The following is a 72,089-nucleotide window of genomic DNA, read 5'->3' as shown; positions in this document are numbered from 1 at the left end:
AGCTGAACCCCTTTATCCTCTGCATGACCTGCCATTTCCACAGTAAATAGATGAAACCCACTAATATGAGTAGGAGTTGTTTGAGACCTGTTGTGCCTACTCATTCATGTTTGTTTGTCATGCCTGCTACTTCTTAGAGTTGAGTCAGGTCTGATTCATCCGGGATGAATCAAAGGTGTGTGAACATGTCCTACTGTGTGTGAGCTAAGTGTGTGAACACGATTTGGTAAAGGTAGCGGTGAGAGGCCATGTAGGAGTACATGGTGGGTTGTCTCATTGCAGCCATCCTCAGGAAAGTTCTGTGTTTGTGATCCATGATTCAGCTACTACCATGCATTGGGCCCGAAACCAATGGACCCTCTCGGCTTCTTGACCACCCTTGTCCTCTGTCTAGGAGTTGCAAGTAGTTTCTGGTGTTTGTAGTATGCTGGAGGCCGTAGGCAGCGCTGACCGGAGGGGTGGGCTGTGATGCGGTAGGCACGTGGCCGGGTATACCGGGCGCCCGTTTGGTGTCACGGAACCCTGTTCACATCGTTTGGGGCTGTGAGCGAAACCCCGGCCGGATCTCCTCATGGATGGAACCCGAATAGGCGATAAACCTGGACTAGAGACTTGAGTGTTTAGGTAGGCCGTGGCCGACACCCTCGTTGGGCTTTCGCTTGAAGGTTGCCGAGTACATGTCGTGTAAACGGCGGTAAGTGGTGAGAGCGTGTGTGAAGAAGTACACCCCTGCAGGGTTAAAATTATCTATTCGAATAGCCGTGTCCGCGGAAAAGGACTTCTGGGTTGCCTGTACAGTTCATAAACAAGTGAAAGTGGATACTCTAAAATACGCAAGATAAGTGTGAGTGCTATGGATGGCGTTCTCGTAGGAAGACGGGAGCGGATCCATAGTGGTGTATTGATATGGTGAATATGTGGACTCGTGTGCGCCACCTCAAAAGAGTTACTTGCAGTAGTAGTTCAGGATAGCCACCGAGTCAAAGCTGGCTTGCTGCAGTTAAACCCCACCATCCCCTTTGTTGATAATGATGCATATGTAGTTAGTTCTGATGTAAGTCTTGCTGGGTACATTTGTACTCACGTTTGCCTATTTATGTTTTTGCAGAGAGACTTCGGTCTCGTTTGTAGTTCCGCGTGGACTTCGACGTTTAGCATGATACCTCAGCTATGATCTTGTGCCCTCGGCAGGATCTGGTAGATAGTCAGGCTTCTAAGCCTTTTTCATTTATAGATGTTTGTACTCAGACATGATAGCTTCCGCTTGTGTTTTGACTTGTATGCTCTGAATGTTGGGTCACGAGACCTATGTTTGTAATATCTCGCTCCTCGGAGCCTATTGAATAAAATAATTGAGTCATAGAGTTATGTTGTGATGCCATGTTGTATTTACGCATATCGAGCATATTGTGTGTATGTTATTGAAATGCTTGGTATGTGTGGGATCTGACTATCTAGTTGTTTATCCTTAGTAGCCTCTCTTATCGGGAAATGTCTCCTAGTGTTTCCACTGAGCCATGGTAGCTTGCTACTACTCCGGAACACTTAGGCTGGCCGGCATGTGTCCTTCTTCGTTCCTGTGTCTGTCCCCTTGGGGAAATGTCACGCGATGAATTCCGGAGTCCTGTTAGCCCGCTACAGCCCAGTTCACCGGAGTCCTGTTAGCCCAGTGCTACAGCCTGGATTCACTCGCTGATGACCGACACGTTCGTTGTTGGGTCATGTATGCCTGTCCCTGTAAGTTAGTGCCACTTTGGCTTCACGACTAGCCATGTCAGCCCGGGTTCTTGTCATATGGATGCTAGCGGCACTATCATATACGTGAGCCAAAAGGCGCAAATGGTCCCGGGCCAGGTAAGGTGGCACCCGTGGGAATACCGTGCGTGAGGCCGCAAAGTGATATGATGTGTTACATGCTAGATCGATGTGACTTAGGATCGGGGTCCTGACAGCTTTGGTATCAGAGCCTGACTGCCTGTAGGATTACCAAGCCAAACTGGTCGAAGTTGAGTCTAGAAATTCTTTAGTTATACAAGGGAATTGATTGTGGGATGGAACGTAAGGCTCTTTTTACTCCTTTTACCTTATGGCCTTCTGATCTGAGTCATCTTATCTCTTCTACGGGGATTAAGAACTAGGCCTTCTCACCTTTCTATTAGGATCACGTGTTACTAATCCGTAGACCTATAGGATTGATGGTTCTAAGCTTGAGTTCAGTTCCTACTATCTTCTGTATGTTAACTGTTGATCTTGAAACCTTGATATTGTGCTTCTGAGTGGTTACGCCACCATTTTTGTAGCATGTCTCAAATCCTTTTGAGCATTTACAGCCGTTATGATGTCTGAGTCATCCCAGGTTTCTAAACAGTCTGATGCATTTGCAAATCCCTTCTTCCCGTTCCCGATGTCCCTTTGGCCAGATTATTCACACAAATTAGTGAGTTGAGGCACTTTATTGCCTCGACACATATGTTGGAGTTAATATTATGACCCTAGGTGTTTTAGGGGATCATCTAGTGGTCTAGCCATGATCTATGTTTCCAGTGTGATGATTCTGGCCGTCATTATCGAAGGCATCCCGTGATGCCATTTAGTTAGTAGGCATTCTATTTCTGGGTTCTGAACCTGAGATTCACCCCATTTACCTCATGTTGATAGTGTTTGCTAGTTCCTTTAGGAAATTAGTAACCATTGCATTCATCCTCGAGGTCCATGGTATTTTCCTTCCTCCAAATACTATGAACCACTTATGGCAGTAGTTTGTTGGATCAAAGATCATAACAGGAGTGCTCTCGATGGGTTCTCTATTCTATATTGCGACTCTGCCAGTTCAACTTTTCTGCATGGGTTATTCGGAAGAAATTTGTTGAACTTGGTTCAACATACTAATCTATGCATCCACAACTCAGAAAACCGTATGTTCCTTTGAGTTGTCCCGCTTTAGTTGTCTTCCGACCTTCGTCTATCAATTGATAGTCAAGAGTATGCATGCATTCGTTCATCGATGCCTATTATTCCTGTGGTCCCGTCAAGCCATTCTATTCCAGAATGACTAGGAGAAATGAACTCCAGTACCTCATCCGTATCTAGGATTGGGCCAAAGTAGTCATACTCCGCAGATCAAAATACTAATCCAGTTTTTGTTCTGTTCTACCTTGAGGTATTACTCTCTTTATGTCAAGAAAGTCATAGGAATTACACATCATCTTATGAATTCTTGATACAGTGATACTTCTCACCCTCATTATTCATTTCTCGGCTCTCGTGTTGTTGCAACCGGAACGCCGCCAAGTGAATCGTGATGTGTGAAATCAATACTCATAGCAACCTTGTTGCTTGGTAGTGAAAGGACAATAATTTCATCCTTAGCATGTTGGTTATTGAATCATCATCCTAAGGTTGATCGTGCTACCTAGTCCTTATTCCTGGTGCACTTTTTCAATCAATGAGTTAGGACAGTGTCAATCCTTGCTTGTTTGATCACATCGTCCTGCCCTGAAAAGCAAGATTGTTCTCGAGCTTATTAACATATCAGTGGTTCGTGATTTTTCAAATATCTTCTCGAAAGTATCACCAGGTCGTCACCCGACTGTTATGTTGAGCTCGTGATCAAGTTGGTTTCATATAAACCACCCCTTCTCCAAGAGTCTGTGTTGGGTACCCCTGAGCTAGTTGGCTAAGCTGAACAACAACTTGGAGAGTTGGAAGATGGAAGCTTGTCCGATTTTGTTCTTCTCAAGGGATATCTTGTGTGTGTGTGTGTATGTGTTGAAGGTAGATGATATCTTCCTTGAGTGAACCTCGTGGTAAATTATTGGATCTATTGTCTTGCCAAAACTTTGATTTGAGTATGGGTTATCCTCAAATCAAATCAGAACCAACGATGTTCGCAATGTTGTCTTACTCGTGGTTGATCCCTCGAGCATACACCATTACATCTTTGGGTCTGACCAATACTATCACCTTGTTCACATAGTTATGGAATTCCATCTCCATGGGAATCTGGATGGATTGTTTTTTAGCCCATCGACAACATCCTTGTCTTCTCCATAATTTTGCTAAACATTAAGCTAGTGTTGGAAACTTTTGAAAGCATTTGTTCATGCTAGCTCATGAAGCATATGTTCGGATGTAAGAAGTGACTTCCTCTAGTTCATGTGCATTTGATGCAAGTTGCCGCCGTGGACTCGAGAAAGTCAATGTTGTTTCCTTTGGAATCATCCCAAATCAGTCATGCATACGTGCGAAGTATTCTGTGGTTCGGAGACTTGCAACCTCCATTCTATATGTGTCCCTAGCACACCAAGCCACTGATTGATTTGTTCAAAGTTAATAAGTTCTAAGTGCTAGTCCCGAAGGTACCAGACGGATTTGTACAAGACTTCGATATCCTCGATGATGGTTCCCCCTCCTGAACTCGGTAGTGTTTTATTATAAGACTACTTTGTGGTCATGTTTGTCTTGGACAACATGTTCACATGTTGTAGCATAACCGGCTCGTGTTTTTGGAGCTTGCTATCATAGTTCATTCCCCGAGAATCTCGCAACGTCGTCTCGTCGATTTGTGTTGCAAACTTTAATTTTTCTTCCTAGACTCGATGAGTCTGGATATCCTGACACCAGCCAGATCTGAATCTCAGGCAGATATGATGGTTGGAACGTTTTCCAAAGAACTATAATATTGGTCTCTTTGTAACCCGGTAGAGTGGATGTCGTGGCCAACACGTCCAGTCGGAAGACCTATTACTGTAGTATCTTGATTGAGGAAGTTGGCCACCTCCCCATAAGGATTTCGTAGGATTTACTCCCTAGTTGTTCCTTATGGATTTTTGTGTTCCCGAAGTCCGACCTTTTACTTGATGTTCTAGATATCAAACCATATCTATGAATGGGATACACTAGCACATCAAGGAGAACATTAGAGGCGGAGTGCTAAATGTCTCTCGGTCGATTATCCAGATCTTGTGACCTTGGCATTACTAAGGTGAAATCTGAGAAGGTGTTATCTTCCTTTGCATCTGCATCTTCCACCGGTATTCATCATGGTAGTATGATGTGCTGCCAGGATCCTCGCTTCGGAAATTGGTAAAACCTTGATGAATATGGAAATGCTCAAGTTCTTGAGGGCACGCACAAGCGCTAGGTGTTATCATCGGCACTAACTGGGATTGCCCCAGATTTCCTCGGTTATGCTATAACCATTCCAATAGTGGAATAACTCTCTACTGTTGAGCCTCTCCCCAGTTACTAGAATCATTCCCATCATTTGCATTTTGTTCCCAGCTTGCACCGCCATTGTGCCACCCTACTCTGGATTACCCTTCTCAGTAATTACTGATCAGGATCATTTTCAAAAGTGGTCCTACCATGGGTCTCATCCATTTCCGATGATAAACAAAATCATCTATGACATTGTCTTCAACAAGGTAATCCACATCATCCATTCTGGTCCGAGTATACCATTCTACCGAACCCCTCCAAACAATCACTCAAGAATTGCCTTAGGCTGGTATAAAGAGTTTCAATGATCTTTAAATCAAAGGTAATTCTTTTTGCCACTTAAGGGGGATATATTCCACGAGTCACCTCCTCTAAGATGCCTCGTTATGGTATCAAGGCAATTCAACTCCTCGCTACATTGACAACCGTTCAACACCCTCTTAAAGGTGGAATTGTAGTCTACCTGGTAAATCTCCGTCATCTGTTCCACTCCATTCCTCTAGAGGTGTGCTTCGTCTCTCAGCTCGAGAGATGTTGCTATGTCTCATTCCGTGAGTTAATCCTGAATTGTTCGACCTTCAAGAAGATTGATCCTTCTAGAGTTTTCTTTCTCCTCTCGTTGTCATGTCGGTTGGAGTTCTTGGAGCAAGACATCAAGATAATGATGGTGATCGAATCAACGTTCATTTGAAGTGCAACCTGGACCGTGAAGATTGTGTTAGTTTGCGCTCCCCTTTCATCTTACCCTACGCTTGAATCTCGGGACGAGATTCTTGTTTAGTGGGGGTGAGTTGTCACGTTCCCAGTTCAAGCCTTGCTTGTCTCTGCATAAGCATCCATGCATCATGTTTAAATTTAAAGAAACTTGAAATGGGGATTGTTTAAACCCTAGCACCAAATGAATCCAACTAGGGTCAAAATAAAATCTTTTTCATTGAACTCAAAATGCCCTCTAAAAATGTTCAACATTTCTGGTTTGAGGTGGAAGCATATACCAAAAATGGTTTATATTTTTGCAGGACATATTGGGCTCTGAATTAAATCATACCGTATTTGTACTTGGACATTTAAATGCTATAAATTATTTTAAATGTCCAAATAATCATGAACTGAAATGATGGCTGTTGGAAATATTCCAAACAGTGCTCTCAAGCAGTTACATGATTTTTGAATAGGTTCTGGTATTTTTAATAAAGCCAAACATCTGCAGAAAAATAGAAAACAGAAAATAAAAGAGAGAGAGAGAGAGAAGGACTACCTGGCGCTCACCTGGCAGCCCACTTACCTGGCCTTCTACTCTAGCAGCCCAGCCCACCACCGCAGCCATCCCTGTCGTCTTCCTCCTCGGACAGTAGGATGCAGGCGCGTGGCCGGAGCGTGCGGGCACACGCCCAGGCCACCTCCTGCCTCTCTGCCTGTCTCCCCGTCGCCCTGAGGATGCCACGCACCCCCTGGACCGCTCTCACTCTCTCCCGTTCCTTCTTCTCTCTTCTCTGGCTCTCTCACTCACGCGACCGAGAACCGCCGTCGCCGCCGCTCGTCGCAGTCGTAGCCACCACCGTCGTTCCACCCCACCAGAGTGACCAAAGGCTCCGCCTCGACGCCCCCGACCTCTCCATGGAGCTACGCAACGCCGGGAGCCCTGCATTGCCGCCCACGCCGTCTTCCCCATCTCCGGCCGCCCGAGATCGCCGGCGCCCGCTCGCCACCTCTGACGTCTCCCCCGAGCCACTGGGCCCTCCAATCGACCCCCTGTAAGCCCCACCATCGTTCACCCCTACCCCCGTTCTCTTTTCCTCGCTCTGGCCGCCGATTCCATCAAGGCCGAAACCCACCGCCGCACGAGCTCGACGCCGGCGTCACTCCGGTGACCATTTGGTCGCGTACCAGCGTCCAACGAACTCGAGGCTGCACACAGAGCATGGCTAGCGCGTTAGTTGGTTCGTTTGCGCACTGCAACACCAAACCCGCAACTCACCCGAGCGCCGGCCGCCGCCCAAACGCTCGCCGGCGTCGTTCCCGGCCACCGCACGCTCAACCACCCGCACCGCTGGACGCGGAGCACTCCAAGCTCTCCGTAGAGCCTAGTCGCGCACCAAACCATCGCCGAACGGTGATTTCCGAAGCTCGCCGCCGTGTACTGTGGTCACCGGCGACTCATCGCCGGCGTATCTAACGTGGCGTCGTCATTAGCTGCTAATGGCCGCGCTAATCACCCCCTTGAGCCACTACCAAGTGGGGCCATGTACCTGCTTAGGTTAGCCTAATCTCCCTGCTAGTTTAGCGCTAATCCCGTGGACCCCATGTGTCAGCTCTGACTTTTGCCTAGTCAGCGTTGACCAGGCCCACCTGTCAGTGACCCTAACCAGCCGTTAGTCACTGACCAGTGGGTCCCACTGGTCAGGTTTGACCTGAGTCAACCTTGTTGGCTGCTGACATCACGATGACGTCACCCTGACGCAATAAAGCATTTTCTGGATTTAAGTTATCCAGGAAATTCCAGAAAATGCCCAAAACTTCTAAAATCCATAGAAATTCAACCGTAACTCCAAATGAAATAAATTATATATGAAAAATGATCAGAAAAATCCAATCTATCCATCTGTACTGGTTTCATGCATGTTAGAACAACTTATAGCTGATGTTTAGCACAAATCATATAAATGGCATTTAAATGTCCACATATGGAGTTTGAATTTGAATCTTGGATTCAAACCAACTTCATTTAATCTGGTTGCCAGTTGCATTAGCTCAAACCACAGCATATTGCCATGTCACACTCATGCATCATATTGTTGCATTGCATTGATTGTGTTCCTTCTGCATTGCCGGTGTTTGTCCCCACTCAGTAGACGATGTACCGACGATGAGTTCGATGACACCGATGAAGGGCTATACTATCTTCAGAAGTGCCAGGCAAGCAAAACCCCCTTGTTCATTCCGATACAATCCTACTCTCTCGCCCTGCTCTCTTTTACTGCATTAGGACAACAACGAGTCATTTGTTACTTGCTGGGGTAGCTGAACCCCTTTATCCTCTGCATGACCTGTCATTTCCACAGTAAATAGATGAAACCCACTAGTATGAGTAGGAGTTGTTTGAGCCCTGTTTTGCCTACTCATTCATGTTTTTGTCATGCCTGCTACTGCTTAGAGTTGAGTCAGGTCTGATTCATCCGGGATGAATCAGAGGTGTGTGAACATGTCCTATTGTGTGTGAGCTAAGTGTGTGAACACGATTTGGTAAAGGTAGTGGTGAGAGGCCATGTAGGAGTACATGGTGGGTTGTCTCATTGCAGCCGTCCTCAGGAACTGAGTTCTGTGTTTGTGATCCGTGATTCAGCTACTACCATGCATTGGGCCCGAAACCAATGGACCCTCTCGGCTTCTTGACCACCCTTGTCCTTTGTCCAGGAGTTGCAAGTAGTTTCTGGTGTTTGTAGTATGCTGGAGGCCGTGGGCAGCGCTGACCGGAGGGGTGGGCTGTGATGCGGTAGGCACGTGGCCGGGTATACCGGGCGCCCGTTTGGTGTCACGGAACCCTGTTCACATCATTTGGGGCTGTGAGCAAAACCCCGGCCGGATCTCCTCATGGATGGAACCCGAATAGGCGATAAACCTGGACTAGAGACTTGAGTGTTTAGGTAGGCCGTGGCCGACACCCTCGTTGGGCTTCTGCTTGAAGGTTGCCGAGTACATGTCGTGTAAACGGCGGTAAGTGGTGAGAGCGTGTGTGAAGAAGTACACCCCTACAGGGTTAACATTATCTATTCGAATAGCCGTGTCCGCGGAAAAGGACTTCTGGGTTGCCTGTACAATTCATAGACAAGTGAAAGTGGATACTCTAAAATACGCAAGATAAGTGTGAGTGCTATGGATGGCGTTCTCGTAGGAAGACGGGAGCGGATCCATAGTGGTGTATTGATATGGTGAATATGTGGACTCATGTGCGCCACCTCAAAAGAGTTACTTGCAGTAGTAGTTCAGGATAGCCACCGAGTCAAAGCTGGCTTGCTGCAGTTAAACCCCACCATCCCCTTTGTTGATAATGATGCATATGTAGTTAGTTCTGATGTAAGTCTTGCTGGGTACATTTGTACTCACGTTTGCCTATTTATGTTTTTGCAGAGAGACTTCGGTCTCGTTAGTAGTTCCGCGTGGACTTTGACGTTTAGCTTGATACCTCAGCTACGATCTTGTGCCCTCGGCAGGATCTGGTAGATAGTCAGGCTTCTAAGCCTTTTTCATTTATAGATGTCTGTACTCAGACATGATAGCTTCCGCTTGTGTTTTGACTTGTATGCTCTGAATGTTGGGTCACGAGACCTATGTTTGTAATATCTCACTCCTCGGAGCCTATTGAATAAAATACTTGAGTCATAGAGTTATGTTGTGATGCCATGTTGTATTTACGCATATCGAGCATATTGTGTGTATGTTATTGAAATGCTTGGTATGTGTGGGATCTGACTATCTAGTTGTTTATCCTTAGTAGCCTCTCTTACCGGGAAATGTCTCCTAGTGTTTCCACTGAGCCATGGTAGCTTGCTACTACTCCGGAACACTTAGGCTGGCTGGCATGTGTCCTTCTTCGTTCATGTGTCTGTCCCCTTGGGGAAATGTCACGCGATGAATTCCGGAGTCCTGTTAGCCCGCTACAGCCCGGTTCACCGGAGTCCTGTTAGCCTAGTGCTACAGCCTGGATTCACTCGTTGATGACCGACACATTCGTTGTTGGGTCATGTATGCCTGTCCCTGTAAGTTAGTGCCACTTTGGCTTCACGACTAGCCATGTCAGCCCGGGTTCTTGTCATATGGATGCTAGCGGCACTATCATATACGTGAGCCAAAAGGCACAAACGGTCCCGGGCCAGGTAAGGTGGCACCCGTGGGAATACCGTGCGTGAGGCCGCAAAGTGATATGATGTGTTACATGATAGATCGATGTGACTTAGGATCGGGGTCCTGACAATGTCCAATATAGCATATTTATATGTGAAATGTCTCTTCCTTTAATATTCTTTCATGAATTGTTCAAGTGACCAATACTATGTTTGCTAACTTTCAATGAATTTACCACCTATACTTATTATGTGTGAAGTCATTACTCCCCATGGTATAAGCATATGAAAAATATGTAAATTCAGATTTATGATATTCAATTCATTCAACCATTTACTCATAGGATATACGTGTAGCACGTGAGTAAATGTCAAACTACTCCAAAAAGATATAAGTGAAGGACAATGAGTAGTCAAATAATTAACTAGCCATGGGAGGATTCTCCCTCATTCAAGATTTCAGATCCAATGATTTATTCAAACAAAAAGTAAAATTGAAAATACGCTCCAAGAAAAACACATATCATGTGACTAATAAAAATATAGCTCCGAGTAAGGTATACTGATGGTTTTGAAGACGAAAGAGGGGATGCCTTCCGGGGCATCCCCAAGCTTAGGCGCTTGAGTCTTCTTTGAATATTACCTTGGGGTGCCTTGAGCATCCCCAAGCTTAGGGTCTTTCCACACCTTATTCTCCTCATATCGATATCTCACACAAAGCTTGATAACTTCAATCACACAAAACTTAATGGAACTTCGTGAGATGGGTTAGTATGATAAAGAGTAAATCATTCACTTTGGTACTGTCAAAGACAAGATTCATAATTGTTCTCATACAATTCCTACTGTACCATATCATTTCTACAATTTATATTGAGAAATATAATCCATAGAAATTAGAAAACAAGCAAACTATGCATTGAAAACAGAATCTGCTAGAAACAGAACAGTCTGTAATGATATGAACAGCAACCATACTTCTGCTACTCCACAAATTCTGAAAAATTAGGAAAACCTAGGAAATTTGTATATCAATCTTTTGTAAAAATTCAGATCAAAATCCCTCTTCTGTGAAGTTTTAAAATTCTGGCAATGAGTGCAAAAGTTTCTGTTTTTCAGCAAGATCAAATCAACTATCATTGTAAGCCATCCCAAAGGTCTTACTTGGCACTTTATTGAAATAAAAGCTATAAAACATGATTACTACAGTACCTTAATAATGTGAACACACAAAAATAGTAAGGATAAATATTGGGTTGTCTCCCAACAAGCGCTTTTCTCTAATGCCTTTTTAACTAGGCAGGATGATGTCAATGATGCTCATATGAAAGATAAGAATGAAAACATAACGAGAGCATCATGAAGCATATGACTAACACATTTAAATCTAATCCACTTCCTATGCATAGGTATGTTGTGAGCAAACAACTTATGGGAACAAGAATTAACTAGCATAGGAAGGCAAAACAAGCATAACTTCACAACTTTAAGCACATAGAGAGGAAACTTGATATTATTGCAATTCCAACATGCATATATTCCTCTCTCATAATAATTTTCAGTAGCATCATGAATGAATTCAATAATATAACCATCACATAAAGCATTCTTTTCATGATCTAGAAGCATAGAAATTTCACTACTCTCCGCATGAGCAAAATTCTTCTCATTCAGAATAGTGGGAGCAAACTCAAAAAAATAACTATCATGTGAGGCATAATCCAATTGAGAATTAAAATCATGATGACAAGTTTCATGGTTAATATTATTCTTTATAGCATACATGGCATTACAATAATCATCATAGATAACAATTTGTTCTCATAATCAATTGGAACCTCTTCCGAATAGTGGAATCATTACTAAATAAAGTCAAGCCCTCTCCAAATCCACTTTCATAAATATCACAATAAGATTCAACACCCTCCAAAATAGTGGTATCATTACTTCCTAAAATTGACACTCTTCCAAACCCACTTTTGATGATAGTATTATTCATACTTCAAAAGATATAAGTGAAATTCATAGAGCATTCTACAATTAATATAGATTAACCAATATCCAAGCTCAAAATATATAAGTGAAGCACACTAAGTATTCTATAAAACCATACTCAAAAGATTTAAGTGAAGCACAAAGAGCATTCTATAAAGTCATACTCAAAAGATTTAAGTGAAGCATATGAAGCATTCTAGGAATCAATGAAGGACTATCTCACACTAGCATGGAGCATAAAGAAAAAGAAAAACACAAAGGACACAAATCATGTGAACAAAACAAAAACCGAGGTTGAAGAAGAAAGATGGGATGCCAATCGGGGCATCCCCAAGGTTAGATGCTTGAGTATCCTTGAAATATTTACTTGGGGTGCTTTGGGCATCCCCAAGCTTGAACTCTTGCCTCTCTTTATTCTTCTCACATCGGTAACTCCTCGTTCTTCGAACACTTCATCCACACAAAACTTAACAAAAACTTTGTGAGATCCGTTAATATAATAAAGCAAATCACTACCTTTAGGTAATGTTGTAAACTCATTACAATTTCATATTAGCATTATATATACTATATTCTAACCTCACCATGGTTCATACCCACTGATACTACCCATAGATTCATCAAAATAAGCGAACTACGCATAGAAAACATAATCTGTCAGAAACAGGACAGTCTCTAGTAATCTGGAAACTTCGTATACTTTTGTAACTCCAAAAATTCTAAAAAATTAGGACAAATCTAAACAAATTGTATATAAGTATTGTGCAAAAAGTTTCAGAACCATTTGACTTTCCAGTACAAAATGTAAATTCACGCGCTACAGCCAAAGTTTCTGTTTTTGCACTGCACATAGTAAACAAGCAATCTAATCAACCTAAAACCAAAGCTTGGCACATGATTTTCATAATACAATGGATATATACAAGTGGATAATTATTTTTGAGAAACTTCCATGAAAAATTCTGCATTGTTTCCATGAGCATGAACACAAGTGTTCAAGGTCGACCCTCACTTCTCCAATGCATAACTTTCCAATCACTTCTCTTTTTGAAAAACTCTTTAGGTATAAGAGGCCAGTATATTTTTTTGCATTTTCAATTTTTTTGTTTGTTTCACCCACAACTAAAAAAACAAAAAGGGAAAAATAAAAACTACTTAGTGAAGAAAACAAACAAGCATACATGAGAATATCAACCCCACGCTATTGCTCCCCGGCAACGGCACCAGAAAAGAGCTTGATAATCCCCAAGTGCAGGGAATCATCGTAGCAATTTCCAAAGGTGGAAGTGATAAGTATGGAGTGTCGAACCCACGAGGAGCTAAAGGTAATATCAATATTCTCTCAAGTCCTATCTGCCACTGATACGACTCTACGTACACCAAAAGTTTGCTTCCAACTAGAAACGAGAAACAAAACTACGTTGTGGGTATGAAGAGGATAACTTTGCATGACATCAGAGAGCTAAAATATAAAAGTAGATGATGTTATCATAAAACTAGAATATATTACTTAAGTACTATAAATAGCAAGTGTGGAATAATGATGGGTCGGTGTGCGGAATTATCCTAGGCAATTGTTAATAAGATCGGTAATCACTATTGCAATTTCATGTGAGGGAGAGGCATAAGCTAACATACTTTCTCTTCTTTGATCATATGCACTTATGATTGGAACTCTAACAAGCATCCGCAACTACTAAAGATCATTAAGGTAAAAACCAACCATAGCATTAAAGTATCAAGTCCTCTTTATTCCCACACGCCATGACCCACTTATCCGTGTTTCTGTTTCAGTCCTCACGCAACACAGACAATAAGCAGACCATGAACATATTGCAAACCCTACAACAGGGATCCCTCATGCTTGCGTGACACGGAGGGCACCATAGGACAGCACCAATAATAAAACATGCAACTCAAACCAATCTAGATCATCAATCAACCCAAAAATAAAGGAAATCTACTCAAAACATCATAGGATGCAACACATCATTGCATCATAATATGTGACATAAAGCACCATGTTCAAGTAGGTGATTACAGTGGGGTGCGGGAGAGTGGACCACGTAAAAGAGATGAGGATGGTGATGATGATGGTGATGTTGATGAAGACGATCACCACAACGATGATTCCCCTTCCGATGGCACTCTCGCAACACTGAGAGAGAGGAGGAGAGGTTCTCCCCCCTTGTGCTTCCTCCTCCATGCCCCCCCTGGATGGGGAGAGGTTCTCCCTCTGGTCCTTGGCCTTCATGGCGATGATAGCCCCTCCGAGATCCCCCCACATGGCCTCCGGTGATGATGGCCCCCTCCTGCAGGGTGTCGGAGAGGGCCTAGCTTGATTTCTCGTGGTTCTGGAGGCTTGCGGCAGCGGAACTTCTGATCTCTCTTCTGTTCTGTTTTTTTGGATTTATAAGAGGGGTTGGCGTCGGTTTCACGTCAAGGTGGCCCATGGGGAGTCCACGAGGTAGGGGGCACCCTCCACCCTCGTGGTGGCCTTGGGACTCCCTTCCGATAGCTTTTCGTTCCAGTATTTTTTATATTTTTCAAAAATATTCTCCCTTGATTTTCAGCACATTCCGAGAACTTTTATTTCTGCACAAAAACAACACCACGGTAGTTCTGCTAAAAATAGCATCAGTTCGGGTTAGTTCTAATCAAATCATACCAAAATCATGTAAAATAGTATAAACATGGCATGAATACTTCATAAATTATAGATACGTTGGAGACGTATCATCATCCTCCCCCTACTTAGGCTTACAATGGACCATAACGGGTCAAAGTTTTATCACTCTGACGAATCACTTGTTGGAGAACGTAGTATTTCAAAATTTTCCTATGATCATGCAAGATCTATCTAGGAGATGCATATCAACGAGACGGGAGAGTGTGTCCACGTACCCTCGTAGACCGAAAGTGGAAGTGTTTAGTAACGCGGTTTGATGTAGTCGAACGTCTTCGCGATCCAACCTATCCAAGTACCGAAAGTACAGCACCTCCGCGTTCAGCACACGTTCAGCTCGATGACGTCCCTCATGCTCTTCATCTAGTTGAGGACGAGGGTGAGTTTCGTCAGCACGACGACGTGGCGATGATGATGATGATGTTACCGTCGCAGGGCTTCGCCTAAGCACTACGACAATATGATCGAGGTGTGTACTGTGGAGGGGGGCACCGCACACGGCTAAGGCAGAACTTGGTGTGTTCTAGGGTGCCCCCTTGCTCCCGTATATAAGGAGGGAGGGGAGGCCGACCGACCAAGCTAGGCGCGCTGGGAGAAGGGGAATCCTACTAGGACTCCAAGTCCTAGTAGGTTTCACCTGAAGGAGAAGGGGGGAGGAAGGAAGAGGGGGGCCGCGCCCCCAACCCCTTGTCCAATTCGGACTAGGCTTGGTGGGGGGGGCACCTCTTGGATGCTGCCTCTCCTTCCCACTAAGGCCCATCAACTCTCCGGGGGTTCCGGTAACCTCCCGGTACTCCGGAAAATATCCGAACTTCTCCGAAACCATTCCGATGTCCGAATATAGCCTTCCAATATATAAATATTTATGTCTTGACCATTTCGAGACTCCTCATCACATCCGTGATCTCATCCGGGACTCAAAAAAAACTTTGGTCATCAAAACACATAACTCATAATACAAATCATCATCGAACATTAAGCGTGCGGACCCTACGGGTTCGAGAACTATGTAGACATGACCGAGACACATCTCCGATAAATAACCAATAGCGGAACCTGGATGCTCATATTGGCTCCTACATATTCTACGAAGATCGTTATCGGTCAAACCGCATAACAACATATGTTGTTCCCTTTGTCATCGGTATGTTACTTGCCCGAGATTCCATCATCGGTATCATCATACCTAGTTCAATCTCGTTACTGGCAAGTCTCTTTCCTCGTTCCATAATGCTTCATCCCGCAACTAACTCATTAGTCACATTGCTTGCAAGGCTTATAGTGATGAGCATTACCGAGAGGGCCCAGAGATACCTCTCCGATACACGGAGTGACAAATCCTAATCTCAATTTATGCCAACCCAACAAACACCTTCGAAGACACCTATAGAGCATATTTATAATCACTCAGTTGTGTTGTGACGTTTGATAGCACACAAGGTGTTCCTCCGGTATTCAGGAGTTTCATAATCTCATAGTCTGAGGAACATGTGTAAGTCATGAAGAAAGAAGTAGCAATGAAACTATAATGATCATAATGCTAAGCTAACGGATGGGTCTTGTCGATCACATCATTCTCCTAATGATATGATCCCGTTTATAAAATGACAACACATGTCTATGGTTAGGAAACATAACCATCTTTGATTAACGAGCTAGTCAAGTAGAGGCATACTAGGGACACTATGTTTTGTCTATGTATTCACACATGTACTAAGTTTAAAAGTTAATACAATTCTAGCATGAATAATAAACATTTATTATGATATAAGGAAATATAAATAACAACTTTATTATTGCCTCTAGGGCATATTTCCTTCAGTCTCCCACTTGCACTAGAGTCAATAATCTATATTACATAGTAATGATTCTAACACCCATGGAGTCCTGGTGCTGATCATGTTTTGCTCGTGGAAGAGGCTTAGTCAACGGGTCTGCAACATTTAGATCCGTATGTATCTTGCAAATCTCTATGTCTCCCTCTGCGACTTGATGCCAGATGGAATTGAAGCGTCTCTTGATGTGTTTGGTTCTCTTGTGAAATCTGGATTCCTTTGCCAAGGCAATTACACCAGTATTGTCACAAAAGATTTTCATTGGACCCGATGCACTAGGTATAACACCTAGATCAGATATGAACTCCTTCATCCAGACTCCTTCATTTGCTGCTTCCTAAGCAGCTTTGTACTCCGCTTCACACGTAGATCCCGCCACGACGCTCTGCTTGGAACTGCACCAACTGACAGCTCCACCATTCAATATAAATATGTATCCGGATTGCGACTTAGAGTCATCCGGATCAGTGTCAAAGCTTGCATCGACGTAACCATTTACAACGAGCTATTTGTCACCCCCATAAATGAGGAACATATACGTAGTCTTTTTCAGGTATTTCAGGATGTTCTTGACCGTTGTCCAGTGCTCCACTCCTGGATTACTTTGGTACCTCCCCGCTATACTTATATCAAGGCACACATCAGGTCTGGTACACAACATTGCATGCATGATAGAACCTATGTTTGAAGAATAGGGAATGACTTTCATTTCCTCTCTATCTTCTATAGTGGTCGGGCATTGAGTCCGACTCAACTTCACACCTTGTAACACAGGCAAGAACCCTTTCTTTGACTGATCCATTTTGAAATTCTTCAAAACTTTATCAAGGTATGTGCTTTGTGAAGGTCCAATTAAGCGTCTTGATCTATCTCTATAGATCTTGATGCCTAATATGTAAGCAGATTCACCGAGGTCTTTCACTGAAAAACTCTTATTCAAGTATCCTTTTATGCTATCTAGAAATTATGTATTATTTCCAATCAACAATATGTCATCCACATATAATATTAGAAATGCTACAGAGCTCCCACTCAATTTCTTGTAAATACAGGCTTCTCCAAAAGTCTGTATAAAACTATATGCTTTGATCACACTATCAAAGCGTTTATTCCAACTCCGAGAGGCTTGCACCAGTCCATAAATAGATCGCTGGAGCTTCCACACTTGTTAGCACCCTTTGGATCGACAAAACCTTCTGCTTGCATCATATACAACTCTTATTCTAGAAATTCATTCAGGAATGCAGTTTTGACATCCATCTGCCAAATTTCATAATCATAAAATGCAGCTATTGCTAACATGATTCGGACAGACTTAAGCATCACTACAGGTGAGAAAGTCTCATCGTAGTCAACTCCTTGAACTTGTCGAAAACATTTCGCAATAATTCGAGCTTTGTAGACAGTAACATTACCGTCAGCGTCAGTCTTCTTCTTGAAGATCCATTTATTTTCTATGGCTTGCCGATCATCAGGCAAATCCACCAAAGTCCACACTTTGTTCTCATACACGGATACCATCTTAGATTTCATGGCCTCAAGCCATTTCGCGGAATCTGGGCTCATCATCGCTTCCTCATAGTTCATAGGTTCATCATGGTCTAGCAACATGACTTCTAGAATAGGATTACCGTACCACTCTGGTGCGGACGGTACTCTGGAAGACCTACGAGGTTCTGTAGTAACTTGATATGAAGTTTCATGATCATCATCATTAGCTTCCTCACTAATTGGTGTAGGAATTACTGGAACTGATTTCTGTGATGAACTACTTTCCAATTTGGGAGAAGGTACAATTACCTCATCAAGCTCAGAAAGGATCCATTTTTGGCAACGAATATCTTGTCTTCGGGCCTGTGATAGAAGGTGTACCCAATAGTTTCCTTTGGGTATCCTATGAAGATGCACTTCTACGATTTGGGTTCGAGCTTATCAGGTTGAAGTTTTTTCACATAAGCATCGCGGCCCCAAACTTTAAGAAATGACAAATTTGGTTTCTTGCCAAACCACAGTGCATAAGGCGTCCGGGGTATGTGATATGGGCCGGACTAATGGGCCATGAAGATACAAGATAGAGGAACCTTCCCCGTGTCCGGATGGGACTCTCCTTGGTGTGGATGGCAAGCTTGGCTTTCGGAGCACATACTTTCCTTCCTCTGTAACCGACTCTGTACAACCCTAGATCCCTCCATTGTCTATATAAACTAGAGGGTTTAGTCCATAGGGCAAGATCACAATCATACAGGCTAGACATCTAGGGTTTAGCCATTACGATCTCGAGGTAGATCAACTCTTGTAACCCCTATATTCATCATAGTCAATCAAGAAGGAAGTAGAGTATTACCTCCATTAAGAGGGCCTGAACCTGGGTAAACATCGTGTCCCCTGCCTCCTTGTTACCTTCGATCCTTAGACGCACAGTTTGGGACCCCCTACCCAAGAACTACCGGTTTTGACACTGATAGTCGTCTCAACGGATTTCGATGGTGCCCTATTTAAAGTGAACGCAGCCATCTCTAAAGCATAACCCCAAAACGATAGCGGTAAATCAGTAAGAGACATCATATATTGCACCATATCCAATAAAGTGCGGTTACGACATTCGGACACACCATTATGCTGTGGTGTTCCAGGTGGCGTGAGTTGCGAAACTATTCCACATTGTTCCAAATGAAGACCAAACTCGTAACTCAAATATTCTCCTCCACGATCGGATCTTAGAAACTTTATTTTCTTGTTATGATGATTTTCCACTTCACTCTGAAATTCTTTGAACTTTTCAAATGTTTCAGACTTATGCTTCATTAAGTAGATATACCCATATCTGCTCAAATCATCTATGAAGGTAAGAAAATAATGATGCCCGCCACGAGCCTCAACACTCATTGGACCGCATACATTGGTATGTATTATTTCCAGTAAGTCAGTAGCTCGTTCCATTGCTCCGGAGAATGGAGTTCTAGTCATCTTGCCCATGAGGCATGGTTCGCAAGCACCAATTGATTCATAATCAAGTGATTCCAAAAGCCGATCAACATGGAGTTTCTTCATGCGCTTTACACCAATATGACCTAAACGGCAATGCCACAAATAAGTTGCACTATCATTATCAACTTTGCATCTTTTAGCTTCAATATTATGAACATGTGTATCACCACGATCGAGATTTAACAAAAATAGACCACTCAGCAAGGGTGCATGACCATAAAAGATATTACTCATGTAAATAGAACAACCATTATTCTCTGATTTAAATGAAGAACCGTCTTGCATCAAACAAGATCCAGATATAATGTTCATGCTCAACGATGGCACCAAATAACAGCTATTCATGTCTAAAACTAATCCCAAAGGTAGATGTAGAGGTAGCATGCCGACGGCGATCACATCGACCTTGGAACCATTTCTGACGTGCATCATCACCTCGTCCTTAGACAATCTTCGTTTAATCCGTAGCCCCTATTTCGAGTTGCAAATATGAGCAACAGAACCAGTATCCAATACCCAGGCACTACTACGAGCATTAGTAACGTACACATCAATAACATGTATATCAAATATACCTTTCACTTTGCCATCCTTCTTATCCACCAAATACTTGGGGCAGTTCCGCTTCCAGTGACCAGTCCCTTTGCAGTAGAAGCACTCAGTTTCAGGCTTAGGTCCAGACTGGGTTTCTTCTCCTGAGCAGCAACTTTCTTGCCGTTCTTCTTGAAGTTCCCCTTCTTTCTTTTACCCTTTTCCTTGACACTAGTTGTCTTGTGGACCATCAACACTTGATGTTCCTTTTTTATTTCTACCTCCACAGTTTTTAGCATCGCAAAGAGCTCCGGAATTGTCTTGTTCATCCCTTGCATATTATAGTCCATCACGAAGCCTTTATAGCTTGGCGGCAGTGATTGAAGAACTTTGTTAATGACACTATCATCAGGAAGATTAACTCCCAGCTGAGTCAAGTGGTTATGGTACCCAGACATTCTGAGTATGTACAGAACTATTCTCCTCCATTTTGCAGCTATAGAACTTGTTGGATACTTCATATCTCTCAACTTGGGCATTTGCTTGAAATATTAACTTCAACTCTTGGAACATCTCATATGCTCCATGACGTCCAAAACGTCTTTGAAGTCCTGATTCTAAGCCGTAAAGCATGACACGCTGAACTATCGAGTATTCATCAGCTTTGCTCTACCAGACGTTCCTAACGTCCGTAGTTGCGTCTGCAGCAGGCCTTGCACCTAGCGGTGCTTTCAGGACATAATTCTTCTATGGAGCAATGAGGATAATCCTCAAGTTACGGACCCAGTCCGTGTAATTGCTACCATCATCTTTCAACTTAGCTTTCTCTAGGAATGCATTAAAATTCAAAGGAACGGTACCACGGGCCATTGATCTACAATAACATAGACATGCAAAATAACTATCAGGACTAAGTTCATGATAAATTAAAGTTCAATTAATCATATTACTTAAGAACTCCCACTTAGATAGACATCCCTCTAGTCATCTAAATGATCACGTGATCCAAATCAATTAAACCATGTCCGATCATCACGTGAGATGGAGTAGTTTTCGATGGTGAACATCACTATGTTGATCATATCTACTATATGATTCATGTTCGACCGTTCGGTCTCAGTGTTCCTAGGCCATATCTACATATGCTAGGCTCGTCAAGTTTAACCCGAGTATTATGCGTGTGCAAAACTGGCTTGCACCCGTTGTATGTGAACGTAGAGCTTATCACACTCGATCATCACGTGGTGTCTTGGCACGATGAACTGTAGCAACAGTGCATACTCAGGGAGAACACTAGTACCTTGAAATTTATTAAGGGATCATCTTATAATGCTACCGTCGTACTAAGAAAAATAAGATGTATAAAATATAAACATCACATGCAATACGTGAAATGATATGGCCATCATCATCTTGTGCTTATGATCTCCATCACCGAAGCATCGTCATGATCTCCATCGTCACCGGCGCGACACCTTGATCTCCATCATAGCATCATTGTCATCTCGCCAACTATTGATTCTATGACTATCGCTACCGCTTAGTGATAAAGTAAAGCAATTACATGGCGATTGCATTGCATACAATAAAGCGACAACCATATGGCTCCTGCCAGTTGCCGATAACTCTATTACAAAACATGATCATCTCATACAACTATTTATATCACATCATGTGTTGACCATATCACATCACAGCAAGCCCTGCAAAAACAAGTTAGACGTCCTCTACTTTGTTGTTGCAAATTTTACGTGGATGCTACGGGCTTCTAGCAAGAACCATTCTTACCTACGCATCAAAACCACAACAATTTTTCGTCAAGTGTGCTGTTTTAACTTTCAACAAGGACCGGCTGTCGTGGTTCTAAGCCCGACAATAGAATAGGGGGGTAGGTATGGAGAGGCAAGATCCTAGCTATGGAGTAGTTGTATACGCAAGAGATTTACGAGTTCAGGCCCTTCTCGGAGGAAGTCATAGCCCTATGTCTCGGAGCCCGGAGGCGGTCGACTGGATTATATGCGTATGAGTTACAGGGGTGCGAACCCTTTACACTGAGGAGGGGGTGGCTTATATAGAGTCCGCCAGACCCCTCCGGCCCTCAGTTATGCAGGGTTTAAGGTACATTAAGATCTGGCGTTACTGGTAACGCCATACATGAAGTGCTATGACGACCATAAAGACTACTTAATGACAGACCGTTTGTGTGCAGAGTGACTCTAGATCTCCTGGTGGTCGAGTGAGCGGCTTCATGGTCGAGTGCCTTCGAGTCCGTCGAGTGAAATCCTTCCAGGTCGACTAAAAGGTAGTTTCTTCTAGAGATGTCCTTGGGGAGGGTATCTTGGACAGGTCCATGACCCTACCCTAGGTACATGGCTTCATCATTAGCCCCTGAATGGATCGAGGTTTGAGTGAGGAAGGAGTTGAAAATTCTTCCGACCCATTTTTCGTGCTATGAGTATATCTTGTTCTGGATCAATGACCTTAGGTGACGGCACCAACTTCTTTTTCAGTCGCCTTGATCCATTCTTTGTATCTGTCGAGTGACTTTTCTGTACTTGGAGGTCTCCGAGCGACGGATCGGAGGAAATCTCCAGTCTGACAAGTTGCTCTGCTATTCGCGGATTTAGCGGGATCTGAATTTCAGGAAGTGCGCGGGGCGGAGGAGGCCGCGGTACTCGGGTGGGATAAGGTAGGGACGCCTTGATCTTTGCGCCACCTTTTTCGCCACATATCGTGCGCACGACTATTGCGGGATTTGACAGGATCGTCCGGGCCTACTAGTCAGTCACTCGGAAGCAACCCCATATAAGGCGCCGGACGGGGGTTTTTGAACAGTGCACCCACATTTTCCTCTCCCTCTTCCTCAGATTCATCCGTTCGCCACCATCCCAGCACTGCTGCTCTGTGCGTGCTTCGCCGGCGACGATGGTGAAGGAGAAGACTGCGGCTTTGGAGCGGGCGAAGAAGACGACGGCGAAGGTGAAGGGAAGGGTGACCAATCGGGGCGGATCCTCGTCACGGGCCGGCCTGCCGCAGGGCTGGATCTAGGGCGACTGGATCCGCTCGACCATCCGCCAGAAAGATCTTGATGACCTGGCCAATGAAGGACTGATCCCTCATGGATCAGTGAGGCTCCCGGGGAAGGAGTGGCAGCCGCGGCCTCAGGAGGGTGAGTGCGTCCTCTTAGCCACTCACGTTGACCGCGGGTTTTCTTTGCCGCCCCACCCTTTCTTTCGGGGATTTCTGAACTTCTTTGCGGCACAACTCCACCACTTCACACCCAATTCCATCGTGTATCTCGCTTCCTTCGTGTCATTGTGTGAGAATTTTTTGGGTTGCCGGCCACATTGGGGCCTTTTCAAACACATTTTCACCTGTCGCTCCCAGACGGTGAAAAAGGCCAATCCGAGTGACGAGAAAACCCAAGTGATTCAGATGTGTGGGGGTCTTGGGGTTCAAATGAGGGGTAAAAGTGCTTTTCCAGCCATGGTCCTTCCTGAGTCGGTCCGAGGGTGGCAGTCGACCTGGTTCTACTGCCAAGACCAGCCGACGCCAGGGCAGTCGACTGGACTCCCTCCTTTCTCCATGGATCGAGTGAGCAAGCCATCCTCTTTGAAGGTGGTCCCGGAGGAGAAGGCTTAGGTTAAGGTGCTGGTCGAGCGGGTAGTCCAGCTTATCCGTGACGGGGTGACTGGCATGGATCTTCTGGAGGTTTTCCTTCGACGACGCATCCAGCCGCTTCAATATCGAGACCATCCGATGTGGATGTATTCTGGCACTGAAGACACCACTCGGGTCCACCCAGAGGAGGTCGAGGATGCCACGCTGGAGAGGTGGATGACTGCCATCACAGGGAACAAGGACAACCCCGAGGAGCCAGGAGGATCCCTCCACCCGACCAATCATACGAGCCAGACAAGGTCCAATTCTGTACCTCCGACTGTGATCCTGCTTCCTTCATTCTGTTTTGCTAGAATTCAGTCGACTGACTTTTGTCTTGTTTGTTGTCTTCCAGGTCACTACTGAGATGTACTCGATGCCCAATGGGGCGCAAGAATAGATCAAGGAGGAGGAGGGGAGCGGAGGAGAAAGTCAGGAGGAATGACAATCTGATGGTGAGGAGGATGAAGAAGACGACGGCTCTGGTGAAGAGGAGGAGGAGGAAGAGGAGGAGGAATTCGACCCTCCCCACACTGAAAGACGATCCAAGCTCGCCCATGACCCCGTAGTCGAGCGTGGCAAAGCGACTGTGCCCGTTGGGCAGTCGACGAAACGCCCTCGGACGACCTCTCCGGCGCCGACTGAGAAAGCGTCGAAGAAACCCCGAGCGACGTCATCAAAGCCGACGAAGGCCCTGCCGAAGATGAAGATGGTGATTCCCACTATTTCCGGGTAATAGCAGAACTTGTGTTTTCTTGTTTGGCATGAATAAACTCTTGGTCGACTCTGTGGCTAACCGCCTGATTTCTGGAATCTGCAGTGCTGCTACCTCCGAGACCTCAGTCAAGAATGAGGACCAAGAAATGGAATATGCTACCACCTCCAACCTTGGTATGACCTCTGTAGTTTCTCTTTTGGTCGATTAGATCTTCATCTTTAACTTTGAGTCTTTCCTGTAGCTCCACCTCATGTCATTGATCTCCCTGATGATGACATTGAGGAGCCACTGAGGCAGAGGAGGAACAAGAAGGCGCCTGCTAGCAAGACTGCTCAGGTTGTATCAGCACCTGAGACGCTGGTTCCGGTGGGAGGCAATGTCACTCGGGCTACCGTGTCTTTTGCTGTGCCGCTGACGAGTGCTCGCCCTTCGTCGTCGAGTGCTGATCCGCCTTCCCTTTTCGCCACACACCACGTCCCAGAGGACCAAGCAGGTGCTGCTAAGGAAGCTATACGCCAGGCGTGGGTCATGATGGAGCAGGTGAAGGCGATCCGAGACGCCAGCCAAGCAGCTTATGATGCAAGCTCAGCTCTTCAGAGCAATGTCCAGGTTAGTTGGTCACCGCTTGTTCTGTTAGGATATGGTACCTGAAAACTCTTCTTTCTGAAGAAGATCTTCGTATCTGTACACCCACTAGGTGTGTCGATTGATTGTTTGGATTGGTGCGGGCACGCTGAGTGCACCCACTGGGTGTAGTCCCCGAGACTATGGTGGACTGCTGGCAGTCGACTATAGTCTTTATACTTTGAATTTGTTCACTCTAAGTTCTCCACTCGGTCTGGTCGAGTGGAATCTTGGAACCAGTGGGGGCACGCTGAGTGCACCCACTGGGCGTAGTCCCCGAGACCATAGTGGACTGCTGGCAGTCGACTAAGGTCTAAAGAACATCTTTTTTTTACTGTGGCTGACTGTTGTCAGTTATCTATGGTTTAGGATCATAACCCTTTTGTCTCTTTCGGTCTACTTATCAAACTGAGTCGGTAGAACCAGTGGGGGCACGCTGAGTGCACCCACTGGGTGTAGTCCCCGAGACTACTGTTCAATATTTTGATTCGGCCGTAGTCTTAGAAATGCTACGATTTTTTTCTTAGTCACTCGAAAGTGACCTATCTTTGATATCTGCTGACTGACCTTTCGCAGAAATCTTGCGAGCTTGTGGCTCGTTATACTGAGTTGGAGAACAAACATATCCAGCTCGAACTTGACTTGAAGCTTGTCTAGGAGAACTTCACGAAGGCGAAGGAGGAGGCAAAAGGTATGTTTGGTGAGAATCTTGACGACTGTCTTTATTTTTTGTCCATTCCTGATTCTGATCTCATTGTCACTTTGCGGATAAACTGAAAGAGGCTCTGAAGAAGAAGGATCTTGACCTCGCTGAGGCGCAGAAAGCGGCTTCAGACAAGACGAAGCTCGCGGAAGAAAAGTTGACTTCAGTCAGTAAACTTGAAGAGGACAACGCCAATCTGAAAGCTTCTCTTGACGCAGCCAACAAGGAGGTCAGCCGACTGAAGAATGACAAGATAGCTCTGAGCGACAAAGCTAGCGAACTGGCGGGAAAGAAGAACGGCTTATCTGGGAGGGCTCGCCAAGAAGTTATTCCTCATGCTTGAAGGTAATCCCTTCTATCCGACTGACTTGTTATTGCCGACTCATCATAAAGCTGTTGTCTTAACTCCGAATTGTGTTTACAGAATTCTGCCAGAACTTTGAGGAGGAGACCAGTCGAGTGGAGACAAGCTTGGATCCCATCAACTCCCCTGTGAAGGATGAAACTGCCATGAACGTACTCCGTCTGGAGTCTCATGTTGCTGGTGTGGTGGACTATCTTGCTTGACTGAAGGTTGCGGTGTCGCGAATCAACACGACACTCTGGCCGGGAGAGACACTTCAGAATGACCTCGAGTCCCTAATGACTCGACTGAATGAAGTTCTAGGTCGAGTGCAGGAATGGAAAAAGTCTTCTGCCCGGTGTGGCACTGATGTTGCTCTATCTCTGGTCCGTGTTCACTGCAAGGATGCGCGAGAGGACAAGTTGCCGTCCCTCAAGGTGGCCAATACCAAGAAGCATGACTTCCGATCTTTCATGGAGACCTTCATTGCTGCTGCCACTCGGATTGCTGATGGAATCGACCTGGACGAGTTTGTCGTGCCTTCCAGTCCTCCGCCTGAGGAGTGAGAAAAAACTTCTATGCCCTGCCTTAAATTTGCCTCGGAATGCCGAGTGGTTTTGTAACCGGTTAAACTTTGACAGGCTTGATGCCTGAGCACTTCTGAATCTGTAGGACGCTATCTGAACTTGGCTTTGTCGTTGAATATGTTTGCATTTGCCTTCAAGTGAACATTGTTGTTCACTCGAAATATATTTTAGTGCTTGTGACGTACTCTTGCAGGTTGGAGTACAGATTGCAGTCGACCTACATCCTTGCAGGTCAGGACAAAGCGCATATTGTATTTGTGGCGAAGCTCAGAAGGAGAAGGTAACAGTCGACCTGCACCTCGTCGTCCTTGCAGAGCGCACATTGTATTTGTGGCGTAGCTCTGAAGGAGAGGGTGGCAGTCGACCTGCACCTCGTCGTCCTTGTGAATCGGAATGGATTTCATACTTAGGCGAGTACTGGACCGCAGCTAAGCCTCCGAGTGGGAGGATTGCTCACCACTCGGTAGGATTTCTTAAACTTAGGCGAGTACTGGGACTGTAGCTAAGCCCCCGAGTGGGAGGTTTGCTCTCCACTCGGTAGGATTTTTCAAACTTAGGCGAGTACTGGACTGCAGCTAAGCCCCCGAGTGGGAGGTTTGCTCTCCACTTGGTAGGATTTTTCAAACTTAGGCAAGTACTGGACTGCAGCTAAGCCTCCGAGTGGGAGGCTGGCTCACCACTCGATAGGATTTTAAACACTTAGGCGAGTACTTGGACTGCAGCTAAGCCTCCGAGTGGGAGGCTGGCTCACCACTCGGTAGGATTTTAAACACTTAGGCGAGTACTTGGACTGCAGCTAAGCCCCCGAGTGGGAGGCTGGCTCACCACTCGGTAGGATTTTTTTCTTAATCTTAGGCGAAACGGATTCGCAGCTAAGCCCCCAAGTGGGAGGCTGGCTCGCCACTCGGTAGGGATTTTTTTTACAAACTTAGGCGAAACGGATTCGCCGCTAAGCCACCCACTGGGGGATTTTTTACGTAAACAAAAGTAACAACAATCACTGGGAAAATTATAACACTCTTGTCTTTGAAAAACAAACTACAGAAGTACTTTTATTACATCTCATCCGAGTGAATACATAAGTATAAAAGGGCCGGAGCAGCTCCGCGTTCCAAGCTCTTGGCTCGTCAATCTGGCGATCGACATTGTAAAGACGGTATGCTCCATTGTGGAGGACTTTGGTGACGATGAAGGGACCTTCCCAAGTAGGAGCAAGCTTGTGTGGCTTCTGCTGATCCACTCGGAGAACCAAATCTCCTTCTTGGAAGGCTCGCGTTTCTGGCATGGAATCGACGCAAGTCTTGCTGATAGATAGTCGATCGGATCATGGCCATCTCTTTTTCTTCTTCTAGAAGGTCGACTGCGTCCTGTCGGGCTTGCTCTGCTTCATCTTTAGTGTAGAGTTCGACTCGGGGTGCATTGTGAAGCAGGTCACTCGGCAGGACTGCTTTAGCTCCATAGACCAGGAAGAACGGAGTTCTCCCAGTCGACCGATTAGGAGTGGTCCTTAATCCCCAAAGAACTGACGGAAGTTCGTCGACCCATGCGCCTGCTGCGTGTTTGAGATCACGCATTAGTCGGGGTTTCAGTCCTTTGAGAATTAGACCATTTGCTCGTTCCGCTTGTCCATTCGACTGGGGGTGAGCGACTGAAGCATAGTCGACTCGTGTGCCTTGAGATGCGCAAAAGGCTCTGAATTCGTCAGAATCAAAGTTTGACCCATTATCCGTGATGATGCTATGCAGAACTCCATATCTGAAGTGAGTGAAGCCGCTCCTACCAGTTCTCAGTGGTCCAACCATATCTAACCCCCAAGCAGCAAAGGGCCAGACGAGTGGAATGGTCTTCAAGGCTGAGGCGGGTTTGTGCGATAGATTGGAATAAAACTGACATCCTTCACACTTGTCGACTATCTCCTTTGCCATTTCATTTGCTCTTGGCTAGTAAAATCCCGCTCAGTATGCTTTAGCCACAATGGTCCGAGAGGACGCATGATGACCATAGGTCCCCGAGTGGATATCGTCAAGGATTATCTGACCTTCTTCTGGAGTTATACACTTCTGACCGACTCCAGTCGCGCTTTCTCTGTACAACTGTCCCTTTGTCATGGTAAAGGCTTTGGATCGATGGACGATCTGTCGAGCCTCTTCTTCATTCTTTGGGACCTCTTTCCTTAGGATATATGCGATGTACGACTCTGTCTAGTTGGGATTGATGACCAAAACTTCCATGATCAGGTCGACCACAGCTGGAACTTCAACTTCAGTCGGATATGTGACACTTTCTGGCTGTGGAGCTTCTTCGGTGAAAGGATCCTCTTGAACTGATGGAGTATGGATGTGTTCCAAAAATACATTACTGGGAATGGCTTCTCTCCTGGAACCTATCTTTGCCAAATCATCAGCCGCTTGATTTTTCAGTCGGGGTATATGATGAAGCTCTAACCCCTCGAATTTCTTCTCCAGCTTTCTCACCGCATAGCAGTAACCAGTCATTGCTGGACTTCTGACGTCCCACTACTTCATCACCTGATTGACCACCAAATCTGAGTCGCCATAAACCATAAGGCGGCGGACGCCGAGTGAAATGGCCATACACAACCCATACAAAAGTGCTTCGTATTCTGCTTCATTGTTGGAGGAATCAAAGTGGATCTGGAGCACATATCTGAGCTTATCTCCTCGGGGGGAAACCAATACTACCCCAGCATCGGAACCATTCAGCATCTTAGAACCATCAAAGAACATGGTCCAGTGCTCCGAGTGAACTTGAGTCGGTAGTTGTTGTTCAATCCACTCGGCGATGAAATCTGCTACAACTTGGGACTTGATGGCTTTCTTTGCCTCAAATTTGATATCAAGGGGAAGGAGTTCAATCGCCCATTTTTCCACTCGACTAGTAGCATCTCTGTTGTGCAGAATCTCTGACAATGGGGCGTCGCTGACGACTGTAATGGAATGGTCAGAGAAGTAATGAGCAACCTTCTTCACAGTCATATAGATCCCATATACAAGCTTCTGATAATGTGGGTATCTTTGCTTTGATGGGGTCAAAACTTCAGAAAGATAATACACTGGGCGATGAACTTTGAAGGCTTTTCCTTCTTCTTCCCGCTCGACCGTAAGTACTGTACTGACGACTTGTCCTGTGGTTGCAATGTAAAGCAGCAAAGGCTCTTCACTGATTGGGGAAGCAAGCACCGACTGGGTGGAGAGCAGTGCTTTTAGCTCTGCAAACACTGCATCAGCTTCGGGAGTCCACTCGAACTTGTCTGACTTCTTCATCAGTCGGTAAAGAGGCAATGCCTTTTCACCGAGGCGAGAGATGAATCGACTTAAAGCGACCAAGCATCTAGTAAGCTTCTAGACATCGTGCACACGCACAGGGTGTTTCATTCGGAGTATAGTGCCAACTTTTTCTGGGTTGGCGTCGATTCCTCGTTCGGAAATGAGAAAACCGAGCAACTTTCCACCAGGAACTCCGAATGCGCACTTTGATGGATTAAGCTTGATATCATACCTCCTGAGGTTGGCAAATGTTTCAGCAAGGTCAGTCAACAGGTCGGAACCCTTCCGTGATTTGACCATAATATCATCCATGTACGCTTCCACATTCCGACTGATTTGAGTGAGCAAACACTTTTGAATCATCCTCATGAACGTGGCTCCGGCATTTTTAAGGCCGAATGGCATGGTGACATAGCAGAAGCACCCAAATGGAGTGATGAAAGCTGTTTTAATCTCGTCGGGTCCATACAGACGGATCTAATGGTAACCAGAATAGGCGTCTAAAAAAGATAGGCGCTCACATCCCGCAGTTGAGTCGACTATATGGTCGATGCGGGGGAGAGGAAAATGATCTTTCGAGTAGGCCCGATTGATATGTTTGAAGTCAATGCACATGCGGAGAGACTTATCCTTCTTTGGGACCATGACAACATTGGCGAGCCACTCGAAGTGGTAAATTTCTCGGATAAACTCTGCTGCTAAGAGCCGAGCCACCTCCTCGCCAATGGCCTTCCTTTTCTGGACGGCAGACCGTCGCAGATGTTCTTTGATAGGTTTCGCTTTTGAATTGAATCTCAGGCGATGCTCAGCCAACCCCCTGGGAACACCCGGCATGTCAGTAGGCTTCCATGCGAAGATGTCCCAGTTCTCACGGAGGAACTGGATGAGCGCTTCTTCCTATTTGGAGTCGAGTGTTGTAGAGATATGAGTCGGTGCAGCACTGGGGTCAGTCGAGTGAATGTGAACGTGCTTCGTCTCACCGGACGACTGAAACACTGACTCTGTAGCGGGTTTCTTAGCTCGCAACAAATCACTCGGATCTATAGTTTTCTAGTATTCCTGCAGCTCTACCACTGCCATCTGAGCATCGGTGATCTTTGAGCCCTTCTGAAAGCACTCTTCCGCCTTCTTCCGATTGCCAGTAATAGTGATCACACCTTTGGGACCAGGCATCTTCATTTTGAGATACACATAGCATGGTCGAGCCATGAAACGTGCATAAGCTGGCCTGCCCAAAATAGCGTGATAAGCACTCTGGAAATCCACAACTTCAAACGTCAACTTTTATTTTCGGAAATTCTTGTAATCACTGAAAACCACATCAAAAGCAATTTGGCGGAGTGACTCAGCCTTCTTCCCAGGAATGACTCCATGGAAACTCATGTTGCTGGTACTGAGTTTGGACATCAGAATGCCCATCCCTTTCAGTGTTTCTGCATACAATATATTCAGGCCACTGCCACCATCCATCAAGACTTTAGTCAGTCGAGTGCCTTTGATGACTGGGTCGACCATCAGAGCTTGCCTCCTAGGGGTGGCTATGTGTGTCGGATGATCGGACTGGTCGAATGTGATGGCAGTCTGAGACCACTTCAGATAACTGGGAGTCACCAGAGCAACCATATTCACCTCTCGGTTGATAACTTTCAATCGACTTTTGCTTTCAACATCAGCAAAAATCACCAGGGTGGAATTGACATGGGGATATCCTTCACCACTATCCTCTTTGTCCTCAACTTTGTCCGACTCCTTTTCCTTATCCTTGGGCTGCTTCCCCTGAAATTGCTGGATCAAGAGCCAACACTGTCGAGTGGTATGTTTTGGGTAAATGAAGTTACCCTCCTCATCTTTCTTCGTGTGGATGTGGCACGGCAAATCCATCACGTCATTTCCTTCCTTGTCCTTCACCTTCTTAGGGTTCCAAGATCCTTTGGGCTTTCCTTTGAACTTTCCTTGAGTCACGGCCAAGGCTTCTCCAGGAGCAGCTGGCTCGGCTTTCCGCTTCTGCTTCCGACTGGAGTTCCCTCCCCCGTTTTCATGAGCGGTTGGCTTGTACTTGCCACTCCGGAGTCGATCTTCTTCTTCACCATTGGCATACTTGGTGGCAATCTCCATCATCCGACTCAGGGTCATGTCTTCGGTCTGACCGAATTTCAAACTTAGCTCTCTGTTCTTAACGCCTTCCTTGAAGGCACAGACTGCTTGGTGATCAGATACATTTTCCATCGTGTGATGCAACATGATCCACCTCTGGATGTAATCCCTCATAGTCTCATTCGACTTTTTCACACAAACCTGTAGCTCTATCAACCCTGCTGGTCGCTTGCAAGTCCCTTCAAACGTTCTGACAAACACTCGGGCAAGATCTTCCCAAGTGTAAATACTGCTAGGTGCCAACTGATTCAGCCATGCTCTGGCCGAGCCCTCCAACATAAGAGGCAGGTGTTTCATGGACACCTCATCATTGCCGCCGCCAATCTGAACAGCCACTCGGTAGTCTTCAAGCCAAGTATCGGGCTTGGACTCATCGATGAACTTACTGACTCCAGTCGCCAACCTGAAGTTGGGAGGTATCACCGTGGCCCTGATGGCTCTGCTAAAACACTCTGGTCCTGAGACGTGAACTCTGCTGCTGGTGGGCACATCTCTGTCATGGCCTTCTCGGTGAGCTCTGTTCCGATCGACCAAACCTTGAATGATAATGGATCTCGCATCAAAGCCTAGTTCTCTGGGGTCGACTGGAACCCTTCGCCCAACACTGTGCTGGCGTCTGTCATCTTGCTGCCGAGGGGCATATGACCCACCCCTTGGGGGAGGAGTGGGCACTCGACGTCGATCATCGCGATCGAATCGGTCATCATACTGATCACGCCGACCTCCACGTCCCTCATGCCTCAGGGGCAATCTCGGGCTATGGGCCGACTGGACTGTATTCGTAGCGACGGATCTGTTGTGAATCCTGTTTCACGACTGCGATACAGCTGAGTTTTGATCTCCTGCTGCCCGGAGTAAATCTCTGATCTGCATCAAGCCTCTGCCAGCCTCTGACTGAGAGGGCTGAATCGACTCTGCTATACGGGCTGCAGCTACTAGATTCTGAATTGGAGTTCGATATACCTGAGTTGGTGGTGGAAAGAGTTGACGCCGACTGGAGTCTGGAACCCGTTACCGCGCACGCTCGTCGAGTGCTTGCTGGAGGTTCTCCAGTCGAGTGTGCTCAGCCAAGTTGGCCAAACGCACGTCCTCTAGGGCACGAGCCTCGGGGGGTTCTCCAACGATAGGAGTATGCAGCGCATCCACGTTCCAGCGGCGAAGATCTTCCCTTTGCAGCGAAGTGAGTGGCTCGGGTTGACACTCTTCATGGACCTGTGCTGGGTCGCCTCCACCGTCGCCTCCGTCGGCGCGGGGGAAGCCAGGAGGACTGCGGTCCATTGACCATCAGGACCTCCGCCGCTGGATCACTACTGTCGCACTCGGATGCAGTCTCTACGGAGCCAGTCGACAGGTCGAACATGCCGTAGAGAGATTCGTCGGGCTCGATCGCCGCGACATGGGGGGTGGCCGACTGGCGGGCCACCGCGTGCCTCACCCACTACTGAAGCCTCGACCGACCGGAGCGCTTGCGCTGGAGGGAGACAAGGAGGGAGGACGACACAGGGGTCGACCGATACAGGGCCGACGGTTGCCGCAGGAGGACGCCGCGGACACACGTGCGAAAGTGCGTCGCCCCGCGGACGGGGAGCGCGTCGATGTCGAGTGGATCCTCCTGAAGCCAAGCGGAGTCATCGGCGATGAACGTGAGCGTGCCGAGACGGATCTCGCAGCCCTCAACCAAAACTCCGCCAAAAACCATGATGAAGGTGATCGGAACAATCGCAACTTCTCCAATAAGTCGCTAAGACACCTGCCCCACGGTGGGCGCCAACTATCGTGGTTCTAAGCCTGACAGTAGAATAGGGGGGTAGGTATGGAGAGGCAAGATCCTAGCTATGGAGTAGTTGTATACGCAAGAGATTTACGAGTTCAGACCCTTCTCGGAGGAAGTAATAGCCCTACGTCTCAGAGCCCGGAGGCGGTCGACTGGATTATATGTGTATGAGTTACAGGGGTGCGAACCCTTTACACTGAGGAGGGGGTGGCTTATATAGAGTCCGAGAGACCCCTCCGGCCCTCAGTTATGCAGGGTTTAAGGTACATTAAGATCTGGCATTACTGGTAATGCCATACATAAAGTGCTATGACGACCATAAAGACTACTTAATGACAGACCGTTTGTGTGCAGAGTGACTCTAGATCTCCTGGTGGTCGACTGAGCGGCTTCATGGTCGAGTGCCTTCGAGTCTGTCGAGTGAAATCCTTCCAGGTCGACTGAAAGGTAGTTTCTTCTAGAGATGTCCTTGGGGAGGGTATCTTGGACAGGTCCATGACCCTACCCTAGGTACATGGCTTCATCACCGGCCGTAGTCAAACTCGATTCAACTAAAGTTGGAGAAACAGACACCCTCTAGCCACCTATGTGCAAAAGCACGTCGGTAGAACCAGTCTCATGAACGCGGTCATGTAATGTCGGTCCGGGCCGCTTCATCTAACAATACCGCCGAATCAAAGTAAGACGTTGGTGGTAAGCAGTATGACTATTATTGCCCACAACTCTTTGTGTTCTACTCGTGCATAAAACATCTACGCATTGACCTGGCTCGGATGCCACTGTTGGGGAACGTAGTATTTCAAAATTTTCCTATGATCTAGGAGATGCATAGCAACGAGACAGGAGAGTGTGTCCATGTACCCTTGTAGACCGAAAGCGGAAGTGTTTAGTAACGCTGTTGATGTAGCCAAACGTCTTCGTGATCCAAACGATCCAAGTACCGAACGTATGGCACCTCCGTGTTCAGCACACGTTCAGCTCAATGACGTCCCTCGTGATCTTGATCTAGTTGAGGACGAGATTGAGTTCCATCAGCACGACACCATGGCGACGGTGATGATGATGTTACCGGCGCAGGGCTTCGCCTAAGCACTACGGCGATATGATCGAGGTGTGTAACTGTGGAGGGGGCACCACACACGGCTAAGGCAAAACTTGGTGTGTTCTAGGGTGTCCTGCTACTCCCGTATATAAAGGAGGGAGGGGGAGGCCGGCCGGCCAAGCTAGGAGCGCTGGGAGAAGGGGAATACTACTAGGACTCCAAGTCCTAGTAGGTTTCCACTTGAAGGAGAAGGGGGAAGGAAGGGAGAGGGGGGCTGCGCTCCCAACCCCTTGTCCAATTAGGACTAGGCTTGGGCGGGCGCTCCACCTCCTGGTCGCCGCCTCTCCTTCCCACTAAGGCCCACTAAGGCCCATCAACTCTCCATGGGGTTCCGGTAACCTCCTGGTACTCCGGAAAATACCCGAACTTCTCCGAAACCATTCCGATGTACGAATATAGCCTTCCAATATATCAATCTTTATGTCTCGGCCATTTAAAGACTTCTCGTCACGTCCGTGACCTCATCTGGGACTCTGAACAAACTTCGGTCATCAAAACACATAACTCATAATACAAATCGTCATCGAACGTTAAGCGTGTGGGCCCTACGGGTTCGAGAACTATGTAGACATGACCGAGACACATGTCCGATCAATAACCAATAGCAAAACCTGGATGCTCATATTGGCTCCTACATATTCTACGAAGATCTTTATCGGTCAAACCGCATAACAACATATGTTGTTCCCTTTGTCATCGGTATGTTACTTTCCCGAGATTCGATCGTCGGTATCATCATACCTAGTTCAACCTCGTTATCGACAAGTCTCTTTACTCGTTCTATAATGCTTCATCCCGCAACTAACTCATTAGTCACATTGCTTGCAAGGCTTATAATGATGAGGATTACCGAGAGGGCCCAGAGATACCTCCCCGATACACGAAGTGACAAATCCTCATATTGATCTATGCCAACCCAATAAACACCTTCGGAGACACCTATAGAGCATCTTTATAATCACCCAATTATGTTGTGACGTTTGATAGCACACAAGGTCTTCCTATGGTATTCGGGAGTTGCATAATCTCATAGTCTGAGGGACATGTATAAGTCATGAAGAAAGCAGTAGCAATGAAACTGTAACAATCATAATGTTAAGCTAGCAGATGGGTCTTGTCCATCACATCATTCTCCTAATGATGTGATCCCGTTTATCAAATGACAACACATATCTATGGTTAGGAAACATAACCATCTTTGATTAATGAGCTAGTCAAGTAGAGGCATACTAGGGACACTATGTTTTGTCTATGTATTCACACATGTACTAAGTTTCCGGTTAATACAATTCTAGCATGAATAATAAACATTTATCATGATATAAGGAAATATAAATAACAACTTTATTATTGCATCTAGGGCATATTTCCTTCATCACTCTCTTGTGGACCAACATGACACATGCCTAAATCACAGTTATGAGTCTTGCTGAATAAACAACTTGCTTCATCCGTTCGTCCTAATGAAATTGAAATGGTGGTAAGTAATTGCAAAATCGACCATACCTAATGACCTAATAGTGGAGGGTGGTTGTATGGTGTTTACTGCCATTGGAGCTAACGACCCGCCCGTGCCGGAGCCGGGCCAACAATACAGAGATAGAGCAGGTCCTACTAGTGGAGACGAAGGGGAGAAGCAAGTTGTCACCGCTTTCACAGATCTGAGTCACCGTCACTGGTGTCAAGAATTGAGACTGGAATTTTCCTACCGCTAGAGGCGAGTGAGTAAATGGGTGAAGGGGGAGATTTCACACCATCCCACGACTATAGATTTTTGTCTCTCGCCATCTCCATGCCAATTCCTCCTTGCACTACCGCTTACACCGCGCCCCCTTTTGCACTCGACTCAGCCTGGTTCGTTGGAAGCGATCGATTCGAGCGTTTCTCGTGAGTCAGGCTCTGAGCTACTTTTATGGTTCGTGCACATGCAAGCCAGGCCCTTGTGTACACAACCAAATGATTTTTTCTTGCACCCACTGGCCTTGCTTAGGAATGCAGGCTACCAAATACACCCTATGCTTGCTCGTATACTTACATACCCACCATACTGATAGGTGGGCCTAATCAATCGGCAGTGCCCACATGCCATTAGGCTCGGATCCAGTGGGGGTTGCCTAATTTTTTTGAATCAAATCCATCAGAAATCTCCCGCGATACAATGTGCAGAATACGATCCGGTGTGGCATTAACCCAGATCATAGGCATTTCATTACTCACCCTTCTTTTGCATTAAGCTTGTTTGTGTGTATTAGTACTATATAAGTGGGTAATCAAAAAATGGAAGTGTTTGAATATGTGAGTACTCCTTCTATATTGAAATAACAGTGTCCATGCCGGTACATCTCCTCCTCACCATGGGATTGAACCCCTCCATCCTCAAGAAGATCACCACGATTATTCGAGACTTCCTCTGGCACGGACACAAAGATGCAAAGACTGGTTGTTGCTTCGTCAGTTGGCCTAAGTTATCACGACCGCTCGAGCTTGGTGGCCTCGCTGTGCACGACATCCACCGCACTAGCATCGCCATTCGTGCCCGATGGCTGTGGCTGCAAGCCACATACCCAATCCGCCCGGGGAGCCACCTACAGCTTCCCCATGATGAGGTTCGGCAATTCTTTAGGACTTCGACATCCTAGACCATCGCTGATGGCAAGACCTGCCATTTCTGGAGCGATCACTGGATCGAGGGATCGTCCATCAAAGAGATTGCCCCGATGCTGATCCCTCTCGTCCCCCGGAGACGGCGGCGTACACAGCTCGTCTCGGATGTTCTTCACAACAACCTCTGGATCTGCGATATCCATGGCTCCATGAGCCCGGCCGCTGTCGTTGAATATGTCGAACTATGGTGTCGAATCCAGCGTGTGCAACTAACTGTTGGCCTTGACATGATAACTTGGAAGTGGGCTGCCAACGGCGTCTATACCGCCATCTCGGCCTACAAGGCCCTGTTCGCCGGATCAATGAGTTCCCCCTTTTGGCGCCCCATCTAGCGTTGATGGGCTCCTGCCAATGCCAAGTTCTTCCTCTGGCTCGCATCCATGGATCGCTGCTGGACCGCCGAGTGGCGTGCTCGTCATGGACTCCCGCATGATCCTCTCTATAAATTTTGCTGCCAAGGGCTCGAGACCATTGATCACCTCCTAGTCCAGTGTGCTTTCTCCAGAATCACATGGCACGAAATCCTCTCTTGGTGCAGACTGCAAGCTTCACCCCCAGCCGCCTCGACGAGCTTCTACGCCTGGTGGTCTGCCACCGCCGATGCCACCCCGACGAGCCTTCACAAAGGTGCAAACTCCCTTATTGCCCTAGTCGCCTGGTCCTTATGGAAGCACCGCAACACCTTGGTCTTCGACAACATTCAGTCGTCAAGCAACGATCTACTACGCACTATCCACGACGAGGCCCGTCTGTGGGCCCGTGCCGGTGCCAAAGGCCTATGACTAATTATCACTGCAATGTAACTAACTTGTACCGAGGTTGAGAAAACTCTTCTCATGCTCACTTGCACCCCATGGGACGCCTCCTAGCACACGTCCACTGGGGCTGCTCTCTGTAACTTTCTTCTTAACCTATCAATGCAAAGATACGCAACAATGTGTATTCGCTAAAAAAGTCTTATATCTCTACTCCTAATGGAGCAGTTGGTAGGATTGCATCGAGGTTTTTTTGGTCCCACCACTTTTGTCTGGGTTTTTTTCGTCCCCTCCCCTCACCCCACCAGTTTAGTTTCACGTCACCCTCTCACACAACAGAAAAAAACTGAACGGATCAGAACTTTCCATGCTGGCACAAGTTATTTAGTAATGCCTTTATGTGAAAGAATCAATCACAATCAATCTCTAAAGTTCAAATCTGAATTAATAACCATAACATAAATCGCTCAATCACATTAATTAATCTTTTCATATGTCATCAAAATTACATTAGTTTTTTAGGGAAAATCTCTACTCGGTTGTTCGCTCATTTCGTCACGATGGCTACGATCGATCCCCACCCTGGTCCTCCATCGATTTTTTCCACCGATCCCCAACCACCGCCCGCCGCCCTAGCCTCTCTTTGTCCCAATCTAGATGGCGCCTCCCACGATCACCTTCCTGCAGTCCTAGCCGCCCCTCTCTATTTCCTCACATATCAACACTTAGGGTTCCAGCATGCCGCCACCGCCTCCCATGCTCCCTGCCATCGCCCCTGCATCTCAACCGCCGACCCACCCCTACCCAGTGGCCGAGCTCGCCTGTGGAGCCTGGCCTTCCATCGTGTTTATATGATGGCCCCCCATCATGATCGCCTTCATCCTCAAGATCGGGGGCTGCCGGAAGAAACCTGATGAACCCAAGGCGCCCAGATGTACTGGCTCTACTCCCTGGCGGCGACGTGCCGGGCATGCTTGCCAAGGGTTTAGCATGATGATGTTGGTCATGGATGCGGCCGGGGATGAGGCGTTGACATGACGAAGAGGCGACAAGAGGAGGCCATGGTCCGAATGTACAAAACCAAGTGGGTGTCGTTCCGGCCCGGGACCTCCTGCTTCGTGCTTGCCATGCCCGCTGGCACGACCTTGGGCTCCTCAAACTTGTTACCCATGGCGGCAGGATGGGGATGCCGCAGCCGCGTGGGATCAATCCCCTCCGTCCCTCGACTCCTTTCCAAGTTAGTTTATCCTTCTTCATATTTGAGGAGATATGCGCGGACGATCACGTGTCGTGGCGGATGTTCGACTGCTACCTGTGCTCGACGGCGGCCGTTGTGTCGTCGGGTAGGTACGTCCGTATACATCTTCTTCTTTTGCACAAGTTTGCTTCTTGCGCATGTGCTCTGCCTGACCAATGTGCACTAAGTAGTTTTTTCTCATTTGGAGTTTTCTTTGCAGAGTGATTTCGGCTCTCAAGCTTGTCGAGGTACGCAATTTTGATGCTTTGGATATTTATCTATGTAGTGTACATCTTAGCGTTGTGTACGTGTAGTCAGAAATATACCGTGAACAAATTTATCATGTTGTGTATTGGTGTTTGGAATTCAGGCATGTACTCATTCATACTAAAATTGAAATCTGAATGAACCGATCTTGTTGTACGGTGTTGTCTCTAGGCCTATTCTGGCATTTTTCATGCAAGGAAATAACAGATACTGATTTGCTTGAATTTGGTCAAGATTTCATTTGTTTCGTCATATGAATATAGGCTTACGCCTGAGAAGTCACATGGAAGATGATGTTATCCCTGCTTGATTTGAACTCCGTACCCAAACATTTATATTCACTTCATCGTACGGAAACGTTGGCTATGCAATTTTTGGGGCAGAGGGATTGAGTTTCACTTTAACTTGTACTAACAGACATAAGGTGAGAGTATGGGAGAAATAAAGGTTGCATCTGACATGCACGAGAGGAAATTCAGAGATGGCTCGACAATCTGAAGCATTCATATCTCTTCCTAGTGTCACACACTTAATGATCTTCCTAATCATTCTAACATCATCGCTGATAAGTTAGTATAGCTTGCTTACAATTTTTTGATCATCAAGGGGGTATGGAACCATGGAGGAGCTGTTGGAGAAGATAACATGGTTTCAACTTGGAATTCACAACAAACATGTAAGCAACTGAGCACAATAGATAGGAGAGTTACAAGAGTTCATAATGACATGAAGGAGAAAATAAGAGGAGACCATAGCTATAATATTTCCGTGGTTTAGGATATTTGATTGTTCCCATCTAAATGTAGTTTTCTTTTTGTAGCTTCCCAGTATCAGAAATGATAGCTACCATATTTCATCTCCTTGTTTTAGTGATCAAATTTTTTCATTTGTTCAATTTCTAAGTAACAGTACCATTTATCTCCTTGCTTGAGCGATGTTCTGCTCTTTTCAAATTTTAGCAGGTGCAGGGATTATCTCTGATGGAATGCTTCAGGTTGCGACACAATGGTGACTCACTTGACTTATCATATTTTAGCACAACTGCATTAGCTATTTATAATCTTCTACATTTTCTTAACCATGATTTTTTAATTGGTTTCATAGATGAAATAGTCCTACATGACATGTCTATGTATGGGATGTATGAAGGTCTGAACACCATGGCAATCTTGATCTTGTTCAGCAGCCAATGGCTCCTAATTGTGTGTCAATGGTTCTGCTCAGGATTTTGCGCCGATGACGTCCATTGACGAAGTGGTTCCGGGAGGTAGAGAGGCTGGTGGAATACGTTGTGTAGAGTGTCGCTGAATGGGGGTTCGTCCGGCCGTCACTGCTGCTGGAGCTGCTGCGCCGGTACGTGGAGATCAACAGGAAGGTGGCCAACACCTAGACCCGGTTGAGCTTCATGCATGGATAACATGTATGTACTAACATAAACAAGATGACTGAGAGGTTCTCCGCTCTTCAACTCAAAGTGAAGGAGATGGATGCATTGTTCGCCATGAAGTAGAACCACTCCTCTAACAGGTGAACTAACTAATTTACATTGTACTATTTTTGTAGTTTATTCATGCCAAGTTCAACGGTCAGTCTGAACTTATTTCTGAAAGTAGTTTTTGAACTCTGAAATTGTGTGACTAACAATGAAGCGATATTATGTGGTAACTCCTTTTATTACTGATAATGATTCTATTCTCATTGACAGAAATAACTTGTCTATTAGAAGATTAAGCACTGGTACTTTTTTAGTTGCTGATAAGGATTTTATTCGCATTGACAATAATTACTGGCCGGCTATACTTGATTCACGTGCTTTTTCTCGAAGGCTTGAATATGTATGATTTGTGTCATTAGGATATATCTCATGTTAAACCGGTATGCTCAGTTTTCTATCAGGAGAAGATGAGGCCATTGAAGCATTTAAAGTTCAAGCGCTACACAAGGAGGCCAACAATGTACACTAATGATAGCATCACCGCTTGAAGTGCCTAGCTTTTTGAAGACTTCAAAGTTGAGCATTTGAATACTTCAAAGCTTTTGAACCCAAGGATGTGCGACCGGCTGTGCCAGTGAACGAGGGTGGTGTTGTCGGGGAATGTGAACAACGAAACTACACATGGAGGCCAAACAATGTACATTGATAATAGCATCACTGCTTGGAGTGGCTAGCTTTTTGAAGACTTCAAAGGTGAGCTTTTAAATACTTCAAAGCTTTTGAACCCAAGGTTGTGCGAGCGGCGGTGCCAGGGAACGAGGGCGGTGTTGTCGAGGAATGTGAACGGCGGCACCGAGACTCCATATAGCAACATGGATGGAGGTGGTCGTCATATGTCACGACATCAGGAAATGAGAATGGGCTCCATATGTCCTGGCAAGATGGATGGCAAAGTAGCTCAAGTTTGCATGACGGTGAGATTTATGCGAGACTTGTACAACACTAGGAAGATGATGCATCCATTCAAATTGGGCATCGCTTTTTACATGGCATTCGGTGTAACCTGCCAAATCTCTCCTTGGCATAAATGATTGTTTTTTAAGTATGGCACCAAATCACTCGTTACATGTTCTTGAAATTGAATTATACGACTGAATTCAGAACATGAGTGTTAGATTTTGTAGTCTGAAAAGATGATAATGAAGGTGAGAGAAGAGAGTATGCCTACGATCCATGAACATGATGTGCAACAAGAGATGGTATGACTTCTTCAAAGAACCATCTCGATCCTTCCTTTTTCTTCATATATAGCCAACCATTGAGATTGTGGTGCCGAAGGTTGCCGGCTAGAGATTGGCATGATTTAGAGGGTTGGCCGGTGGCGGAGGCGATGACTTGGGTAGGGTGCGATGAGGTAGTGCGTGACAACACTTGCTGTTAGTGGATGGTGGTGGCGAGAGGTTTCGTCGGTAGAGGTGGGTGGGTCAATATAATGGACAAAGAAAAAGGTAGGCGAAGAGAGAAAGAAGAATAGTAGTCGCAACATGAGGTGTTGGCGGTGGAGAAAAGACAAGGGGTTAATGGTCTCAAATGCGGGGTGCGGGAGGTCGTGGGCACCAAATATGGTGGTAGGTTTTAGAGGGATGGCTGGCATCGATGGAGGTGGTGACTCAAGCAAGGGGCGACATGTGGCAGCACTCGCCAGCTGTAGGGTAGGCGGGTCGACAGATTGGTCAAATAAAAACGCAGTGGCGGTGGGAGGAAGAAGAAGAACCAGGGGTGGGTCGTCGGTGGAAGAGAAAGGGTAGGGATTAACGGATTTGAAGGCGGGGTATGATACGTCTCCAACGTATCTATAATTTATGAAGCATTCATGTTTTTTTATTATCTGTTTTGAATGATTAAGGGCTTTATTATACACTTTTATATTACTTTTGGGACTAACCTATTAACCGGAGGCCAAGCCCATATTGTTGTTTTATTGCCTGTTTCAGTATTTTGAAGAAAAGGAATATCAAACGAAGTCCAAACGGAATGAAACCTTCGGCAACGTGATTTTTTGGAAGAATATGATCCTGGAGACTTGGAGTTCACGTCAGAAGATCCTCGAGGCAGCCACGAGATAGGAGGGCGCGCCCTCCCCTATAGGGCGCGCCCCCTGTCTCGTGGGCCCCTCGAGCACCTCCCGACCGACTTCTTTCGCCTATATAAGCCTACGTACCCTAAAATCATCGAATATCAAGATAGATCGGGAGTTCCACCGCCGCAAGCCTCTGTAGCCACTAAAAACCTCTCGGGAGCCCGTTCCGGCACCCTGCCGGAGGAGGAACCCATCACCGGTGGCCATCTTCATCATCCCGACGCTATCCATGACGAGGAGGGAGTAGTTCACCCTCGGGGCTGAGGGTATGTACCAGTAGCTATGTGTTTGATCTCTCTCTCTCTCTCGTGTTCTATGTATGGCACGATCTTGATGTATCGCGAGCTTTGCTATTGTAGTTGGATCTTATGGTGTTTCTCCCCATCTACTCTCTTGTGATGAATTGAGTTTTCCCTCTTGAAGTTATCTTATCGGATTGAGTCTTTGATTTGAGAACACTTGATGTATGTCTTGCCGTGTTTATCTGTGGTGACAATGGGATATCACGGGTCACTTGATGTATGTTTTGGTGACCAACTTGCGGGTTCCGCCCATGAACATATGCATAGGGATTGGCACACGTTTTCTTGACTCTCCGGTAGAAACTTTGGGGCACTCTTTGAAGTACTTTGTGTTGGTTGGATGAATCTGAGATTGTGTGATGCATATCGTATAATCATGCCCACGGATACTTGAGGTGACAATGGAGTATCTAGGTGACATTAGGGTTTTGGTTGATTTGTGTCTTAAGGTGTTATTCTAGTATGAACTCTATGATGGATCGAGCGGAAAGAATAGCTCTATGTTATTTTACTATGAACTCTTGAATAGATCGATCAAAAAGGATAACTTTGAGGTGGTTTGGTACCCTACCATAATCTCTATGTTTGTTCTCCGCTATTAGTGGCTTTGGAGTGACTCTTTGTTGCATTTTGAGGGATTGTTATATGATCTATCTATGTTATTATTGTTGAGAGAACTTGCACTAGTGAAAGTATGAACCCTATGCCTTGTTTCCTATCATTGCAATACCGTTTACGCTCACTTTTATCATTAGTTACCTTGCTGTTTTTATATTTTCAGATTACAAAAACCTATATCTACTATCCATATTGCACTTGTATCACCATCTCTTCGCCGAACTAGTGCACCTATACAATTTACCATTGTATTGGGTGTGTTGGGGACACAAGAGACTCTTTGTTATTTGGTTGCAGGGTTGTTTGAGAGAGACCATCTTCATCCTACGCCTCCCACGGATTGATAAACCTTAGGTCATCCACTTGAGGGAAATTTGCTACTGTCCTACAAACCTGTGCACTTGCAGGCCCAACAACGTCTACAAGAAGAAGGTTGTGTAGTAGACATCAAGCTCTTTTCTGGCGCCGTTGCCGGGGAGGTGAGTGCTTGAAGGTATATCTTTAGATCTTGCAATCGAATCTTTTTGTTTCTTGTTTTATCACTAGTTTAGTTTATAAAAGAAAACTACAAAAAATGGAGTTAAGTTTGTCTCATACGCTTCGTCTTTTTAATATCTTTCGTGAGTATGATGGAAAGGAAAATTGTGCTCAAGTGCTAGAAGAAGAATGCATTAAAATGCTTGGTACTAGATCTTTGTATGATGAGCATGATTGCAATGTTGTTAGTATGAATTCCTTGAATATCCATGATGCTAATGATATGCAAAGCCACAAGCTTGGGGAAGCTATGTTTGATGAATATGATATTTTTGTCCCCCAAGTTTTGATGAGAAATTTATTATGATGAAAGCATGCCTCCTATTTATGATGATTATATTGATGAAAGTGGGTTTGGAAGAGTGTCAACTTTAGGAAGTAGTGATCCCACTATTTTGGAGGATGTTGAATCTTATTGTGATGAACATGAAAGTGGATTTGGAAGAGTGTCAACTTTATTTAGTGATGATTCCACTATTTCGGAAGAGGTTCCAATTGATTATGAGAACAAAGTTGCTATCTATGATGATTATTGTGATGACTTGTATGCTATTAGGAATAATGATAACCATGAAACTTGTCATCATGATTTTAGTTTTCAATTGGATTATGCCTCACATGATAATTATTTTGTTGAGTTTGCTCCCACTACTATTCATGAGAAGAAATTTGCTTATGTGGAGAGTAGTAAATTTTATATGCTTGTAGATCATGAAAATAATGCTTTATGTGCTGGTTATATTGTTTAATTCATTCATGATGCTACTGAAAATTATTATGAGGGAGGAGCATATGCTTGTAGGAATTGCAATAATGTCAAGTTTCCTCTCTATGTGCTTAAAATCTTGAAGCTATGCTTGTTTTACCTTCCTATGCTAGTTGATTATTGTTCCCATAAGTTGTTTGCTCACAAAATCCCTATGCATAGAAAGTGGGTTAGACTTAAATGTGCTAGTCATATGCTTCATGATGCTCCTATTATGTTTTAATTCTTATCTTTTATGTGAGCATCATTGTCATCATCATGCCTAGCTAGAAAGTCATTAAAGAAAAGCGCTTGTTGGGAGACAACCCAATGTTTATCCTTACTATTTTTGTGTGTCCACATGATTATGCTACTGTAGTAATCATGTTTTATAGCTTTTGTTTCAATAAAGTGCCAAGTAAGACCTTTAGGATAGCTTACGGTGATAGTTGTGTTGATCCTGCTGAAAATCAGAAACTTTTGCACCCAGTAAATTAGTTTTGTTAATTCACAGAAACGTTATTCTGATCTGATTCTTTTTCATCTGGATTGGTACACAAATTTCTTAGGACTTCCTAATTTGGTATAATTTTTGGAGTTCCAGAAGTATACGTTTGATACAGATTACTACAGACTGTTCTGTTTTTTGATAGATTCTGTTTTCTATGTGTTGTTTGCTTATTTTGATGAATCTATGAGTAGTATCGGAGGGTATGAACCATAGATAAGTTGGAATACAGTAGATATTACACCAATATGAATTTAGAATGAGTTCATTACAGTACCTAAGTGGTGGTTTTATTTTCTTATACTAACGGAGCTTACGAGTTTTCTGTTGAGTTTTGTGTTGTGGAGTTTTCAAGTTTTGGGTAAAGATTCGATGGACTATGGAATAAGGAGTGGCAAGATCCTAAGCTTGGGGATTCCCAAGGCACCCCAAGGTAACATTCAAGGACAACCAAGAGCCTAAGATTGGGGATGCCCTGGATGGCATCCCCTCTTTCGTCTTCGTTCATCGGTAACTTTACTTGGAACTATATTTTTATTCACCAAATGATATGTGTTTTGCTTGGAGCGTCATTTTCTCTTGTTAGTATTTTCTTACTGTTATTTAGAATAATGTTTTGCATCTTTAGTTTCAATAAAAATGTCAAGGATAGCCTTTGCCATGCTTATTTTGCTAGTATACATGTTGCTGTTTCAAAACAGAAAGTTTACCGCTGTTACAAAAATTCCCTAGAAAAGTCAAAGAATGATATAATATTGAAACTTTTTGCATAATGAGATCTGATAAATTTACTACAGTGAGAATTTTCTCTCATAATTTTTGGAGTTAGGGAAGTATGATGAATCTTGCATTCTTTACAGACTGTACTGTTTTGACAGATTGCTGTTATGTTTGCATTGTTTGCGTATGTTTGCTTGTTTAATGATTCTATTTGAGGATAGGAGTATTAAATATGCAGAGGCATTTAGTATGCAATGTTGAATAATAATTTTAGTGATTTTTTACAATAGAAAATGATAAGGTTTTGCATTGGTTTATATTAACCCATCTCACGAGTTCTTGTTGAGTTTGTTGTGGATGAAGCTTTTGAGAAATAGATAAACCATGATATGAGAGGAATTAAGGAGACACAAAAGTTCAAGCTTGGGGATGCCCAAGGCACCCAAGATAATATTTCAAGAAGTCTCAAGCATCTAAGCTTGGGGATGCCCCGGTAGGCATCCCACCTTTCTTCTTTAACAACTATCGGTTAGTATCGGTTGAGCCTAAGTTTTTGCTTCTTCACATGAGTTGTGCTATCCTTGCAATGTCATTTTATTTTGTTTTGCTTGCTGTTTGAATACAATACCAAGATCTGAAATTCTTTAATGAGAGAGAGTCTTCGCATAGTTGCATAATTATTTAGCTACTCATTGATCTTCACTTATATCTTTTTGGAGTAGTTTTTTACTCGTGTGCTTTACTTATATCCTATGAGTAAATGGTTGAATGAGTTGATTGTCATAAATCTGAAATTATATATGTCTCATTTGCTTATCCCATGGGGAGTAATGACTTCACATCTAAGAAGTAGAGGTTGTAAATTTATTGAAGGTTAGCAAGCATTGTATTGGTCATTTGAACAATTCATGAAAGAATATTGAAGGAAGAGAGATTTCACATATAAATACACTATCCTAGACATCTTTTATAATTGGGAGCACTCATTAAGTATGACATGCTAAAGAGTTGATGTTGGACAAGGAAGACAACGTAATGGGTTTATGTTTTCCGACATCTCAGTTAAAGTATATTGTCATGGATCATTCAAACATGTTGAGCTTGCCTTTCCCCCTCATGCTAGCCAAAATTCCTTGCACCAAGTAGAGATACTACTTGTGCTTCCAAATATCCTTAAACCCAGTTTTGCCATGAGAGTCCACCATACCTACCTATGGATTGAGTAAGATCCTTCAAGTAAGTTGTCATCGGTGCAAGCAATAAAAATTGCTCTCTAAATATGTATGATCTTTTGGTGTGAAGAAAATAGCTTTATACGATCTTGTTATGGAAGCAATAAAAGCGACGGACTGCATAATAAAGGTCCATATACAAGTGGCAATATAAAGTGACGTTCATTCGCATTAAGATTTTGTGCATCCAACCCTAAAAGCGCATGACAACCTCTGCTTCCCTCTGCGAAGGGCCTATCTTTTACTTTATGTCTTTTACTTTTATGCAAGAGTCAAGGTGATCTTCACCTTTCCCTTTTTCATTTTATCCTTTGGCAAGCACCTGTGTTGGGAAGATCCTGATATATATATCCAATTGGATGTAAGTTAGCATGAACTATTATTGTTGACATCACCCAAAGGTGAATACGTTGGGAGGCAACACTATAAGCCCCTATCTTTCTCAGTGTCCGATTGAAACTCCATAACCATTAGTATTGCGCGAGTGTTAGCAATTGTAGAAGACTATATGATAGTTGAGTATGTGGAGTTTGCTATTCCTGAAAATAAGATGAATTGCAATTGTTTGATGACTGAGAATGAAGTTTGCTAGTTTTCAAGAAAGTTTATGGTCTATGCTTTGACATGTGAATTGCTTGCTACTTTATCGTGAGAAGTTTTATGAGATGAACTACTGTTATGACATATAATCATGCTAGAAAAGGTGATTGAAATTATCATTGATCAAACTTGTGCACCTTCTAGCATTCACACTTCACAAATTCTTTCTTTATCATTTACCTACTCGAGCACGAGTAGGAATTAAGCTTGGGGATGCTGATACGCCTTGATACCTATCTATAATTTATGAAGCATTCATGCTATTTTATTATCTGTTTTGAATGATTACGGGCTTTATTATACACTTTTATATTACTTTTGGGACTAACCTATTAACCGGAGGCCCAGCCCATATTGCTGTTTTATTGCCTGTTTCAGTATTTCGAAGAAAAGGAATATCAAACGAAGTCCAAACGGAATGAAACCTTCGGCAGCGTGATTTTTTGGAAGAATATGATCCTGGAGACTTGGAGTTCACGTCAGAAGATCCTTGAGGCAGACACGAGATAGGAGGGCGCGTCCCCCCCTGTAGGGCGCATCCCCCTGTCTTGTGGGCCCCTCGAGAACCTCCTGACCGACTTCTTTCGCCTATATAAGCCTACGTACCCTAAAACCATCGAATATCAAGATAGATCGGTAGTTCCACCGCCGCAAGCCTCTGTAGCCACTAAAAACCTCTCGGGAGCCCGTTCCGGCACCCTGCCGGAGGGGGAACCCATCACCGGTGGCCATCTTCATCATCCCGATGCTATCCATGACGAGGAGGGAGTAGTTCACCCTCGGGGCTGAGGGTATGTACCAGTAGCTATGTGTTTGATCTCTCTCTCTCTCTCTCATGTTCTCTCTATGGCACGATCTTGATGTATCGCGAGCTTTGCTATTGTAGTTGGATATTATGATGTTTCTCTCCCTCTACTCTCTTGTGATGAATTGAGTTTTCCCTCTTGAAGTTATCTTATCGGATTGAGTTTTTGATTTGAGAACACTTGATGTATGTCTTGCCGTGTTTATCTGTGGTGACAATGGGATATCACGTGCCACTTGATGTATGTTTTGGTGACCAACTTGCGGGTTCCTCCCATGAACCTATGCATAGGGGTTGGCACACGTTTTCTTGACTCTCCGGTAGAAACTTTGGGGCACTCTTTGAAGTACTTTGTGTTGGTTGTATGAATCTGAGATTGTGTGATGCATATCGTATAATCATGCCCATGGATACTTGAGGTGACAATGAAGTATCTAGGTGACATTAGGGTTTTGGTTGATTTGTGTCTTAAGGTGTTATTCTAGTATGAACTCTATGATGGATCGAGCGGAAAGAATAGCACTATGTTATTTTACTACGAACTCTTGAATAGATCAATCAAAAAGGATAACTTTAAGGTGATTTCGTACCCTACCATAATCTCTACGCTTGTTCTTTGTTATTAGTGGCTTTGGAGTGACTCTTTGTTGCATGTTGAGGGATTGTTATATGATCTATCTATGTTATTATTGTTGAGAGAACTTGCACTAGTGAAAGTATGAACCATATGCCTTGTTTCCTATCATTGCAATACCGTTTACACTCACTTTTATCATTAGTTACCTTGCTGTTTTTATAATTTCATATTACCAATACCTATATCTACTATCCAAATTGCACTTGTATCACCATCTCTTCGTTGAACTAGTGCACCTATACAATTTACTATTGTATTGGGTGTGCTGGGGACACAAGAGACTTTTTGTTATTTGGTTGCAGGGTTGTTTGAGAGAGACCATCTTCATCCTACGCTTCCTACGGATTTATAAACCTTAGGTCATCCACTTGAGGGAAATTTGCTACTGTCCTACAAACTTGTGCACTTGCAGGCCCATCAACGTCTACAAGAAGAAGGTTGTGTAGTAGACATCAGGGTACGAGCCATCTCAAGTGGCGGAGGTTGAAGTGTTTAGAGGGATATCTGACACAACATGTTACAACATTTTGCTTGCACAATCCATCCTGAGCAATCATAGAAATAGAAGAAATTTGTGGAACTATGTTAGGAAGATCTATTTGGGTGGAGAGATGAGGAAGAATGTAGTTCATGACTGTCACTTTTATCGTTTATGTATTGTCGGCACAGGAACACAGAGAGTGAGGGGTGCGTGGATGAGAGAGTGAGAGGTGTGGATGCGATGAGAGAGTGGCTGATGTCAGGATAAGACTGGGCAGGTAAGCTAAATAATTTGGATAGACAACATTCCTAATATTATGCAAGAATTTCGTAAGCGCATCAAATAGATTTTAATTTGTAACAGATTTTTAGTTGGATAATCGTGTTATATTTATACATCATCAAATTACCTTTTTAATCAATTTACGTTGCAAGTGAAATGGATTTTAATTATTACCCGATTGTGTCATGCTATCTTTTCTCTACATGAAAAAATTAGCATGCATTTTGTTATGTAACTTCAGCAAAATATTTCAAGAACCTGTGGCAACGCACGGACATTCTACTGGGTTTTTTTAAACATCGACTTTATTAATTAGAGATAATAGTTACATCATCTGTCAAAAGAGGTATAATATTTCCCCTGGGCTCCTCAATTCAATCGCTAGTCATGGAACATTTAGCTAATCTAGCGAGCTCATGGGCTACTTTGTTCGCTTCTCTATTAAAGTGCTCAAACCTAGTAACCGGAAAGTCACAAGCCAGAAAAAAATAATCCTTAAAAATTGTTGCGCCGGTCCCGCGGAATGACCCCCGTTCTTCATCGTGTCAATTACTTCCATATTGTCAGAATTAATAATAGCGTGATTGCACCCCGTCTTATGAGCCAGATATAAACCAAACCTAAGTGCCAGTGCTTCCGCTGTCAGAGCATCTAGACAACACTCAATCTTGTTGTTTCCACCTACAATGAAGTTTCCTCTATCATCCCTAATAACAGCCCCCGTTGTGCCCCTTAGTTGGTCATGATCAAAAGAAGCATCCACATTCAATTTAACAAAACCCATGGAAGGTTTGCTCCATCCTTCACTCTTCCTTTTTGCCTTCGGTGAATAGGTCTTTATATAATTTGATGCTATAGCCAGAATCCCCATCGAGGTTTGTGACGCATCTTGTACCTTCCCCTCATGAACAAACTGCCGTCTATTCCACCATAAGTACCATGCAGTAATTGCTATCAGCTTTCGTGTATTATGGGAACCTAAAAAAGCCAACTCATGTTCAGGAATAAGAAGTAAGACTTCCAGGACCGCTTCTCCTGCACAATCCACCCCACAGACTTTTTTAACCACTTCATACAGTCCCAAATTTTCCCACACCTCTTTTGCCTTCTTGCACAGAAACAACATGTGTTTAGTATCCTCTGGTCCATTCGGACATGGCGGACAGATGAGCGAAGTTTTTATATGTCTACTCACGAGCGTCACACGACACGAAGTCCTGTGAAGTGTACGCCATACAAAAATCTTGACTTTTGCTGGACAAGCTAATTTCCATATCTTTTCTCAAATAGGATTGGCCTTACTTCTATCCATGCCATTTGCATACTCCAATTTTCTCCCATGTTGTTTATGCCATTCTTCCAAATAAGTTGATCATTCATTGAATAGGTCGTTCTTTGTGTAGCTCCAAGCAATAAAATCCTGCACATTATTCATTGGTAGAGGAATTTTCAGGACTCTTTGAGCATCAACTGGCCGCAGAGCTTGTCTCACCAACTCCTCATCCCAACAATTCATCACTGGATCAATAAGGTCTGAAACTTTTATCAGAATATTCCCTCTTCTAGGTGTAATGATTCTCCTATTCGCACAATTAGGGATCCATGCATCTCTCCATATATCAATATTTTCTCCATCACCAACCCTTCATATATATAGCCATTCCTGAGAGATTTCACTCCCGACATAATATTTTGCCAAGTAAAAGAGGAACCCTTTTTCAAACTTGTATTCATCAAATCACCGTCGGGGAAATATTTGACATTCTACTGGTTTTGATAGGGAGGGAGTATTAAGCTACCGGTCCATCCGAACAAGTACTGAAAAGCCACACGTCTTGGTGCTAGAAGAAACGCCACACAAAAGCCCCATTACCCAGGGCGGCGGCCCGGTCGGTACGAACGCGGAACGCCGGCGGCGCTGGCGGCGCCTGCGCCCAACGCCAGCGGAATCAGTAAGACTCTCTCTCCTCTGCTCCCGTGTCCAGTTGCTACAGGTTGCTGGTTCCCCACCCTAGTTCTGAGTTTTGGTGCGCTTCACCGCTTCAGGGCCTGTAAAATGCGACGCCTTCAAGAGCTGGCTGCAGGAGTACGCGCAGAAACTCGGCGTCGCGGCTCCGGAGTATCACACCCTCAAGGAGGGGCCCTTCCATGAGCCCATCTTCAAGTCCGCGGTCGTGATCGATGGCGCCAAGTTCGACTCGCTGCCCGGATTTTTCACCCGGAAGGCCGCAGAGCAGTCGGCTGCTGAAATCGCCCTCATGGAAATTGTCGAGTCCATCCCAACCATTGGGAGAATCCCAGCAGCTGTAAGTTACTATCTGATTTGACTCGTCCCTTCGTTCAGCCAAGAACCGTTTCTATAATACTGTACTACGTAGAGGCAAGAATGTGGAATTTTATGGATGGCCATGACCTGCATTCTTTATCCTCAGTACTTGGGAAGAAGCTGATCGCCCCAAATATGTAGTTGAATCATACTCTTATGCTGCTTCCTACATTACTCAGTCTTCCTGAAATTTTATGTATGTTACCCTGCAAAATTGTTTTTGGCGGTTCTGCCTGTAATAATGCGAAAACATAGAAATCTGCTTCGTGGCCCAGGCACCGCTGTTTATACTTCATACAATATTTAGGGGCTTCCTGAAATTATGGAAGTTAAGCCCTGTAAAATTGTTTTCAGTTATTCTGCCTGTAATAATGTGAAAATATCAGAATTTTTTTTTGTAAGGTGAAGTCTCCGTGCAATGCGTTACATGAACGCTGATAGCATCTTTGCTCCTTGGTGTTATCAGCTTTTGAGTAATGTCTGCTAATTTGACCATAATGTTGCATGTGGATATGTAAGCTTTTCTCTCCCACTTCAATGTGGCTTTGCCCAAGTCTGACATCATTATACTCTCTATTGGCTTGTATTTATTCAAGTCCCTGGTTCTTTAATTGCAGATGCATACCTCACTCCTCACAGCACATGTTATCGTGGAATATGCTTAGTTCACAAGTATTAGAATGACTTAGTTAAAATAGCATTCTAATCCACACTTGTTACTACGGTTTTCAGCTAGAAACTGGCCTCTGCAAGAATCTTCTTCAGGAGTATGCTCAGAAGATGAATTACACTCCATCTTATAGCTTGACCAGACAAGCTTCAGGGGTGGCTCCTTTTACCGTAGAGATTGGTGGTATACAATACATTGGTCCTGCAGCCAGGTCAAAGAAAGTGGCAGAGATAAAAGGAGCCCGAACTGCTCTTCTTGCAATACAAGGTATCTCATATTCCTTTTTTAGATGTACGTTTTCGTGAAATTGCATCGATTTCTTCCTCGTGTGTGCCGGGCTGGACACTCGATCTGCGTGGGCTCTGTTTTGTGCAGGTCAACTAGAGGGTCGCGGAAGTGGTGCCACAAAGCATATTGTAGTTCCTAGCAAAAGGCAAGTTAAGGAGACAGCAAAAAAGCCAATTGAAATCCCAAAACCACTTGAGGTGAAGAATGGTGGTTTCAAGAAGAAATGGAACAAGAGGAAGTTCATGAAAAGGAATCGCCAAGCAGTTGATGTGGAAAAGAATGAAGGAAAAATGGCTGGAGATGTCATTAACCCAGTGTCCCGATGCATCCAACAATCAACACAGGAGCCACCCAGCGACACTGTCATGCTGAAAGATGATGAGGAAGCTAAAAGAGTAGTACAGGAGCCAGGCTACGACGCTGTAATGCTGCAACCTAGTAAGGAAGCTAGAAGAGCAGAACAGGAGTCCGGCATTGCAGTGCTGAAACCTGATGAGTTAGATAGAAGAGTAGAACATGTGCAAGGCAGTGACATTGTGATGCTGCCACCTGATCACGAAACTAGAAGAGTAAAACATGTGCCAGGCAGTGACACTGCAATGCTTCAACGTAATAACGAAGCTAGAAGCGTAGAACAGGAGCCGCCAAGAGATTCTGGAATGGCGCGATCTAATAAGGAAGCTGGATGCATAAACCAGGAGCTACTCGGTGAGACTGCAATGCCTCACAATGTCAGGAAAGCTAGAACCATGAAGCATGATTCACAGCACCGGTGCAGCCTAATGTAGATGCTGCAGACCTGAAGGTGGACCCACCGAGCAACGGTGCAAACAAACCAGGACCTTGCGACGTAATCATTTTGTGGATATGGCAGGAATGGGTTGAGATCATATTCATCCAACTCTTCGACCACAGAACGAATCGGTAGCCTTGGAATGTTTAATGTGTTGATCTTGAAAGAAGTGGAACCTGAATATGTATAGGTGGCTGTGCAGCTAGTGTGGAGCGATGCAATTTGCAAATATGTGTAGTGAGGATTGTTAGTCCTGCCAGCTAGTTTTTTCTTTTTCTTTTTGCCTAGGATTTTTAAGAGATTACTAAGAAAAGAAACTGAGGTTTGTGATGCATGCATGTCTCTTCGTTTTGACGCCATCACCGGATTATTGTTAATGCAGTTCAGTGGTAGTCATTCTTGGCACTGATAGATTCTATTTGGACTTTTTGGTGAAAGCAGCAAAGAGATTGTTGGATTTGGGACCCTGCATGCAACTTGAAAAGATTTGTCATTTTCATTGATTAAGAAGAAGGTTTAGGAGTCTTGGCCATAGGCCGAATTAGAAAGCATTACTCTCGCGGCATACATAAACATACTGCACATTTAGTTTGCAGCATGGTGATGCTGATCAAGATCCACCCTAGTTACCAAACTATACACACCTTTCCGACCATTAGTTCGAGACATGGATGGATCATGGATGGAGCCATTAGTAGACCTGAATGCCACCATTGCGCTGCTCTCTTCGCCAGTCCCACGGCTTCTCAGGGTTGAGTGAGGCAAAGAGCCCTCGCTGTGCAGCTCTTGCCTCTCTCTCCCACTGCACCATCCATCACAGAGCAAGTCAAAAAATCAGCAGGCATAACCATGTAAGGTGAGGGCACCATATCTCTTTCTTATATCTTTTTTCTTACTTTAGCAAACTCTGGGCGCTTGTCATAGGTCGTAAAATGCCATGCGTGACCATTCTTCAGCATTTTCTCCTGAAGGACCCAGACACATACACACACAGTCAATTTCATCAGAACTAAAGCAATTAAATTGGTCGAAGGCATGTATTTGTGCTTGTTTCACCTGGATGAACACACCATTGCAATAGACATCACCAACATAGAGATCAAACTGGTCCTGCCCATACACATGAATTGTGGTTCTTTTCCCACCAATGAGCTTCACCAAAGCACTCTTTGATTCCTTTCCATATGTCATCTTAAGTTCTGGTGCGTCAATTCCCCTTTTAACTCATGAAAGATCATACACTTCACATAAGTATTTCGATTATTTTATTTCTGGAATATAATGTATAATCTTGAGCAACAAATACCTCATTCTGATTCGGTATTTCCTTGCTAGGATCTCTTCGTCTGAACAGATGATTATCCTGTTCATAAAAAATATTAGTACTAAGTTATGCTTTCATGCCATTCCAAAGTAAAGCAAGTGAATGCGCGTTCACACGATTAGATCAAAGCAAGCGCCAAATAAAACTGACACAAGCCTGTTGTGTTCCAGACTATTGGCACACAAGTGCCAATTGAATGATCACAGGAAGGTTTTAAAATATTATACAATAAATATGTTTCTTCTTATTTTCAGTGACTGCGCTAATTTTTTGTTGTAGTAAAATAGGTATCCGTGCTGTTTTACAACAGAAAAACTTCAAATAATGTAGTAAAACCATTCTAGTACTAGTTTGAATGGACAAAGTGGATTCAGAATGTGTCTTAGTTCAAACAAAAAAAAATCTAGTATTTTAATACTTTTGGAATCCAGTATAAGTGAATCTAAATATTGAAAAGAAAAACATGGTGTGTTCATTTATGAAAAAATTACTTTTGGAGTATGATATTAAGAACGGAAATCTTTAATGGTTCAGTTTTAATACTTGTATCCAGCTTCTTTAAGGCTACTTTGAAGTGCATCGGCACTCTTGTAATCCCTACGATTGCGTGCTTCAGTCCTCGCAATCACCATCTCATGTACTTCTATAGGAACATTGCCAGACTCCCTCGGATCGGTTGTGGCAACATAAGCGGTAAAGCCATCGCCATCTCCAATGTTTTGGTTATTAACCTGAGAACAGCAGTGAGACAGTGACCTGTGAGAATACTTTTATGCTGACCGGCATAACCAGTCTTTCAATACTTTTATGCTGGTGATAAGCCTATTTCAGAATAAATGATCACATCTGACCGGCAAAGTATTCAAGACAAACTGCACGCCCTCTGGCAGCGAGGATGGACGGTGGTTTGAGGATGCTGCAGGTAGTGATGGGATGGGGAAGTTGTAGAATTCGAGGATACCCTTAGGAAAAAAAATGTTTCTGGAGGACTGAGTTGAACATATATAGTCATGTGTAACAACAAAATATTAATGCTGAACATATATAGTCATGTGTAACAACCAAATATTAATGCGAACATCAGTGGGTTTCCTGGGTTTATGGTTTTGGTTCCTATAAGAAAAAAAAAATACTAGTAGCATAAAAACGTAAACCTTAAGTTTTAACATTTTTTGCAAACTTGCGCTTACAGATTCCACAGTCCAAACATACAAGTCCGTATTAGTCAGTGCATTATTCCAATGCTCGCCTGAACTATGTAGGATCTAAAAAAAGGAAGAAACAAGTTACCTCCAAATCAGCACTCTGGATCCAGTTTAGGGCTGATACAACTAGTTGTGCAGCCTCTTCCGGTGTTCTCGGTGGGGTTCTCGCATTCTTATATGCCTCCAACATATTCTGGTACCTGTTCTCGTGCAGATTAAAAGATTGCATTAGTTCTATTCAGTGGATATCCAAGTTAGTACCACTATTCTAACTGTTTCTAATAGGTTCTGGTAATTACTACTACCCTTCTTGCTCTCCTCGACATTTTTTCAATGCCTCCTTATTCTAATTCTTCTTTGTGGCAAACTATCACTTATTGACAGTGTTCTCCGTACGGCGCACCTTCTAAGGACAAAGTAAGAACAACTTTATAAAGTTATCAGTGAATAAAAAGGACAAAATGAAGTTTGCATGTCCCCTTCCACTTATCTAATCATAATTTATCAACAATTCGTCCTCAGTCGTCTGAGTAATCTCACAAAACTACACCCATATAAAGGGGAAAATAAGTCACTCCCTCCTATTCATATTAATTGTCGCTGATTTAATAAGAAACTTTTGGATTTCTCAATGCTGAAAACTGGGTAGACCTCACCAAGACACCAATCTGCTTGTAATTTGTTCTGCTTTGTCTATCTCATCATTACAAATCACATGTGTAGATAGGTATGGATCACCCTATATTTGTAAGAGAAGTCAAAAAGGCATTTGGTAGGTCCTATGAAGCAATTTATTTTCATTCTGAGAACGACCCAGCTTAAAATCCAAGTCAGTGCGTGTCCTTCTGATTTTGTTAACAGCCATAGGCCTTAAATATATACCAGCCTAGAGGAACCAGACAAACTTTGCTATCAATAACTCGATGGACAAGAGGTATAAGCAAATGTATTAATAATTGAGGGAAAATACTATCAAGTGTGAGGGCCTTTTGGAGCTGCTGCGTACCATTTAATCTGTGCTTTCTTGGACGCCGTAACATGCTGCCTGAGCCCTTCAGGAACCTAATAATATGACAAACAAATTAGTCTTCACACATGTCGCGTCATAGGAAAACAAGTGGCATAAATTGGAGCAAAAGGGATGATTAAACTTGTCGTATGTGTTATCAGTTGTGAAGCATCTGCAAGTTTTCATACAAATGCTAGTTGCCGCAATGTGGCATGCTTAAATTTCGATATTATTAATGAACATGTTCATCCAAAAGTTGGACACAAAATAAGTTGGTTTGTGAAATTTGTATGAAGTGGGTAAACCACATAGAAAAGGTTGCCATTATGGCTTTAACCTTTGATTCTAGGAGTGCAGATGTTTATCTTCATCCCATTTCTATGAAGGAAGAAGCTTCAAATCGTACTAGAAAACTAGACAGAAAAGGTGATTCTCATCCCAATTTACACATGCACAGAAAAAGCACGCCAATGAAAAGAAAAGAAATGTATCCTCATCGTTATGAATCTGCATAATCTGTGACCATTGCATGAAGACTTGTAATACAGTAAAGTTCAAGCTGAAAGCTGAAAGCTGAAACACATAGTACTGTACTTGAGTGGCGAGGGAGACTTAATCTGACTTGACAAGGCATTTGCATGAACAAGATGAACACGGAGAGTGGTGGGTAGGGTTCCAGTTACCATGGACGCGCTCTCAAAGTTGAGGAGGTCGTGCGCCAGGGAGGCGACGCCATGGCCATCAGCTTGCTGCTGCTGCTGGGGGTAGTGGGGCCTGGAGCCTGGACGGTAGTAGGGGTAGTGGTCTTCTTCTTCTTCGTCGTCTCCCCTGAAGCACTTCAGGATGTTCCCCATGGATTCCTCCTCCTCCGTCTTCTAGCTCTAGCTCTCTGCTGCTTCTCTTCTCTCTTGTCAAAATGTCAAGTGTGATGATGGCAGAGAGAGAGAGAGATTCTAGCCCATGGAGCGTAGCGAAGAGTAAAGGAAGGAAAAGAGTGAAGTGTGATGTGATGTGACGGTGGGGTCTGCCCAACCCGCTCGCTGCTGGAAAAGAAAAAACAGAGGAGAGTAGACTAGACTTGCAGCAGGAGACCAGACCTTCGTTCAGAGAGCCAATAAATAAACAAGAACAAAACATTGACTTGGGTTTACCGGTTGAATAAAACCAGTACCGGTTTCATTGCTTTTTAGATATTCCCCATGCTGAAGAAATTATCAAAATTTCTTTTTGCCAAGTCATAGCCCAAGATTTCCAAATATTCCCTCAAAAAGGTTCCATTCCGTCAGACGGAATTTCTCCATGTTTGTTCTTGCTCACGATTTTAGAGGATTTGGAATTATCAAATTTGATGTTTTTCGCCTTCTTTTCCATCAATGCTTCTACACCTTGGACCCAAAACAATGAATTTTTTCTTTTCTTTTGCGGTGACCAGAACAATAAAGTTGAATTGTAAAGCAAATCAGGATACGCGGAGCTCAATTTGACAGCAAAACAAAAGCAAAAATTGTCTTTTGGGTAAATAGAGTATGCCAAATCATCAGCAACGATCGCTTTCGAGTTTTGAGAGGCATGGCAGGTTCACTTCCTTGTCATGAATCATGATCCAACTCAGGTCCGCCTCTAGAGAAAAAAGGTCCTCAAAATAAACCAAGCTCAGCATTTGCATGAATTATTTCCCGCCTATCACCTCTTTATCTAATAACCGCTCTATAAAATCAATTTTACAAACTCTAAAAAAAGATAAATATAAAGCACATGGTAAACATGAATGACTGATAAATTATCACTTTTAAGTTAAACATCGATGTAATGTTGAGGGGATTAAATACAGGCCTTCCAAATTATTCCCTAGCAAACCATGTTCCCTTCTTCAGGTCCCCCAATTGCTAAGTCAAAGTTTGTGCTTGAGTTCATCATGCTTTCTTGGTCTTGGGCTTAGGGGCCGGTGGCGGGAACACGGCCCTGAAGGTCCACGCAGCGAGAATGGCACCGATGAAGGGGCATATCCAGTACACGTACAGCTGCTCCCAGGTGTTGTGCAGATTGTTAACATACGCCCAACCAAAGGCCTGTACATGGTAGTTCGACGGAATCAGTTAACAGGAAACCATGTGAAGAATTCCAAGTGAGCATCAACTTAACTAATCACATCAGATTATATATATTAGTCTGTTAGATGAGCAATGGCATATAGCAGCATAAATATATTTCAGTACTAAAGCATCGTCCAGTCCACTGTTAAGATCTGACATCTGCCAAGTCTTGGAGGTGCATAAGATAACTTTTCCCTGAGTAACAAATTGAAAGAAGCACACAATAGCAAACTTCCCCATGGCATCATAAAGACTTGTTCCTGTTACCAGTAAAATGCAATCCAGTGAACATTAACTACTGAACATTTCTCTTCTACTCCCTCGGTCCCATAATATAAGAGCGAGGGAGTAACATGGAAATGACGACTTGCTTCAAACGAGTCTCAAGAATATCACTAGTGACGTGTCCAGTGTGTTCATTCCATGAATGGGGTCAAAAATAAATAAAAATTCATTGATCGTTTTAGGTCTACAAACGAGTCTTCAGAATATCACTAGTGATGTATCCAGTGGATGTTCCTTGCATATTTGTCTCATTTACCCCTCCCTAAATTTCCAACACTATATAACGGTATTATCATTTCCAACCCCCATCCAGTTATTTATGGCTCGGTAATGTACAGATTACTAGATTACAGTTGCCTACAAAGCATCCAAGTTGGTTAACTGGAAGGGCCTACTGTTTGCATGATCGTGTTCCCAATAAGCAGAATAATTATGCGTTCAGAACTATATAGGATTTGACATGCCAAAATGGAGACATTTGCTTCACTAAACCAGTCAGTAGTCCGTCAATATATTAAAAAGAAAAAAAATCAGCCTGGCCATTCGAATTGAGCTCAGTTCAGTATCCGGGGTTGCAGTTACATGGATAAGATTGGCAGTCAAATGAAAGGAAAGAAAAAAGGAGCAAGTGAGTGAGAGTAGCGTACGTTGGCAGGGTTCATGGAGGGGCCGGTGTACGCGGCGCCGGTGAGGACGAGGCTGACGGTGGAGACTGAGAGCATCGCTGTCTTGACGATGGGGTTGCGGGGTCCCTTGACGATGATGCAGAGGACGGCAAAGGTGATGACGAAGGTGAGCACCCCTTCAGCGACGGCGCCGGTGTGGGGATCCACCTTGAGCGAGGGTCCGCCGAGCATGTGCTTGTACTGCTCCGGCATCAGCTCGGAGATGGCCAGAGCTCCGCCCACGGCTCCGGCGGCCTAGCAAGACAGATTCAGATTTGCGGTGCTAATTGGTCTGATTTAGTTTGGCGAGAGAGGAACAAGTGTGAAATCAGTGACAGACCTGCGCTGGTAGGCGGAGCGCGATGGAGAATAGCGAGGGGCTGGTGAGGCCCGCGGCGTAGAAGGCGGCGACGCCGGTGGGGTTGAAGCTGGCGCCGCCGAGGGCGTCGCAGAGGAGGTTGAAGGCGAAGAGGAGGAGGGCGAGGATGGAGACGGTGACGAGGAGGGCGTAGTGGATCCCCTCGTGCAGGCTGAGGTAGGTGGTGACGGCGGCCGTGGAGGCGCCGAGCGTGGAGACGCAGAGCACCCAGAGGAAGGTCACGACGCCGTCCGCCGCCGCCTCCCGCACAGCCGTTCCCATCGCCATCCGAGCGTTCCTTCCGTGCTTGCTTCCCTCACTCCGTCGTCGCTGCTGGCAGTGATTGGTGGGTTGGGTTGGGTGTATGTATGGGTCTGGCTTGGCACACAGCACAAGAGAAAGATGAAAAAGAAGGGAAGAAGATTGGAGGGAGGGAGCACGCCCTCCGTCCCTCTCGCCTAACAACCCAACGCCAACAGAACACCGACGATACTGCTATGATATCCTATTGAAAGCCTGGATGCTTGCGAAATTCAGAAGGAGATCTTGACATATCCATTTAGTAGAATCGTATACCAGACGCTAGGAAACCGGAGTACTCTTGTTTACTTGCGGCTAATAACTCGCGGTCACCCATGCGCGGTTGGATTACGATCAACTTCGGATGTCTCTATCCTCAAAAGCAAACAAAAAAAAAGCCTTTGGATGTCTCTGAAATTCAAAAGATATTGAGGACGGACTATTATACGGTACGTACTTTATTAGAAACTAGCAAAAGAGTCTGTGCGTTGCAACGGGGAAGAAAATAACATACATTTTTAACCCAATAATCATGACTCAAGACCCTAATAGGTTCATGTCCTTTATTTTCACATGGCATCACATCTGTGTTAGCCAACTGTAGCCTTAGTGCTCACACAACCAAAACGCCTTTGAATGTAGTCAGTCCTAAGGCGTCTCTCTCGCATGCGCACGCACACTCGCTCAGGATAAAGATGAGAAACATGTTGTTTTCCCCGCGAGGTTTTTCAGAGGTGTGCATGCGTGATTATCGATGTTTTTTCTCTCTCAATCTGGTCTTAATGGGTGTTTATTTGCAATTGGATCGCCACTGGTATGAAGAAAAACAGATCATGCACTATATATTAAGTTTTCACTAAAAAATATATTTTACAAATATTTAACAGCTAAAAATAACATCATATTTAGATTCTACACATTTTTCTTATCAAATTTCATATATAACATGTTAGAATTGGAGTTACGGCTTAAAAGATATGTATAATGTTGTTTTAGATAAACTGCGGATTGATTAATTGAAAAGTCATGGGGTTTTCTGTGAAAACAATAAAATGATTCAGCGGACTTAAATACATATTGTGGGTTGATTAGTATAAAAGGCAGGGGCTTTTGTGTAAAATGTGAAAAACAATTCGTTTTCACTTAAAGATGGACTGCGGGTTAATTAATAGAAAAGGTAGGGGTTTTCCTGCAAAAAGATGCGACGGACAACCAAAAACACTCTGTACTTTATTATTATGGAAATATTAGAACTAGGGAAAGAGCTCAATAAGCCCGCGTCCTTTATTTCAACATCTTATCAGTCTTGCCGTTTACCCTTCTTCCTACCCTTGCGATCAACATGCATAGTTATAGATGGTTTCTTTCGTCTTCAATTTTTTTGCTGAGGAGATTCTTTTAATTTGGATCAGCACCGGTACGAAAGAAAGACGGTCGTGCAATAATGATTAACCTTGCATTCTAAACAATATTTTAAAAATTATTAACATGTGAAACAATATCATATTCAGATTCTACACATTTTTCTAATCAATTTTTATCAATAACATGTTAAAATTGGTGTTAGATTTAAAATATATGAATATTTTGTAAAGCATTTGAAAATCTGTCACTAAACATCACTTAAAATAATCTGTAACTCGGATGAAAATAATTTATATATGAAAGTTGATGAGAAAAATATGAAGAATTTGAATATGCCATCGACATACCTGTTAGACCCCTCTAACACAATGAATCACATGTTCTCCCTCTTCTTTATTTATCTGCCCCCTCCCTCCTCTATTCTTTTGGTAAACTCTGAGGCTGTCGCTGCCCTCAAGTACGACTACGTCGACGACGACCTGTCCTTCTCAGCAAAGCTTCCAGGCAAGCAAACGCCCCCTTGATCATTCTGATATCGTTTATTCTTTCTCTCTACTTCTTGCATTAGAGAGTCGAAGTTCAGTTGGTGTCTTATCGGTAGATCCTATTATGTTGCATAGCCTATTTTTGATAAACTGCTGTTCATACTTTACCAGTCATCCTATATTCTTAGTATAGATATGCTAGAGTCTCATTAGTGGCCCTACACTCTTGTCTATTTGCCATGCTATACTATTGGGTTGTGATCCCTTAGGGCGGTGACCAAGGATATACTTATACTACTGCACTAAACATGTTCGTTAAAGTCGAGTCGTCTCGGAGAGCACCTACAAGTGATGATATGTTGAATTCGGGTCGGCTCGGAGAGCACCTGCGAGTGATGATATGTTGAAGTTGGGTCAGCTCGAAGAGCACCCGCGAGTAATTCATTGTGGTGGCTGGTTGTTAGCAGTATCACCCAGGATGTGGTGGTAGCTCGGGATCTGTCCCGACAGCCAACACGAAACATTCACGGTGACGGAACGTCAGGGCAGGCAGAGACCACCTAGGAGAGAGGTGGACCTAGGCCCTGGTCGGTGTCCGCAGTTATTTCATAATAATACGCTTAACGAGATTTGGGTATTTAATTTGAGACTGCCACTGGCATATACACACTAACCATTGCATAGGATAACGGTTTATGGGGCCCTCGACGTTGTACGTTCCTCCCGAAAGCTCTACTAGATGTTGTAGTGGAGCGGGTTGATTGTTGGGGTGAGTCGGTTATGCATGTTGTGTATAAAAAGGTGGGCTTGGCCCCGACCAGTCGTGCATGAGTGCTTAGGGCGATTGGCCCATGACCCCTTCGCGCTTAGGGTGTAGACCGGCGTGTTGACCTCTCTTGAGAGTCTAGGTAGGACTACAACATGTCGATCATCCGAGGTCGGGCATTACCCAGAAAAGTGTGTCCGGCCAGAGTAATCGAGCGTACCGGGAAATATGGTGCACCCCTGCAGGGAAGTTAAACTATTCGAATAGTCGTTTCCACGGTAACAGGATGACTTGGAGTTGTATCCCGACCTCTTACAACTAAAACCAGATACTTGATAAAACACACCCAAATAACAAGCAGAGATACCTGGTGATCGCTTTCTCTTAAGGAGGCAAGGAGAGGATCTCCAGGCGGGATATTGCTATATGTATGTACAAGACGATACCAAATACATTCCTCTCTTCTACTGCTGCAAGATGATGGTAGTCTTCGATAGGTTGAGCTTCTCACCCTTATCCTGGCATTTCTGCAGTTTAGTCCACAGATATTACCCCACTCCTTTAATACCAATGTATATCTAGTTATATGTGATGCCCCCGATTCAATCGTACATTAATCATGCACGCAAACGTGTACGATCAAGATCAGGGACTCACGGGGAGATATCACAACACAACTCTAAAAACATAAATAAGTCATACAAGCATCATATTACAAGCCAAGGCCTCGAGGGCTCGAATACAAGTGCTCGATCAGAGACGAGTCAGCGGAAGCAACAATATCTGAGTACAGACATAAGTTAAACAAGTTTGCCTTAAGAAGGCTAGCACAAACTGGGATACAAATCAAAAGAGTCGCAGGCCTCCTGCCTGGGATCCTCATAAACTACTCCTGGTCGTCGTCAGCGGCCTGCACGTAGTAGTAGGCACCTCCGGTGTAGTAGGAGTCATCGTCGACGGTGGCGTCTGGCTCCTGGGCTCCAACGTCTGGTTGCGACATCCGAGAAGAAGAGGAAAACGGGGGAAAAGAGGGAGCAAAGCAACCGTGAGTACTCATCCAAAGTACTCGCAAGCAAGGAGCTACACTACATATGCATGGGTATATGTGTAAGGAGGCAATATCAGTGGACTGAACTGCAGAATGCCAGAATAAGAGGGGGATAGCTAGTCCTATCGAAGACTACGCTTCTGGCAGCCTCCGTCTTGCAGCATGTAGAAGAGAGTAGATTGAAGTCCTCCAAGTAGCATCGCATAGCATAATCCTACCCGGTGATCCTCACCTTATCGCCCTGTGGAAAAGCGATCACCGGGTTGTCTGTGGAACTTGTCTGGGTGTGTTTTATTAAGTATCCGGTTCTAGTTGTCATAAGGTCAAGGTACAACTCCGGGTCGTCCTTTTACCGAGGGACACGGCTATTCGAATAGATAAACTTCCCTGCAGAGATGCACCACATAACCCAATACGCTCGATCCCATTTGGCCGGACACACTTTCCTGGGTCATGCCCGGCCTCGGAAGATCAACACTGTTGGGGAACGTAGTAATTTCAAAATATTCCTACACACACGCAAGATCATGGTGATGCATAGCAACGAGAGGGGAGAGTGTAATCTACATACCCTTGTAGACCGAAAGCGGAAGCGTTATGACAACGCGGTTGATGTAGTCATACGTCTTCACGGCCCGACCGATCAAGCACCGAAACTACGGCACCTCCGAGTTCTAGCACACGTTCAGCTCCATGACGTCCCTCGAACTCCGATCCAGCCGAGTGTCGAGGGAGAGTTCCGTCAGCACGACGGCGTGGTGACGATCTTGATGTTCTACCGTCGCAGGGCTTCGCCTAAGCACCGCTACAATATTATCGAGGAGGACTATGGTGGAGGGGGGAACCGCACACGGCTAATAGATCTCAAGGATCAATTGTTGTTGTGTCTTTGGGGTGCCCCCCTGCCCCCATATATATAAGAGCAAGGGGGAGGTGGCCGGCCTATGGAGGAGGCGCACCAAGGGGGGAGTCCTACTCGGGAGAAGGAAAAGTGGGCTGCCCCCCTTGTCCAATTCGGACCAGAGGGGGGGCGCAGGCCTCCTTCCTTTTGGCCTCTCTCCTCTATTCCCGTATGGCCCAATAAGGCCCATATACTCCCCGGCGAATTCCCGTAACTCCCCGGTACTCCGAAAAATACCCGAATCACTCGAAACCTTTCCGAAGTCCGAATATAGTCGTCCAATATATCGATCTTTACGTCTCGGCCATTTCGAGACTCCTCGTCATGTCCCCGATCTCATCCGGGACTCCGAACTCCTTCGGTACATCAAAACTCATAAACTCATAATATAACTGCCATCGAAACCTTAAGCGTGCGGACCCTACGGGTTCGAGAACAATGTAGACATAACCGAGAACTATTCTCGGTCAATAACCAATAGCGGAACCTGGATGCCCATATTGGCTCCTACATATTCTACGAAGATCTTTATCGGTCAAACCGCATAACAACATACGTTGTTCCCTTTGTCATCGGTATGTTACTTGCCCGAGATTCGATCGTCGGTATCCAATACCTAGTTCAATCTCGTTACTGGCAAGTCTCTTTACTCGTTCCGTAATACATCATCTTGCAACTAACTCATTAGTCACATTGCTTGCAAGGCTTATAGTGATGTGCATTACCGAGAGGGCCCAGAGATACCTCTCCGACAATCGGAGTGACAAAACCTAATCTCGAAATACGCCAACCCAACATGTACCTTTGGGGACACCTGTAGTACTCTTTTATAATCACCCAATTATGTTGTGACGTTTGGTAGCACCCAAAGTGTTCCTCCGGTAAACGGGAGTTGCATAATCTCATAGTTACAGGAACATGTATAAGTCATGAAGAAAGCAATAGCAACATACTAAACGATCGGGTGCTAAGCTAACGGAATGGGTCATGTCAATCAGATCATTCAACTAATGATGTGATCCCGTTAATCAAATAACAACTCTTTTGTCTATGGTTAGGAAACATAACCATCTTTGATTAACAAGCTAGTCAAGTAGAGGCATACTAGTGACACTCTGTTTGTCTATATATTCACACATGTATTATGTTTCCAGTTAATACAATTCTAGCATGAATAATAAACATTTATCATGATATAAGGAAATAAATAATAACTTTATTATTGCCTCTAGGGCATATTTCCTTCAGTCTCCCACTTGCACTAGAGTCAATAATCTAGATCACATCACCATGTGATTAACATCGATAGTTCACATCATCATGTGATTAACACCCATAGTTCTCATTGCCATGTGACCAACACCCAAAGGGTTTACTAGATTCAGTAATCTAGTTCACATCGCTATGTGATTAACACCCAAAGAGTACTAGGGTGTGATCATGTTTTGCTTGTGAGAGAATCTTAGTCAACGGGTCTTTCACATTCAGATCCGTTATGTATTTTGCAATTTTCTATGTCTACAATGCTCTGCACGGAGCTACTCTAGCTAATTGCTCCCACTTTCAATATGTATCTAGATCGAGACTTAGAGTCATCCAGATTGGTGTCAAAACTTGCATTGACGTAACCCTTTACGACGAACCTTTTGTCACTTCCATAATCGAGAAACATATCCTTATTCCACTAAGGATAATTTTGACTGTTGTCCAGTGATCTACTCCTAGATCACTATTGTACTCCCTTGCTAAACTCAGTGTAGGGTATACAATAGATCTGGTACACAACATGGCATACTTTATAGAACCTATGGCCAAGGCATAGGGAATGACTTTCATTCTCTTTCTATCTTCTGCCGTGGTCGGGTTTTGAGTCTTACTCAATTTCACACCTTGTAACACAGGCAAGAACTCTTTCTTTGACTGTTCCATTTTGAACTACTTCAAAATCTTGTCAAGGTATGTACTCATTGAAAAAACTTATCAAGCGTCTTGATCTATCTCTATAGATCTTGATGCTCATTATGTAAGCAGCTTCACCGAGGTCTTTCTTTGAAAAACTCCTTTCAAACACTCCTTTATGCTTTGCAGAATAATTCTACATTATTTCCGATCTACAATATGTCATTCACATATACTTATCAGAAATGTTGTAGTGCTCCCACTCACTTTCTAGTAAATACAGGCTTCACCGCAAGTCTGTATAAAACTATATGCTTTGATCAACTTATCAAAGCGTATATTCCAACTCTGAGATGCTTGCACCAGTCCATAGATGGATCGCTGGAGCTTGCGTATTTTGTCAGCACCTTTAGGATTAACAAAACCTTCTGGTTGCATCATATACAACTCTTCTTTAAATCCATTAAGGAATGTAGTTTTGTTTATCCATTTGCCAGATTTCATAAAAATGCGGCAATTGCTAACATGATTTGGACAGACTTAAGCATCGCTACGAGTGAGAAACTCTCATCGTAATCAACACCTTGAACTTGTCGAAAACCTTTTGCGACAATTCTAGATTTGTAGATAGTAACACTACTATCAGCATCTGTCTTCCTCTTGAAAATCCATTTATTCTCAATTGCTTGCCAATCATCGGGCAAGTCAACCAAAGTCCACACTTTGTTCTCATACATGGATCCCATCTCAGATTTCATGGCCTCAAGCCATTTTGCGGAATCTGGGCTCATCATCGCTTCCTCATAGTTCGCAGGTTCGTCATGGTCTTGTAACTTAACTTCTAGAACAAGATTACCGTACCACTCTGGTGTGGATCTCACTCTGGTTGATCTACGAAGTTCTGTAGTAACTTGATCTGAAGTTAGATGATCATCATCATTAGCTTCCTCACTAATTGGTGTAGGATTCACAGGAACAGATTTCTGTGATGAACTACTTTCCAATTCAAGAGTAGGTACAGTTACCTCATCAAGTTCTACTTTCCTCCCACTCACTTCTTTCGAGAGAAACTCCTTCTCTAGAAAGGATCCATTCTTAGCAACGAATATCTTGCCTTTGGATCTGTGATAGAAGGTGTACCCAACAGTTTCCTTTGGGTATTCTATGAAGACGCACTTCTCCAATTTGGATTTGAGCTTATCAAGATGAAACTTTTTCACATAAGCATCGCAGCCCCAAACTTTAAGAAACGACAACTTAGGTTTCTTGCTAAACCACAGTTCATATGGTGTCGTCTCAACGGATTTAGATGGTGCCCTATTAAACGTGAATGCAACTGTCTCTAATGCATGATCCCAAAACAATATTGGTAAATCGGTAAGAAACATCATAGATTGTACTATATCCAATAAAGTACGGTTATGACGTTCGGACACACCATTATGATGTGGTGTTCCAGGTGGCATGAATTTGTGAAACTATTCCACATTGTTTTAATTGAAGACCAAACTCATAAATCAAATATTTGTTTCCGCGATCAGATCGTAGAAACCTTTTTCTTGTCACGATGATTTTCCACTTCACTCTGAAATTCTTTGAACTTTTCAAATGTTTCAGACTTATGTTTCATCAAGTAGATATACCCATATCTGCTCAAATCATCTGTGAAGGTCAGAAAATAACGATACCCGCCGCGAGCCTTAACACTCATCGGATCGCATACATCAGTATGTATCATTTCCAATAAGTCAGTTGCTTGCTCCACTGTTCCGAAGAACAGAGTCTTAGTCATCTTGCCTATGAGGCATGGTTCGCAAGCATCAAGTGATTCATAATCAAGTGATTCCAAAATCCCATCAGCATGGAGTTTCTTCATGTGCTTTACACCAATATGACCTAAACGGTAGTGCCACAAATAAGTTGCACTATCATTATTAACTTTGCATCTTTTGGTTTCAATATTATGAATATGTGTATCACTACGATCGAGATCCAATGAACCATTTTCATTGGGTGTGTAACCATATAAGGTTTTATTCATGTAATCAGAACAACAGTTTATTCTCTTACTTAAATGAATAACCGTATTGCAATAAACACGATCAAATCATATTCATGCTCAACGCAAACACCAAATAACATTTATTTAGGTTCAACACTAATCCCGAAAGTATAGGGAGTGTGCGATGATGATCATATCAATCTTGAAGCTACTTTCAACACACATCGTCACTTCACCCTTAACTAGTTTCTGTTTATTCTGCAACTCCCATTTCGAGTTACTACTCTTAGCAACTGAACCAGTACCAAGTACCGAGGGGTTGCTATAACCACTAGTAAAGTACACATCAATAACATGTATATCAAATATACTTATGTTCACTTTGCCATCCTTCTTATCCGCCAATCACTTGGGGTAGTTCTGCTTCCAGTGACCAATCCCTTTGCAGTAGAAGCACTTAGTCTCAGGCTTAGGACCAGACTTGGGCTTCTTCACTTGAGCAACAACTCGCTTGCCGTTCTTCTTGAAGTTCCCCTTCTTCCCTTTGCCCTTTTCTTGAAACTAGTGGTCTTGTGTAGCATCAACACTTGATGTTTTTCTTGATTTCTACCTTCGTTGATTTTAGCATCACGAAGAGCTTGGGAATCGTTTCCGTTATCCCTTGCATTATAGTTCATCACGAAGTTCTACTAACTTGGTGGTGGTGACTAGAGAATTCTGTCAATCACTATCTTATCTGGAAGATTAACTCCCACTTGATTCAAGCAATTGTAGTACCCAGACAATCTGAGCACATGCTCACTAGTTGAGCGATTCTCCTCCATCTTGTAGCTATAGAACTTGTTGGAGACTTCATATCTCTCAACTCGGGTATTTGCTTGAAATATTAACTTCAACTCCTGGAACATCTCATATGGTCCATGACGTTCAAAACGTTTTTGAAGTCTCGATTCTAAGCCGTTAAGCATGGTGCACTAAACTATCAAGTAGTCATCATATTGAGCTAGCCAAATGTTCATAACGTCTGCATCTGCTCCTGCAAAAGGTTTGTCACCTAGTGGTGCATCAAGGACATAATTCTTCTGTGCAGCAATGAGGATAAACCTCAGATCATGGATCCAATCCGCATCATTGCTACTAACATTTTTCAACACAATTTTCTCTAGGAACATATCAAAATAAACATATGAAAGCAACAACGCAAGCTATTGATCTTCAACATAATTTGCAAAATACTACCAGGACTAAGTTCATGATAAATTTAAGTTCAATTAATCATATTACTTAAGAACTC

The 72,089-nt window shown here is 44.2% G+C and overlaps 3 protein-coding genes across 4 annotated transcripts; 1 reads left to right on the top strand and 2 right to left on the bottom strand.

The window, feature by feature from the left end:
• Positions 1–52,813: 52,813 nt before the first annotated feature.
• LOC123091718 (double-stranded RNA-binding protein 8) lies at positions 52,814–55,487 on the top strand. The gene is made up of 4 exons (XM_044513322.1): positions 52,814–52,965; positions 53,060–53,319; positions 54,072–54,276; positions 54,385–55,487. Exons 2-4 carry the CDS (start codon positions 53,272–53,274, stop codon positions 55,083–55,085), a joined length of 954 nt encoding a protein of 317 aa, XP_044369257.1. The 5' UTR covers positions 52,814–52,965; positions 53,060–53,271; the 3' UTR covers positions 55,086–55,487.
• Positions 55,488–55,567: 80 nt separating this feature from the next.
• Positions 55,568–59,652, bottom strand: LOC123091716 (probable staphylococcal-like nuclease CAN2). Of its 2 annotated transcripts, XM_044513320.1 has the most exons (9): positions 59,312–59,652; positions 58,626–58,681; positions 57,705–57,819; positions 57,266–57,376; positions 56,958–57,145; positions 56,397–56,453; positions 56,147–56,306; positions 55,987–56,055; positions 55,568–55,892 (listed from the first exon to the last, which is right to left on the bottom strand). In XM_044513320.1, exons 1-9 carry the CDS (start codon positions 59,480–59,482, stop codon positions 55,782–55,784), a joined length of 1,038 nt encoding a protein of 345 aa, XP_044369255.1. In that variant the 5' UTR covers positions 59,483–59,652; the 3' UTR covers positions 55,568–55,781. The 2 variants fall into 2 exon arrangements, with proteins under 2 accessions (XP_044369255.1, XP_044369256.1); XM_044513321.1 differs by lacking the exon at positions 57,266–57,376 and having other exon boundaries at positions 59,312–59,646.
• Positions 59,653–60,387: 735 nt separating this feature from the next.
• Positions 60,388–62,631, bottom strand: LOC123091719 (aquaporin SIP1-1). The gene is made up of 3 exons (XM_044513323.1): positions 62,012–62,631; positions 61,654–61,926; positions 60,388–60,697 (listed from the first exon to the last, which is right to left on the bottom strand). The coding sequence occupies exons 1-3, from the start codon at positions 62,315–62,317 to the stop codon at positions 60,542–60,544; spliced, it is 735 nt and encodes a 244-aa protein (XP_044369258.1). The 5' UTR covers positions 62,318–62,631; the 3' UTR covers positions 60,388–60,541.
• Between the last annotated feature and the right edge of the window lie 9,458 nt (positions 62,632–72,089).

This window comes from Triticum aestivum, chromosome 4B, assembly GCF_018294505.1.
Source record: "Triticum aestivum cultivar Chinese Spring chromosome 4B, IWGSC CS RefSeq v2.1, whole genome shotgun sequence".
In the NCBI taxonomy this organism is placed as follows: domain Eukaryota; kingdom Viridiplantae; phylum Streptophyta; class Magnoliopsida; order Poales; family Poaceae; genus Triticum; species Triticum aestivum.
The sequence above is the reverse complement of the archived record's forward strand: the minus strand, read 5'-3'. Positions and strand labels throughout refer to the sequence as shown.

Excerpts from the sequence above, each read along its gene's own strand:
- LOC123091716 (XM_044513320.1), bottom strand. The coding sequence starts at position 59,482 with ATGGGGAACATCCTGAAGTGCTTCAGGGGAGACGACGAAGAAGAAGAA. Across the intron at positions 56,307-56,396 it reads AAATACCGAATCAGAATGAG|GGGAATTGACGCACCAGAAC; the intron begins GTATTTGTTGCT and ends ATGAGTTAAAAG. Across the intron at positions 56,056-56,146 it reads GCAATGGTGTGTTCATCCAG|GAGAAAATGCTGAAGAATGG; the intron begins GTGAAACAAGCA and ends TGGGTCCTTCAG.
- LOC123091719 (XM_044513323.1), bottom strand. The coding sequence starts at position 62,317 with ATGGCGATGGGAACGGCTGTGCGGGAGGCGGCGGCGGACGGCGTCGTG. Across the intron at positions 61,927-62,011 it reads CGCTCCGCCTACCAGCGCAG|GCCGCCGGAGCCGTGGGCGG; the intron begins GTCTGTCACTGA and ends CTGTCTTGCTAG. Across the intron at positions 60,698-61,653 it reads CCTCCATGAACCCTGCCAAC|GCCTTTGGTTGGGCGTATGT; the intron begins GTACGCTACTCT and ends TACCATGTACAG.
- LOC123091718 (XM_044513322.1), top strand. The coding sequence starts at position 53,272 with ATGGAAATTGTCGAGTCCATCCCAACCATTGGGAGAATCCCAGCAGCT. Across the intron at positions 53,320-54,071 it reads TTGGGAGAATCCCAGCAGCT|CTAGAAACTGGCCTCTGCAA; the intron begins GTAAGTTACTAT and ends TACGGTTTTCAG. Across the intron at positions 54,277-54,384 it reads TGCTCTTCTTGCAATACAAG|GTCAACTAGAGGGTCGCGGA; the intron begins GTATCTCATATT and ends TGTTTTGTGCAG.